Raw genomic sequence first — 72089 nt, 5'->3', positions numbered from 1 at the left:
CTAGGAAAAACCAGATTCTAGGTTCGGGAGTCGGTTACGTGTAGGAAAGGTATTAGCACCCTACAACGCCTGCTCTAAGGCAGTACTTTTAACTAAATACGCGAATATGATGTGGTTTTCAAAATGTTTAATTATCCCCTAAAATAAAACTCTAAAGAAACAAAAAATATATTTTAGTTTTTTGGGCCCGACAAGCATTGACATTGCTCCTACGTATTCTCATTCAGAATCAGAAATCAGGGTTACGTAGTTCTTTTGGAAACTGCTTGAAAATTTTGTTTGAGGAATTGTTTGAGAGATTTGTTTGAGATATTGATTATGGATAAATTTGGATTTTTTTTTGGGAAGTGAAAGAGAAGAGATTTTTAGCACAAGGAAGATGCGTGCAATCACACATATGCCTAACCTTTAAAATGAAGAAAAGGTTTTAGCACATGCGTGCGATCACACATGTGCCTAAACCTTTAAAATATATTTTATTATTTTTTTTTTAGAAAAGGAAAAGAAAAGGTTTTAGCACAAGAACGATACGTGCAATCACACATGTGCCTAAACCTTAAAAACATTTTTAATATTTTTTAGATGAATATTTAAATGGAAACAAAAGAGAGAGAGAAAAAACATAAAAATAAAAATAAAAATAAAAATAAAAGAATAAATAAATAAATAATGAAAATAAAGCAAAAAGTAAAAGAATAAGATAAAATAAAAGTAAAATAATAAGTAAATAAAATAATAAAAAAAAAAGGTGCGGAGGCGCTAAATAAGAAACGGGTGCCAAAAAAACGAACTGGGCCAAAGCCCAGACGGAGAGTGGTGTGAAAATGAGAATAAGGGGGCGCAGGGAAGAAATTCCTTTTTTTTTTGTTTTTGGGAACAGAACGGGCCTGAGCCCAAGAGAAGGAATGGACGTAGGGGTGTAAAGGTGAGAAATGAAGGGTGCGCGTAGGAGAAAAAAGGTTTTATTTTTATTTATTTTTTTTTGGATCAGAAGGCCCAAGGCCCTTTTCACTTCTCGGATCTGGAAAACCCTAGGGTTCTCACATCCTAACTCACATCCTAACTCATTTCCAACGCACCCAGAGGCTCGAGTTCCTCTCCTTGAACGAGAAACCCTAGAGGCACTCACCACCCACTCTGCCTCAGTCTCCGTTCAAACTGCCGGGCACCGTGACGGACCCCCGCTCAATCCAAAGCGTCACCCGCGACCAGGCGCCACCGGGGCCGCCGTCAAATCTTTCCTCTTCCTCTTCGCGCGCGGGACGTTCTCTCCTTCTTCTCCGTTTCTTCGCGCGCATACGGCTGCCTCCGCCAAACCGGCCACTGCGAGACGCGACCCAGGGCGTCGCTAGCACCGCCGCTCGCCGTCAGGATCGTCGCCGGCCCCGGAATCCGGTTCCTCTCTTCCTCTTCTTCTCGCGCGCAAGAGAGACCGTCTTCTCTTTCGTGAATCGCCTCTTGGGCGAGCTCGACCACCGCGCCGGCCAGGGCTCCGCTAGCGTCACCGGTCGTCGCCAGAGATGCCTCCGGTCACCACGTCAACATCCTCCTTCCCTCCTCGCTTGCAAACAGAGGAAGTCCTTTCCCTCTTCTTTTCGCGGCTGCCATCGCCAACAACCCTTGCGAAACATACCTAGGTTCTCTTCTTCATCTTCTCACTGTAATGGGTCCGGTTGTGATGAAGGAATGGGTTTCTTGTCTCTTGCAGATGAAAGGAAGCTGTTAGGTGAATGACGGTTGAAGATTGGATGAGGGGATAGATTTCTGGGACGTGCGTGACGGAGAAATTGGTTTCGGTGGGTGTGACCTTGTTGTGTGAATTGTGCTGTGTTGTCTTTGCAGGAAAGTGGCTTTTGCGGATTTGTGGTTAAAGGGTACTGTGCCGGTATTAGAAGGAAAAGTGGAAGATCAAGTCCATAGGGACAGTGGCTAATCTCGCCCCTTTGTTTGAATGCAATGGATATAGCAGAGGATAGAGAGAGTTGTTCCAAAAGGCAGGCTTCGAACTTACGACGAATGTTTTGCTGGGAAGAACAAAATTACTTCTATTTTGTGTTTTTCATGAGAACTGCTATGAAAGGAGAAAGTTGATTCTACTTCTGTATTTTTAGTGTTTTCTAGGTACTGCTTTTGTATTTTTTAGTGTTTTCTAGATGCTGTTCCTGTATTTTTTAGTGTTTTCTAGGTGCAAGTAGAGGAGATTAAAGTCTTGACGTTGGGGGAGTGTATACCCATCTTCTATTGTCATTTGTATTTGATGAATTTTGTTGAAACTACGTATTGGGTGCAGTTTTGATTAACAGCCGTTAACAGAGGAAAGCAAACACAACTGTATGCATTGATTGAACACAATTTCATTCATCTTTCAGCAGGCATAAGGCAAACATATATAGAGCATATAAACGAGCATGAGCAAAATCGCAGCTTCAAGATAAGATAAAACTTTCCTTTTTGTTTTAGTCTCCTTTTCTTTACTGGATTCAATTTTCCCTTCGTTCCCAATGTTGTTGCAGGTGCCAGACAATTATAGTGAACGTGAACAAGGGTTACCGGATGGCAACGAGGATAAGAGGATGGAGTTGAAAGAAATGAAAGTTTTTTTAGCTCCTGTACTAAGGCTGAGTGTTTTCTCTAGGTTACCAGTGATGACCCGGAGCTGGACAGATAGTGGTTGGTTTTGAAGGTGAGAAGAGTCGAGATTCCCCTTTCCCTTCTTCACGCTTCAGATCCCGCTTAGAGTCAAAAGCCTGGCCTCTCCCATGGTTGCTTCCTGCCACAGACTCTTGTTCTGCTCACCTAAGACAGTGTAGGTGCAGCATGGGGATCAGAAGATTTCACCATGGGAGATGGCGTGGAAAAAGAAAGCATAGAAAGTTGACCTTTTTTCATTTTTTGTTTCTTTTTGTCTAGTTTTAACATTTGACAAATAAATTAAAGTAAAAGAAGACAAAAACAAAATAAATTGACGTAAAAAAAATAGACTAACATAATGAAATAACTCTAAATAAATAAAAAAAATAATCGAAATAAAATTAAAATAAATAAAATAAAATACAATATATTAAAATAGACTCAAATAAAATAACTTAAAATAACAAAAATAAAATAATCATAAAATAAAATTAAAATAACATAAAATAAAATAAATTTCATCAAAACTATATTATTTAGTCACACTGAAATTGGGTGTTGCTAAATCAAACATTAAACAGTGATTATTTTTGTCCAGTCCTACTATTTTGTTGACTTCTATTCTCCCGTATCCTTTCTCCTTTCTTCCTCTTATGGTGTCCATCAAGTCTAACATTGTCACAAGGACGGTGGGATGATTCACTTTCGAATGTTTTGTTTTTGTAATTTATTTTATATATTTATGGTAATACAATTAGGGATGATGATAAGACTTAGTAAGAACGAATTTTATTATTACATATTCATATCCAAAGAAAAAATTCATTTCCATACCCAAATCTAATTAGTATAATTAGAATACACCGTTATGAAATTATACAAAAGAACAAAATATTAAACTAATAATAATTAAAATTTAATATAAATTTTTTATCCTTTGACTTTAATATATGATGAAGGATGATAAATAAAATTCATAACAATGATATTAAATTATTATATTATAATAAATGAATTTTTTTATACAATTATATTGATATAATTACACTTATGATAATGAATTAGAAAATAAAAATAATTATATAAAAAAAATATAAAATCAGTATTCTACATTATAAGAATAAATAACAAAAAATATAAAAAAGATATAAAAATAATTATATGTGTATCTTATAAACAATTTGATAACCACACGTGAAATTGTACAAAGAAAAACAAATATGTAAAAGACATAATAAGATGAAAAATATCTTAAATATCTAAGAAAACATTTCAATATCAAACTAATCGATTTGTTGATAAATAATGAAAATTGGTTTAACTTAAAGATTTCTACAAATAAAACAAAAAATTAAGAATAAAAGTGTAAATAAGATAAATTTTGCATTACCTAATAAATGAAGAGTTTGTGCTATTGAACACTTACTAAGAGAATTAAATATTCTCATGTGAAAAAATAATAAATAAAAATATTCAAATATGACACATAAAAAATATTTGTTTTATTTATATCTCTTAATATAACTATACAAAGATTTTGATAAAAGAGAAAATATCTTGAAGATATAAATTAATTTCATAGAAAAAGTGTGTAGCTAAAAGAAAAAGAAAAAAGTTATAATTGGATATATACATCCCTGTCTTTGTCCGCATATCTAATTGAAAAATTTAGGTATTACCAATATCCATACGTATACCTAGTCAATGTGAGGATTTTCTGTCAAAAGTAGACAAGTTTGAACAATATTCACAGGGATGATTTTTTTTTTCCACCTTAGTCATTATAAGTGGATTGAATTCATTTTTTTTTTTTATAGTAGTGGAGTCAAAGTGTTCATCTAATTCGTTACATTATTAAAAGAGTTAAATATGTTTTTGGTTTCTTAACTGTCAAATTAGAATTAGTCCTCTTAAAATTTTTTAGACTAATTTAATCTTTTATCTTTGAAACTATGTGAATTTAGTCCTTTTAACCAAATTTTGTTAAATTTATTTAAGGTTTTAAACACATTTTTAACTAACATTTGAAGAAAAAATGTGTCAAATATTGTAAACAACTCGAATACTATTATGAAATACGTTAATATGTTGTAAACATCAAATAAACTTAACAAAATTTGGTTAAAAAGACAAAATTAACACATTTCTAAAGTTGAAGAACTAAATTGGATCAAAGTTTCAAAGAGAGACTAATTTTAATTTTCACTAAAAGTTAAGAGATCAAAAACATATTTAACCTTTATTATAAAGATAGTAGTTAAAAATTAAAGTATCAATGCAAATAACTTGCAAAGAAATAATAAATTAAACATCCAAACTATTCAAACTAAAGAACATTCTAATATAATCATAACTAATAAATAATTATAGTTAAAAACCTATAAAGAATGGTAGAAAACACTAATAAAGTGTTGCAAGTGAGTTATGAATGATTCAACCCAGCACAAACCGGTTTAACCTTGAATTAAGTGAGTCAAATTTAATTTATCCCACATTTAAAAAGACAGAAAATTTTTCAATCCAAGCTCAACTCATGGTTAGCCATAACCCCTCTTTTCCCACTCTTGTCCCACTTGCACAACTTTCTCTCCACACTATTTTTTTTTTAATTATACAATACAAAATGAGAAATTTGTATTTCAAATTGTATAATTCAGAATATATTTTTTATTTTATATTTCATATTGTATAATTCAAAATATAAAATTTATTTTTAAATGATATATTTTAGAATATTTCCAAAAATATTCTTAAATACAAAGAGAATAAAATTAGAACTTTTAGATAATGGAGACTTTGAAGAAGAGATTCTATATGCCATAAATTTTTTGTACTTATAGCCATACATTTTTTTGAGCGTATAATTCCAAATATAAATATATTTCATATTTTATATTTCATAATATCAAATTTATATTTTGAATTATGTAATCTTAAGATACAAAATTTTATGAATGTATAAATTGAAATTATGGAAATAGAGGAAGAAGTTCCATCTTATTCAGGATTACTATATGATCTCTTACTAAAGACACTTTTCTATTTCTTATTATTTTGGTAAGCATTATTTTTTATAATTTAAATTAAGATTAATGTCACAAAATATAATTATAATATTATTTAAATATGACTTATATCTAAACATCTTAAAATTATATTTTGTTTAAATATTTTTAATATTATGTTTTTATATTTTTGAATGCTATGTTTGAAAGGTTATATAATAAAATTAATTTTGTTTCACTGATTAATATATAAATTAAAAAATGTCATAATTACAATTTGTTCCTTAACTATTATGTTTATATTTATGTAATCATGGTTTCTTTTTTTATTTGTGAGGTTTTAGTTACTTTTTTTACGCAACTTACCTATTTTTTTCATATTTTTTTTATATAAATGGTTGGTTTTTATATATTTATGTTATTATTTATTTCTACAAACTTGTCTCATATGGTATTTTGAATGGAGTGTGTAATATCTGAGTGGTAAGAGAAAAACGGTGAAAGTTTTTGTTCTAAGAGTGGACTATTGGTGTGTATATAACTTTGTTTTTAACGAAATTGTCTACGTTAAATTTTGTATAAATAAATTGAAATTCAAGAATTGAATAGTAATTCATAACATACAATAATTTAAATAAAATGTCTTATATAGATAATTAAATTATATAATTTAAATCTAAAAATGATTATTTATACAGTTATAACTTATATAGCTTATGTTTAAATGATTCAAGGTTATATTTAATTGTTTTGAGTGTTATGTTTGGAAAATTTTAAATTTAATATCATGTATGTAAGGGTAAATTTTAATTTGTGCAAAGTTAAAACTATTTTTTAGACTTAATTAAGATTTAAGTTCTTAATAAATTTGGTTATATTAAGTTGAGTTCTTCTTAAATTTTCGTGATCCCATGAGAATTTAAGGATTTTATTTTTTCAATTAAATTTCTATCATTTGACGACATGACTATTATTATCTTGTTATGTCGTTTATGGTTATATTACAATTTTAAATTTTTAAAATTTTATATTATATAATTTATAATTTATAATTTATAATCTTAATATTTCATAATCTCATAATTAATTTTTTTACCTAATTTTAACTGAAAAAATTTACGACCACTAACGGGTAAAGAAGTTTATTGTTCTAAGTGCTTTTTTTTATCAATAATATTAATTATTAGTATTTTGTTAGTTGAGACCCTTCAAATCAATTTTATATCTCTAAATTATTAATGGAGGGAGTTGAACCTACACCATCTTTCTTCTCCTTTCCAATTTTACCACCAAACCAATCTTATAAAACATGAAGGTGGGGATTAATTTTTGGCATAATTCTCATTATGGGAGGAAGAAACCCATTGAAAGTATTATCTTTTGCATTTGCACCAAAGATGAACAATTGTAATAATCGAAGGTAAGATTCAGTGAATGAAGTTGCCTCCAACCAAATAGTGTAGATTTTGGAGCGTTCCCACATAGTCAATTGTAGGAGAAGTTGACGAGTTGAAGTTAAGATTTAAATAAAAAGTTCAGTGGAATGTTGCTAGAGAAGGTTATTGAAGATAGGTTAAAATAAGGGAAAAAAAGAGGAGAAAATTGTAGAATTTAAAATAAAGAAAACATAAGTGGTGATTATAAAATTATAAAGGTTTAATACCTATTTTGATTCTTAGGTTTGGTAGGTTTGTTTAAAGTGGTCCTATCTTTTTTTGTCCGATGTCCATATTTTGTAAAAACGTTCAAGTTAGTTCTATTTGGTTATGGCGTTAAAAAAGCTAACTATATAATTGTCTCTGGCCAAAACTAAATAAGTTATCCAGTTATTGATTGTGTGACAGTTATTGATTGTGTGGCACGTTGATATCAATTGATGTGGCAATATTAAAAGTTTTTCTTTCACTTTTTATATTTTCTTTTTATTTTATTTTATTTTATTCTTAATCAATTCTCATCCTCTTCGTTCGGACCCCCACCACCAATGCAGCAATCATCATCTTCCTTGGGCCACCACCACGTCAGCCACCGTAAAAGCTTCCTCGTTCCTTTCTCTCATGCAACCACGAATCTGAAACAGTAAACCATACTCAAATCACAGCCACCAGTAACCTCGTTCTAGAACAACCATTGCAAATTCCCTTTTCCTCAAGATTTGCAAGAACGAGAGAAACATTTGTTCAAACCTCCATGCTTACGATTCCACTTGCAAGAAACCACCACAAAACCCCAAATTGAGAATGCGAAACCCTAATCGCAATCATCCTCTTCTCGCGAACAACAACCAAGCCACAACAGAAAACCCCCAAATCAGAAAAACCTAAAATCCCAAATAAAAAAACCCCAAAATCCTAAATCAGAAAACCTAAAATCCCAAATAAGAAAACTCCTAATATGCAAAAACCCAAATCGCACCATCAATCCACCATGTTTGTCTTTTATAGCAATATCACCACAATTGCAAATAGGGATTATCCCACCTTCCCACCAACCACCACCATGTGAGGAATGCGAAATTCTTTTGTCCCATGTATTGAGAAAAGCAATCTTGGGAAGAAGTCATTTTTATCTCGCCACAACCACTTGGTCAATTCAGGGAAGAACTTGCACAAACCCTAACTCTTTCGTCTTACCCAATCACTTCAACTTTTAACATTTCACATACATTGTCAAGTCAATTGACCTCAACGTGTCACACAATCAATAATTAGACAACTTATTCAGTTTTGTTAGGAGACAATTATATCGTTATTGTTTTTAACGCCGTAAGCAAAAAAGACGAAATTGAACCGTTTGTACAAAATATGAAATAACTATGAACATCTGAAAAAAAAAATGTAGAATCACTTTGAACAAATTTAGTAAACTTTAGGAATCAAAATAGGTATTAAACCAATTATAAAATAACAGTTGGCAACAACTAAATAAGACGAAGAAACAAGATAACCACATTATCCACATAACAAAAACATTAAATGGCAAATACGGAATGAAAAATATAAAAGTTTTAGTACTTAATAGACCATACAAATTTATTAGGGACATAACTAAATACATCCAAATTTAATCCTATTTTTTTTATTAAAATAAGTCATATGTACTAGGGCTGGGCAAAAATAACTGATTTGTACTGTACTATAGTTAACTATACTATATTATACTTAAAAAAACTGATCCACTTTTACTAAAAGTTCAGTATATAGTTTTTAAAAACTGAACTTATAACAGTTTCGGTTCAGTTAACTGTGAAAAATGTATCTACTCTTTTCTTTCTCTAGTTCCCATTCAATTGCTCCGTCTTGATAAGAAAACATTATTTAATAATAAAATATTAATAAAAGAAACCGTTCAAATAAAAAATTAATAATGAATTTTTTAAGACAATTTTTTTATCACAAATTTTTATATTTTTTCATCAATAAACATATATTACTTTTTAAATAATATTATTTTAAGTAATAAAAGTAAAATATATTTTTTTAAATTTAATTTTATTAAATGATTAAGTAATATAAATCATAAAAAAAAGACTATATAAAAAAATAATACTTTAAATATATTATATTCTTTAACATATTATTAAATATGTAAAAATATGTTAAAAAAACTTTTAATGATATTAAAATGTGTGTAAGCACACACACTAAAATAATTATTTATTTTAAAAATCAACTTACTTTAAAATAAATATCAATATTATTATTTTTAAATGATAGTATTTTACATACTAAAAATAAAATATATTTTTTAACGTTAAATTTTATTAAATGAATATATAATGAAATATCATAAAAAAATAGTAATGTAGCAAAAATAATTAATATTATAGAAATATCAAATGACAAAAAACTTAACAAACGTATATCAAGAGTAATTTTTCTAGCATCATCTTTTATTATATTATAATAATTAATAAATATTTGTTTAATTTTTACATAATAAAATATAAATAATAAATAATTGATTAATAAAACAATTTTACGATAGAATAAAATAAAGATAAATAAAAAATTATTTTAAAATAAAATAAGTAGATAAAAAGATAAAATAAATTATATACACATATAAAACAAAAAAATATAAATAAAAAATTTAAAAAATAAATATAAAAGTAAAATAATATTCATGAAAAAATAAATATAAATAAAAAAATAAAAAATAAAAAAATAAAAAAAATAAAAAAAATAAAAAAAAAATAAATAATAAAATAATTTCCATACACATATAATAATAAAAGAAATATAAATAAAATAGAAAATAATAATATCAAATAATTAAAAAGTTAATTTGTAAGACACTTATGAATAAAATAAAATAAATATTAAAATAAATTTCAATTAAAAAGAACATGTATTGTTATACTATTCAGTTTAAAAACTAGTACAATTCAATTTAAAAACTAGTACAATTCAGTTTAAAATTAGCATAATTCAGTTTAAAATTAGTATAGTTAGTAGTTCAGTTTAGTTTATATTGTAGTTTAGTACAATTTAGTATAGTTCAGTTCAGTCCAGTTTGATAAAACAAAAAACAGTTCAGTTCAGTTTGTCTGAACTGTTTTACAGCTCAGTTCAGTTTATACAAATTAGTTTTTAGTTCAGTACAGATTTTAGTAGTACAGTGCAGTTCAGTTCTATTTGCCCACCCGTAATATGTACACATGATAAGGTCAAATACAAAAAAGTAGTTGTTAATGTATTGAACTGAAGGTTTAACCAAACTTATTTACTTGTTTGCAAGTTTATTAAAAGTTGTTTATGGTCTTGTTGGTCTAATTAACATCTAGAATACCAGTAGTAATAGACATTTATTATTCTCTTACATAAAATCAGAGAGGTTGTTCTTCTTAGCCATATTCAATTAATCTTCTTCCATTTGTCATTTATTTACTTAGGAAAAAAATGAGTAGAACATGTCGGGAAATATTCACCAACAATAATTTTTTAAAATAATAGTAACTTCTCCAAATGCAAGTATCACAGTAGAGACAACATTAAAATTATTGTATGGAAGATTTTCCCGTTTCATATTTGAAATATCAGGCACCTCCCATCATCCAGCAAGCAGAAATAAAGAAATCAGGATGTGAAAAAATAGTTCATTTTGTGCTTCATTCACGAATGAAAAGACTTCTGTAACAATCGTATATTTATATGTATGATGTATAGATATACAACTTCATAGTTTATATTTTATAGACATTACATGTTACACTAACTTACAAAATAAAACAAATAAACGAAATGCCATTTTGGCCCTCTATCAAAAAGGTCATTTTCATGTTAATATTTCCTTCACTTTCATCCTTTTTTCTTGTCTTGCAGAACCAGGCATCCGCAACCTTTATTCGTCTACAACTATTGTTCTTCAGAAGTAAAATCAGGCTCAGCAGGCTTCTGCAGCAGCATGGGTGATATTCTTTCTGGCACCCTGGTCTTTGTTGTGCTATTTCTACGTAAAAGTCTGAGTGCATTAGCTGCAAACCTTGAAGCATATATTGTGGCACCTAGACTAGGTGAGCTACCACCTGCTTTGGCTAATGCATCTTGCAAACGATTCTCTTCTTCTCTCAGAGATTCTTCCAGCTTCTTTTTACTATAACGCCTCCACGCTGCTTGTATGAAACATGCAGCCCATGTACGCCATTGTTGTGAATAGAACCTGAAAGTGTGACGAAGCTGCTTACTAAGAAGGCGCCAGAACTGTGAAGCAACAAACTTCAAGTCATCGGCTTTTAGAGCAAATGCTTCCACTTCTGAAAGAGTTTGGACAGTCCTAGTTGATATGGGAAGGTTGGATGAGGAGTGAGGATCTAAAGCCCATGTGAGAAGTTCCTCTCCACAAAAGTCACCAGCCTTGAGGTATTCAGAGTTAAAGAAGCCTGTTCTTCCACCATTATTGGTTACAGTCAATAGCTTGCCGCGCATTATGAAGAGCATCTCATCAACAGGATCTCCTTCCCGGACAATGCAGATTTCTTCTGTGTATAGCACTGGCTGGAGTTTGTCACACATTGCATCCAGAATTGCTCATCCATTTTCTCAAACATTGGCACCTTCCGTTCATGCAAAAGAAAGATTTAGTTGTTGCTAAAATATTACATGGAAAATCAACTACATCTTCAAAGTTTAGATGTACATACAACACATATTCAAACAAAATACCAGGAACAGGAGAGAAATTTGTATACAGATATATGGTAAAGCACCCGGATGTTATTCATTTAATCTACCTAGAAACAAAGTTCAAAAGCTTCAGAATTTTATCAAATCAGTATTTCTGTTATATTTATTTGAGAATACCATACCTTCCTATCTTTGGATATTCTATTACGTTTTCACTAACCAAAAGCAACAATAGATGTACTAAAATAGACCAAGTAAATTTTCATTTTCAATAAAAAGAAAATTATCAGTCACTGTAAAAGAACAATAGTAGCATGATATGAAAAGAAAACCAAGATATGGAGAGACTTACCCTCATCAGCAAAGCCAAGCAAAAATGACGCTTAATATCCCTTCTCAAATCCTTTGGAAGATCTCGGATCAAGTTGTCTTCATCAACACCTCTGGTTTCTTGCCATTTGTATTGCTCATGTCGTCTGATTCTTTCTCTCAGGCTGTCAGGGAGTAATCGATGAGACATCCACTGTTCAGCATCTCTCCTTTTTACTCTCATTTCCTCCAATCTAGTAGTCGTTGACTGCAAATATGTCTGTTCCAAAAAATATACAATTGAGTCCAATATAGAAGAAAATTTGGCCCAGGTGTGAAACTAGAGATGAAATAACGAACCAGAAGAACTTTAGGATACATCTAAAATAGGATGAGAAATGTTTGTTACATAATTCTGGAAGAGGGAGAGCATTACAAATAATTACTTTTTGGATGCCTACCTAGAGAGTACTATAATAACTTAATCTTCACCCTATTTCAGGCAATAGTCGTAGGCAGAAGGTAATTAACAACACTTGAGAAACTGAAAATTATTAATGCAATGTGTTTCCTTAAAAGCCACTGAAAAATAAGATTACGACTGTTCCTTTGGGAAGAACATTTTCTCACGACCATAGGTTATAGAACTTGTTAGATATGTTGTGTTTTATATTAATTAGGGAAACATAGTCCTTATGTTAATTATGTTATTATAAATACATTATCTTATGTGTATGTTCTACACAGATTAATCCTATACATATTTTTATTATATTTAATATTGTATCAGAACCATGAATTAGAGTCTATTTTAACGAGATTGGTGTTTGTTAGACATATCATTCTACCCGCTATCGGATTGTTAGTGAACCATCCATTAATGTCTAGTTTCACCTCAACGTGGGAGATGTGTGTTAGAAGTAGGGGTGACAAAACAGGATGGACCCAATCGGGTCAACTTGTGTTAAAAGGAATGGGTCGGGTTGAAGATTTCAACCCGTCAGCCCGTTTTTGATAAGTCAATGCGGCCAGCCTGGCCTAGCCCTTTCTTTTAAATTAAAAATTAAAATAAAAAATAATTAAAATGATTAATATTTTTTATATTATTTTTTTAAAGGTATAAATATATAATAGTGTTGTAATTTAAATAACTAGCACTCACAAATTAAGTTCTAATTATTAATTATAATAGAGTAATTTAACATGTAAATTAATAATTTTTTAAATTTATTTAATTAAAAATATTAACTAATCAATTAAAAGTTATATGATTAAATATGATTTTAATGTTTATTTATATGTATATATAAACAAATTTAAAAATTTTGAAAAAAAAAATAGAAAAGAAAAACATTAGCTCGTCCTGTACGGGGGAGAGTTATCATTATTGGACCGTTTCTGTTAGACAAGACAACCCTACTAGCCTGTTTTTGACGGGCCACTGACAGGCCAAGCCAACATGAGTTGGGCTAACCCATTTTGTCATCCCTAGTTAGAAGCCTCACATTAACTACAAATAAGAAAAATTTATAATATATAAGTGAGTGCAAACCTCACCTTACAAACCAGTTTTATAGGATTGAGTTAGGCTTAAAGTCTACTTCTTAACATGGTATTTAGAACCTAAAGCTTTTGATAGTTAATATTTGAATTTTGAATTCATTGAGTGAGAATTTTCTTGGTTCTTGTCATAGAATACTCGTACTCTTTCCTAGATAGGATTGCACAAGTATATCTTTTATTTTATTGGCCTTACTCGACCTTCTTCTATTGGACCTTAGGTTCTTGACTTAAGTTTCACATATCACTAGGAATAAATATTTGTTTTCTTTATCTTTACGGATAATTTCCCTACGGTTACAATGTTTGATGGGTCTAGGGTTTTATCTCATTGTGTTCGTATTATTAATCTTTTTCCATTTTAAACCATTTTTAACCATTGATAATGTTTTTATGTTTCTGGGTTCTCCTTTAACTTATTATCCGTGTTAATCGTGTAACCCGTTATGTTGATTGTGTTAGGACTTTGAGGGGGTGAGGTTCAAGTTCTGCCTTCGCGGTTCAACGTGATGGTGATTATGATGATGAGTTTGAATGCAAGAAGGAGAAACTCAGCTTCAGGGCACCCAAGGTTTGCAGTAATCAGAAGAAAGGTTCCAGTTTGTCTGGTGCAAGTGTTCCAGTTTGTTTGGTGGTTAGGCATTGACCTTGAGGCATGGTGGGTTGGTGGTTAAAGAAGACGAGAAGGGAAGGTTTATGAAGGTGGAAGGAGTTGCTTTGATGGGTTTGAAGAAGAATAGCGGGGAGAGGAGAAATGGATTGTTTGGGCCAGAAGATTTTTATGCAGGTGACAGTGTGGGCCAAAGCTGGGAGAAAGAACCTTGTTGGCCTGCCATTGTTATTGATCCTATGACTCAGGCTCTTGAGTTGGTTCTCAGGTTTTGTATAGCTGATGCAGCTTGTGTCATGTTTCTTGGGTACGCGGGGAATGAGAATCAAAGGGTATGTACTATGCAATGTGTAACTGTGTATGAATAATCACTTCGTATAATTGATTATAGATAATCCACTAGTACAATAAAGGGAAACAACAACGGTTATTTTCACTTATACACACCGATTCCGCAACCGAAGCATATACAGGCGAGGAAAAAAGCCTACTCCTTTTTGCCTCGGTTATGAACCGAGGCCAAAAATTGTGTGCTTTTGCCTCGGTTCAAATCCAACCGAGGCAGTAAAGGGGCTTTTTCTTTTCTTTTTTTAATTTTTTTTGTTTTCACCGTTCGCCAGATGAATTGTTAGCCCTTGGCCGCAATCCATCAACGCCTACCGCTCCATCTCACACCGCCATCATCAAAGATTCCTAACTACGAAGAACAAAGAACGAGAATGACGCGCTCCCACCATCACCTGCAAAGAATCAATCAAACACCACCACTCTTGCAGAGAATCAATCAAATATAAACAACCCAATCGAAAGCAGAAAAAGGGGACGGAAGGAAGCTTCCTCCTTCGCCGCGAATCAGAATGGAGAGAAGAAGAAGAACAACAAGAACGACCACCGCGCCCTTGCGCCCCTGCCGTGTCTCTGTCGCGCCATTGATGATCCCTCCGTCGCGCCTCCATCGGGACAAAGAAGAGGAAGGAAGCCTCCGTCTTCCTAATGAAAGAAAATGGGAGAAAAGAGAGGAGAGACGCAACTTTTGTCTCTATTATTACCTCGATTATTTTTTTAACTGAGGCAATAAGGGTCTATGGCTTCGGTTCTATAAAGAACCGATGCCTAAACCAAGTCAAAAAAATAAAAAATAAAAAATTAAGCTCTTTTATGCCTCGATTCTTATAAACAACCGAGGTAATAGACCTTTGTGATAATTACAAATATGTCACCGTGTCAGTTTTAGGCATCGGTTCTTTTTGAACCGAGGCATATACGTTTGTGATAATTACAAAAATGTCATTGTACCAGTTTTAGGCATCGGTTCTTTGTGAACCGAGGCACATACGTTTGCGATAATTACAAAAATATCACCACACCGTTTTTTTCTTCGGTTACAACTAAACCGATGTCAAATACGCGAGTTAAAATCATTTTTTTTACTAGTGATCAATTATAATTATCTGGTAATCGATTATTCTAGAGACAAAAAGAGTTTTTAGCAAACTTAAAAACCTCATATTATCTTGAGTAGCTAGTCGATTATTGCAAATTCCAAAAATAATTTTAAAGCATAAAATACATGGAATCAAACAAAACATTAAACCCTATACATAAACTATTAATTACAAAAACTTTAAAACAAAAAACAAGTGTTCATGAAGGTCTTCTTATAAAGGTCTTCTTATAAAGTGAACACTTAAAACTTGATTTGAGCATCGTAAAAAAATTTATACTTCAAGATTTTGCTAACACTTAATACTAGAACATGTCTTAAGAGCACACAATATTACACAAGGTGAGAATTCTCTCCTATGACAGCATTTTATTTCTCTAATTAAGTTACTGTCTCATTTCCTTTCAACATCCGTTCGGCTTTTATTTTTACAATTTTGATTGAACTGTAACTTTGATCCCTTCCCATTTACTCTTGCGCATTGTTGAGATTTATATGTATCTGGTTCTCTGAGTTCTTCATAACCAGAGGGCTTGATGTTTTCTGAATGCAAGCAATGATAATGATTTTCATTACCTTGTTTTTTTCTTTTAATTTAATTTTCATTCTTAGGATTAGTCTGCTCGGATTGTAACGTGACCTTTTCTTCGTTACTTCACTTTTTGTTTCTTAATAGAAAATAAATTTGGCTATATCAGCCACTGAATAACAAGGATAAAAAGGATAGAGATGCAATTTCATACTCCACCACATGACGTAGAATCGAATTTTTAGACCTCAACATGGATTAAATATGGCCTCTGCTTTTGTTTTAGTAACAACACTTTTAAATCTAATTAAAGCCTTCATTCTTAGCATCATCACACGTGCACTTCACGTGCACGACCTTCATGTTTACAATAAACAATTGTAAAGTGAGGAAACATGAGAATATATTAAAAATTCACTAGACAAGTGGAAAAATTCACCTTCAGTAAGCATTGAAAAGTTTTAGGAAATTTTAACAAAAATGAATTATAAAACCATGCATTTTATTGTAATCCACTTACTAAAGTGTATACTCATCCTCTTACAATCATTTTTTCTATATCATATATCGTGATTCATATAATTTTTTTTTTAACTTTTATAGGAGGAAAAACTTGGTTACAAAGTTAGTAGGGGATAAGTTTGATAGCAAAACCTAAATATGCAAATGGAGAAGTGATGATGGAATAAGAGAGATTAAGAGAGATTGGAGTAAGCATAACTTTTAAAAAAATCAAATTGAATGTTAACTTCATTGATAACATTTTGTATTATTTGTAGGAAAAAAGTTCAAGCATGAGACAAATACATTTTCTCTTTCACAAGATATATCAATTAAGATTCACTAGCTCATTAGAAAGTGTTATATCACAAGAGCTTACATTGTAGTTAGTTTTTCCTAACTAATATTGTACTTGAATTTGAATTTTAACGTGTATGCTTGTTATACTTTTATATAAATTTACTCATCTATATATAACATATTAATTTGATGATGGTTATATTTTACGTATAACTTAAATATAAATATAGATAAACAAATGTAAATAATTGTGATAGAAAAAATATATATCAATGCATAAATAATAAATGAGGAAAACAAAATAATATTAATAATTTTCAAATCTATGGTATTTACAGAGGTTTTGAAACCTATTTATGAAAGTTCTAAAAGTAATTATTTTATGAAAGTTCTGAAAATCATAGTATTTTACTAGATTTCAAAACTCATGGTAGTTAAATGGGGTTTTTAAACCCATAAAACTTAATAAGGTTTTAAAATCTTTGTTGAATACAAAAGGATAGAAAACCCCACAAATTGATTATTGCTTTTTAGGGTAAAAAAAGTAATATTTGAAAAAAAAAAAGAGAAAAATGTTTGGAACATATTTTTAGCCTTTTGTTAAGACAAATGAAGAAACGAGACTGTCTTGCATTTCTTGTTTTTTGAAGTTTAGCAAACAATGTTAAATGAAATAAGTGTTTATCAATATAAACCGTGTATCAAATAATGTTTTGTGAAAACAACATTTTCTAACATATATCATCTAACAGATAATGTTTAACAAACAATGTCTAACAAAAAGAAACGTCTATGTGTATGCTTAACAAAAGCTCAAAATTTTATATGTAAGGAGTGTTGAATAAATAAGCGCTTAAAGAAAAGAATCATATATGAAATTTACAAACAATTTTATAAAATAAGTGCCTAACATTTTACATCATCTATAGATCATATACTAAATACTTTTCTTCCTAAACGATGTTTCTATCAACGAGTTGACATGTACCAAAATGTTTTAAACACGCAATATGTCTAAACAATTACCAATGTTTAAAATATGTATTATAGGTATGAAAATAAATCTTTGTTTGTATGTTTTGTTCTCTTTACCTGTATGAAAGTACAAGAGTTTACTTAAATTCCTCCACAAAATTGATAAAGACATTAAGAAATACGAAGACATTCCGAAAATGTTTCTTTAAAGTTTCAAGCTTTGTAGAATTGTATAAGCTACTTTTATCAAAGTTCTGATGAAGCTCAATAGCTCTACAACGTAAACCTGAGTCTAACCACATACTTAAAAGGCTATGAAGTCTATACGGAAGTCAACTCTTAGTCTAACGGATTTTTTTTCAAAGAATGCTGTGTATAGATGATTGCATGAAGAGAAGATAAGAAGAATAAATGCATATAAACAAGGTTATTGTTACGTTGTCTCTCTTTCTCTACATCATCCAACGCTTATGTTCAAAGATAAAATCTTTACAACTGTTTCAGATTTGCTTTGTATTGAAAAAATATTCTCTCTCTAAGAGTTTTCAAATTTGTATACTCTTTATATATATATATATATATATATACACACACACACGAGACGACAAACCGAAAAAAAAAACTGGTTTAAAAATAGGGTTCTGGAGTCGTCAACATAATTGATTTGAGAAAAACTATGGAAAACCACAAAATAAGAAATGGTTTACGAAAACAGAATTTTAGATTCGGGAATCGGTTACGTGTAGGGAAAGTATTAACACCCTATCGCGCCTTCCCAAAAGCAATACCTTTAATTAACTGTATAAAGTTGACGTGGTTTTCAAAATGTTTAATTTTCTCCAAAATAACACCATAAGAAATAAAAAGAAATTAAGGATCCGAAAATGATTGACCTTTTTCCTATGTGTTCTAGTTCAGAATGAGAAATTAGAGTTACATAATTCTTTATAAAACTGTTTGAAAGTTATTTTAGAAAATAATTTGATGTTTTAGAAATGAACCCAACAAAGACTGGTCTTACTCCTACGCATCTCCATTCACGATCAAAAAATCAAGAATCACGTAGTTCTCATAAAGATTATTTGTTTGAGAATATTGATGTTTTTAATTTTTGAAGATTTCATAATTTTTGTATTTTTTGAATAGTGTATAAAGAATAAAGTAATAAATACTAGGCCGATGCGAACGCTTACATAAGTACTCAAACCTTTAAAACGTTATTTAATACTTATAAAAGAAGGAAGGGGTCAAGTACTATGACGATGTGGACAAACACACAAATATTCAAACATTTAAAATATTATTTAATTATTCAGAAAAAAAAAGAAGAAATAAAGTATTAGAACAATGCGGACGATCACACGAGTCTCATCCTAAAAGGGGTAAACGTGCAATTAGTGAAAATCACAAAAATTGGAATGTAAAAAGTAAGTCAAGGAACCCACACAAAAAATTAGTAGGGGCTGCAAATATTAAAAAAAGGTTGCAGGTAGACAAAACCTAATAAAAAAGAAAATAGGTGCATGCAAGGAATATGAGGGTGCATGAAGTTAAAAGGAATAGGTTATAGGTAATTAAAACCTAATAAAAACGAGGGTGTTGCTCCCTCCACCACCACCACTTGCTCCCTTCACCACCCCATTCTTGTTTTACCCCTCCCTTTATTTTTCCATTCTTATTTTATCCTTAGTAAAATTTTAAGGTTAATATTTTTTAACCTCTCTACATGTATGAAATTGCAACTCTTTTTCCTCTTTATCGTTCGTCCCTCATTGTTCCATTGTGCTCTTCTTCCTCTCTATCATGTTCCACTTCTTCCTCTCTATCATGTTCCACTTCTTCCTCTCGTTCTTTAATTGTGATAGAATTATGATGTGAGAGTGTGGTGGACTTTCAGTGCTTAGTGAGAGATTGCAAGTGGTAGTGAAAACAATTGATCAACCGTGCCAAGATCGGTGTGATGGTGGTGTGATGGTGGTGTGGTGGTGCTTGAAGGTGTAGGGTGAAGATGCAGAGATTTGTCGTGGTGCGTAATAAACCCTAAAAAAATAAACGTATAATCTTTAAACATGTGAGCATCTGTAAGCGGATGTCAATATCCGTTTAAGGGAAAACAGATGTTGATATCCGTTTATGGAAAACGGTTGTCGATATCCGTTTTTAATTGAAAATATTTAATTAAAAACCTGTTAGAAGGCCTACCTCTACTCCTTCAGTGTGGACCCGCGGGGAATGGGAATTTTGCTTGTTGCATCTGATCCTCCATTGCCAATGAGTTTTGCGTTTTAGTTCATCTACAATGCTCTAGGTTAATCCACTAAGCATGTCCTTTAATTGGGCTAGCTCAGTTCTAGCACCAAAGCTTTTTTCAGGATCGTTTAGCATTAACAATGGCTCTAAACAATTCCATCGAGTGGTACATGAACCAAATGCCAAGGAAAATGAGACTGCCTATATTAAGAGCACGTTTCAAGATTTGGGATCATCTGCTAATGTTCAAGGCACTTCAATTACTATGGAATATAGGCGTTCAGGAAGTTAAAAGAAATGGGCTACAGGTTATTAAAACCTAATAAAAATGAAAAGAGGTGCATGCAAGGAATATGAGGGTGTAGGAAGTGAAAAAAATGACATAAAATGATGGCAGAACGAAACTCATTCTTAAAAGAAAACAGTGTAGTATCACATATCCACCTACGAAACAGACACATTCACATATTGTTAATACATGTTGGCACAAGGGTTTCAGGGTGCGATACTTACCTCCTTGAGTGTGTCACTCCTCTAAAACATTTGGTGCTCGAATGGTCTCCTTCTTGCTATTTGTTGTTAGCAGAACACTCTTTTTATGCATAAACTTATTCTTTTTTTTCTATTTTTTTTTCGGGACCTCCCTCTAAGTCTCTCTACCTCTCTGTGTAGTTTCGATAGGATGTGTATTTATACATTGTAATATTTTTTTAATTTGAACTTAATTTTAAATTAATTGATAATGAATAATATAAAAAGAAATTTGATTTTGATAGTAATATATTTCAAAAATCAATCAAATCAAATAATATCTAAGACATTGATTATAATTATTGTAAATTTTTTTATAAATCTTGTAAGATCATATCTTTCTTTTGAAAAAAACTTAACACAATAACTCAGCTTAAAATAAGAGAAATATTAAAATCACATTTCTTTGTAAAGACTAAGATGTCATATGGGGTGTGAAGGTTAAAGAATGGTGAGGGTGTATATAAAACTTTTGGACCACAGGACTAACGAAACAAAAATTTTTGTTGATAAAATTTACCAATAAGAATTTTACTAATAGACTTTTTTTGTCATCGACATCCATCAATAATTTCAGTTTATCGATGAATTTTAATCATTATGAACCGATTTTAGTCATTTGGTAATATGAATGTTTCTTGTAATGTAAACTAGTATACAAAGTAATTCAATTAAAAACTTTTCTATACAGTTACACCAAAAAATAGTATAAAATGTAAAGTGGTGACACTTTGGTGACATTGATAAGACTTTCTATACGTTATGTTTTATTTGAATGAAAAATGTGTTTTCTTTCCATTCCTCACGAAACTCCAGCAGCCGCTTAGGTTTTTCTTTGTCGTTCTCATGGTCTTTGATTTTTCTTCCCCCTTACCATTATCTTCTACCTCCATACCCACAAAATTGCAGAAGCGGAGTAGGGGACCTTTGGCATGGATCATTCACCGCCTCGACACCATTTGTTAGAGCCTCTACTATCCCTAAGTATCGACATCGTCAATAATTAATTCTCTAATATACTAGGAAATGGTCCAATAGTAGTGACAACAACTTCACTACGCCACTTGTTTCACTTTGCGCACCACCATAAGCACTCCTTACATTCGTCTTCCACCGCCAGACTCTCGTCAAGGCTCGCGTCTTCTTACTATTACGTCAACGAGTATCGTTTTCCCCATTGTTGCAGTGCCTACGAGGTCCTACTTCTCCCTCTGTTTCAATTTTTATTGGTGTCCCTTAGGTTTTAATAATATTCACTGGCTTAAGAGAGAACTAAGCATTATTTTCATTTTTTATTTTCATTAATTTAAGAACTCCTATTAGATGGTGATTCAAATAGTGATGTATTTTGTTCGTTGAAAATTTTTTATGGTTTTTGATTTATTTTACTGGTACAATTTTGATTAGGTTCGATGGGGTTGGTGTTACTAGTATGAATGAAGAAGTGCTGAATTTAAATTTCTCTTTGTTTGAATTTCGTTTAATGTGTTTGAAATTTTGTTTGAATGAAGAAGTGTTGAACTCTTTCAGAGTTCCTATTCGCTTAACCTATATTTTCTTTGGTGTGTATAATTATTTTAGAAATACGTTGATCTTGTGTTATCAATCAACTACTTTCTCTCTATTTATATATCTATAGTTTTAAATGTCCGTATTTTTGTGGAGTTATCTCAAATAGATCCTCGTATTTTATTTGATCTCAATTTGGTCTCTGTTTTTGTAAAATTGAGTCAATTGAAACCTTGTCGTTTATTAGACTGAACGACGTTAAAATTTCTGTGTGTTGGCTTGCTGACTGCGTAAGTTTTAATGATATGGCACAGTGTGATCGTCTTAGTTGGAAAACTCTCACCGGAAAATTGCTTCTCCTGCTAGTACCCATCGGAATGTAGTGCATTAGCAGGCGAAACCTTCTCTGACATCTTCTACATGTAATAATCACCTCCCGCAGCGGCATAGCCACCAACAAAGCACTTGTCGGAAACGTGATTTTGGGAATTTGACCACAGAGATGGTTGGAACTCACGTTCAACTTCTGAAGCCCAACAACGTTGTTTGAAATCTTACCAGCTTTATGCGACAAATCCAGATTCTCAAACCTCTCCCCAAACCACAATTTCCCTAAATCAAATCTCAAGTTGTTCCTCGCTGCCCAAAACCCCACCAAATGTAAATGTTGTGTTTAATCATAAATGCAAATGAATGTACAGTGGTTAACATTGGCACTCAAGACTTCATTGAAGGAAGAGTATGTTTGTATTCCTTTTAGGTTTCACCCTTAAAAGCATAATTATTGTGGTTGTGTACAATGCAGAAACACAAAATTTAAGTTTAGATTCTATTAACAAATGAATTTGAAATATGATTTTTTTAATTTTGGAACCATTTTCTTCCTTCAGAAAGTTATAAAAATATTGGCGAAATCTGATCAGAATTATTTGATTTTCTTGAATCAAAGAGCTTAGAAATTCTTTTAAGAGACCATGTAACAACAAACTGCATTATAGTTAACTAAACTGCACTATAATTAACTGAAAAATGGTTCACTGAACTGCACTACACTATAACTGAACTAAAAAACAATTCAGTTTAGTTATTTTGAACTATTTTTCAGTTTAGTTTTCTTGAACTGTTTTATAGTTAACTATCAATTTTTATAGTACAGTATAGTGCACTTTGCCCACCCTCTCCACACACACAAAAATCTGACCTTTTTTTCCTTTTTTTCCCCAATCTTATTATCATCTTCTTCATATCACACCCTTGCAAACCTTCTCTGCTTATCATGAATTTTCCCAAGAATTTTTCCCAAGAATTTTTTCCAAGAATCTTCCCAAGAATCTTTCCAAGAATTTTCCCAAGAACCTTCTCTGCAAACCTTCATTTTTTAATATGATATAAAAATTATGGTTAAATTTTTTTTAATGTCAAAATTAAGTATAAAAATAATGATTTTTCAACCGAGCAAGTTTTTAAGCAGAAAGGGTGTATTTAGTATCAAAACTACATCGCATATAACGGTATTTTCAATTGTTATCACAACTCCAAACTTAGAACTTTGTTTGTCCTCAAGCAAAACATAATGTAACTTAGCTTTTCAAAACAATCACTACAATGACTCAACATTTTTCAAAAACTTTTTCTTCCAGGACAAGATATCACTTTTATCAACTCAGCATACAAATGCCAATCAAGATGTACATATGCCTTAATTCAATCAAAATCAATGTGATGCTTATATACTTCAACAGATGTTATCCTTAAGAATGATCAATCAACCAAGCAAAGATGTAATCAGAATTTCAAAGAACTACTCCTCATCAAGGAAAGTGTTTCACTCAAGCACTCAAAAGTGTATCACTCAATCACTCAAAGGTGTATCACTCAACTCAAAGGTGTATAGTGAGGTGTTGGTGTCTTTTTCACTTTGCTATCACAATGTTACACAAATTAACTTTGCCTTTCATTTAATTTTTTATTTAAATGATTATATAAAATGTTTCAACCTTTTTATAAAATTAACTATCCTCCACAATATTTTTTTGACACATTGCGACATATATTTCTTCCTCATGTATCAACATTTTTTTATCTGAGATTGCATAACTCTTCGTACGTTGTTGGTGTGGGTAAGATAAACAGTCAGAAAGTTCAAAAGATACAACAACAATGAAAAAGAAGCATAATAAAAAAACAGAGAGAGACAGAAGAAAATGAAACATAGAAACATGGGTCTACCATTAAAATGGTTGTGTTGTTTGGGTGATGAGATCGAAGAGAGCAAGAAACAACATAACTGTCAATAACAAATGCTTGTTGGTTAAGCATAAACGAGACCATCGCATTCATGTAGAGGATTAGAATGGGTAGAAGTTAAAAAATATTAATCTTAAAAATAAAATTGTACTGAAGAATAAAACAAAAATAAAAAAGTGGAGGGAGGGATAAAACATGAATGGGGAGGTGGAAGGAGTAAGAGGTGGTGGTGGAAGGAGCAACACCCTTTATAGAATTTATATGTTAAAGTTTCCTTAAAGACTATTTTGTTTCAAGGGTAAACCACTTTTTAATCAAAAAGTATAAAAATCCTTTTTAACTCTTAATTAAGTTTATTAAAGAAAATAAGATTTGAACTCGAATATAGATACTAGATGGACTTAGATTAACTATGTTGACCCATTTATTTAGATTTAGAGCTTCGACCTTGGGACGTTTTTACTTTGTCTCGTAAAAGCAAACGCACTCTTTGTTAGGAGGTTGATCCACAACTCTTCGTATCATTTTCGAATTCGATGTCTAATTATTACTTGGTAAGTCGTCATTGTACCCATAACCAAAACAAGAGTGATTCTCCCTGCACCTCACGGCCTTCGTCCTGCATCTCCAAAATATATTTTAATTCCAAGTATACCCTTGGCACAGGAAGGAGAATATTTTGGATTTTTAAAAAGTTTACTAAAACTTTAACTCTGCCGCATCTCAAACTCAAACCCTACACCCCTTTCAAAATCACTCCTCCCTCTTTTTGTCTCCGTCCTCCTCCTCTGTCATTCTTCTCTCCCGTATCCTCTACCACTGTTATTTTGTCTCCGCCCTCCCTCTTGTGCCAAGCTTTGTTTGCGTTCGTCCTTCGTGGTTGTTTTCCTCACAAATCTCAGGTGTTTCTGGCGTCCAGGTTAGTACCCTTCATGCATATGCTTTGTTTACTGTCATACAATCTATGCATGTGCTTGGTTGGGTGTTCGCTTCGTGCTGGTTGCCGGAGATTCGGTTCGTGTTGGTCGCCGGAGAGTAGGCTGCTTAAACGTCGTTGGAGTTGCGGTCACAGACTTCCGCAGTTGGAAGTGCGGAAAGGTGGACAGAGAAACCGCATTTGGATCTGCGGAAAGCGGCTCAGACTAACCGCACATGGAAGTGCGTTAGTTGTTGCCGGATTTCAAATGCCTTTAGGTTTTTGAGACTATAGGTTTTTTAATTTTTTTTATTAGGTTAGTATATATTTATTTTATTAGGTTTTATTTTTATTAGGTTAGTATATATTTATTTTATTAGGTTTATTTTTTATTAGGTTAGTATAATAAATTTAATTTTTTTTGTTAGTTGATAAATAAAATGTTTTCTTAATATATTTTTATTTATTTTATTTGTTTGTTAAATTTCTTATTTTTTAACATATTATTATTTTCGTAATATATTATTTATTATGTATTTAATTTTATTTATCATCTGTAAATTTTGTTAAATATTATTTTGGATTTATTTGTAATTATTTAATTATTATATATGTATTTTTTTGAAATTCATAAAGAAAAACGTACATATATAAGAAACGCACTTCAAAGTGTGACAGAAACATATAAAACTCACTTCGAAGTGCGACGGTTAGGAAACATTAATTGATTAATTAAGTTTTAACTTTTTATTAAATGAAGGATAAAGTAAAATTGGGAGTGCAGAATGAAGACAGTGAAATGTAGGAAGAATCACTCGCAAAACAAATATGACTTTTTAGATAATTATTATAAATTGGAAAAAATTATCGTGATATTAATCGAAAATACTATTTTTAATATTATGAATCTATAGATTATTTAGTATACTCTTTATCTTCATAAATTTTTAACAATTTCTTATTTTTCTATTTGTAATTTGGTGGAATAATTTAATAATTTTTAAATTGTAATTTCGTCCTCAATTTGGCATGTAGAAGCGGAGGCCTCGTCGGGAAGCATTGCAGGGGTTGGACACGCTAGAGGAAGAAGAAGGAGATAATTTTGTCATTTCGTCACTGCTTTGGAGGTGTAGGAAGGAAAAAGGGAGGTGCAAGAAGAAAGAACCTTAATTATTTTATTTAAGCTTGTTCCATTCTTTCTTTTTCTGCAAAGCAAGGCCCCAATTAAAAAGGGCAATCAGGCCCAACTGGCACAAACCCTCTTTGCCACTACCAAAGTCCACGAAGGACTCCACGGCCAACCATCATCGGCTGCTCCACCTGTGCCACCACCAACAGCCTCCACAACGACAAACGAAACAGAAAACCGTCCAACGTGCCAGAAAACCCAAAACGTGAAAACAGAACCACCCCAAATAAAAAAAAAATGAAAACACCAACATCATTAAACTCAAAAACAGAACAAGATCAGAAACCAAATTTTAGCAAAACCTAATCCCCAAAATCAGATAACAACAGAACACTAAATCGCAAGAATCAAGACTCCCCATGGCTCATCGTTGACACTGTTGTTGCCGGAAAACTCAACCCTTCACCCTCGTCGTCGTCGGAGGTCACTAACGACGTGTTGCCGTCGTCTTCTAACATCGTCACGACGCCGTTTGCACTCAAACGCGATCAAGACTGAACCCGCGCCCACCATCGAAGGAGGAAGCTTCCGCAACGGCCACCACTCCGTGGATGCTCACACTTAGAGGTCTTCACACTTCCATAAGCTGCCACGGCATCATTTCCTCCGCGCAACTGAAATTCGCGGCTCTCCACACCGAAAACGACCATCGTGCGTAGTGTAGGTGGGTCACGCTTGAGTCATCAAACCTGGCCTCCACTCCTAGTGAGAAATCGCATGAAATCAGAAAAGAAGAGAGGGAAGAAAGGTTCCCTGTTTTGATTTGAGCCCTTAATCGAGAAGAGGAAGGGAAGGGATTTTTCGTGCGTGCCGCAAGACTCCCATTGCTGGAGTTCTTGGTTCGAGAAGAAGAAATGTGCTACCCCTGCTACCTTTTCGCGAAGAGACAAAGAGAAAGGGAATTAAGCTTCCCTGCTCTACGAACCAGACAGCCCAAAGCTGGGCCTGTGAGAGAAGAAATGCCCAAACAAAATTGGGAAAATGTTTGGATTTTGAAGAAAATGCCCAATTAGGGTTCTGGAATGAAAATTCCAATTTAGAGAAAATAATCAGTGACTGATTAACAATTTAATCAGGATTTAGAAAAAGACAATTAACATAATAACCCTAATTCCCTAATTATAATCAGGAGAAAATTCCAATTTTTAATTATAATGGAATAAAACCTAAATTCTCAATTTATGTCTCATTACCGTTATAAAGAAATCATAAACCTAATCTCATCAATTAAATGTCAATCTTAAATGTTACTAATATGCTTTTTAAAATGTCCTCTTCCCAAAAAGTTATTTATTAGAAAGAATAAGGAAACATAATGAATCATCTAATTATATCACAAAATCATATCCTATTTCAAGCATTTAAAATTAACAATCTACAAATATCAATAATTTAATTAAGATAGCTTTTCATACCTTAGTCAATTATAAGATAAAGATGAATGCTTTCTCGCTTTTGCTATCATCTCACAAATATGTTTCTCTTCTTCAATTTCTGTATCTCACCGGGCTCTTTTTTTTTTTTTTTTGTCAGTTTTTACGTACTATCTCCCTACATGTCCCTTTTTTTTCTTTTCTATTTCTATTTCTCATTTTATAAATCTCGTTTTTTATCTTTTAAAATTAAATTATATTTTAACTAAAAGAAAACAACTAGGTAGTGCTTCTATAATATCTCAAGTGGTTTTTAAAATATAACGTGCTATTTTTTCTACTCTTCAACTTCTATTATTTAAATTATCTTTCTTTATTTTCTACACTTTTATTTATATTCTATAAATTTTTCGGGACTTACGTTCACCTCACCCCAAAAAAAATTTCGTTCCCGAAAATTGCACTCATCAAGCGACATACATAATGGTAACATTTATAACATACTGAAACTTAGTACAACGGATTCCATTATCACGTCACTATGGCATAATAAATTGATTTTACTACACCCATATTTAATAAACCTAAATTATTTTTCACTTTTAAAATAAAAATTATGTTATTTAATATGACATCTAACATAATTTTCTAAAACCACATACACTACCACTTACTATAAAATAAAATAAGTAACAAATTCAACTTTTAATATTTATTCATAACTACTTTGATATCAAAGTACACCACATAAAATAAAGGCTTATCTCAATACAATAACATTAATTTATTAGTGGAGCACTTTATACAATATTTATTCACCAATCAACATAAAATATATTGAACACTCACACTAAAGAAAACAAGACAACATTATACATCATACAAGTAGCATTGTCAAAAGTACACCAATCTAAACTATGAAAGTTGTTCAGTAGCATGTGCATTCAAATATAAATAACCAACACATTAATTACCAAGTACTAAATAATTTTCACACCAACCAAGGGTACAATTATATACCCTTAAACATTGAGGAACTTACCTTCTTGAATTCTTTAAGAATATTGACATGGTCTTCTACAATCCCAAATTAATTATAGTACCACTATTAATAGTCTTTCCTTGAATAAATTTTTCAAACAACGTTTTTCCATACTACTATAACCTAACTTCAACTTAGCATACGCATAGTTCAACCAATTTTAACAACTATTTCAAAAGATATTTATCTATCATTCAAACAATACGAGGTTTGTCCTAAGACTAGTTCAACTTAAAAACATATTTTACCCTTTAACATGTAATCACATAATTCATATTACATATGGCTAAATAGTACAAATCACCTAACATTCTTCCAATTATAACAACTTAACTCTCAATTAACGTGCATCTCATTTCTTAATTCCATAAACTACCATTGTTATCTCACTTCCTTTGAATTTAACATATAACATTACAATTATCATAATACAATTATCAAATAACATTTAAACTCATAACACACATACTTAAATCAAATTCATAACACAATAGTACATTGTTAATCCAACTTCAACCTATACAAACCATACCAGCACTCTCAATCACTATCGTCGTATGTTTTCTTTCGTACTCCAACAAACACAACTTGTTCACCTAAATAGGGTCTACACACCAATGCCGGACTTTTTGGTTCACCAAAACCTGGCCTACGCACCAACGCAGGACTTTCCGATTCACCAAAATCGGGCCTACGCACCAACGCAAGACTTTTCGATTCACCAAAATCGGATCCACGCACCAACAGGAACTTTCCTGTTCACCAAAACAGGTCAGTTCGAGTCGTCCTCCACCGTAACTTTGGACCTATCTCACCTGTTCCTCCAAGACTTACGAGTAAAAATATCGTTGCTATTCACAAAGGGCACTATACTCCGCACGAGTCGAAAACTTATGGGCGAGACATCCAACCCTTTCTACCCCTTCAAAAGAGGAAAGAGTGGCACTCGAATCTCATCTCTTTTACCGTCTTTCTAGACAAAGAGATTCACCTTTCTACCCTCTCGCAAGAGGAAAGGTACCACCTCAATTTACACCTATAAAAGTACATGTTCCAAGTTTATCCATTTTGAAAAAAAAAATCACACGTAATACATATTTAACCACACTAACATGCATTAACGTCAAACCCTTAATAACATATTATATTGAAAATCGAAATTACACACATCTCAAATTAAACTTAAGAATCAAAACAAATCAACCCAATATTATGTAGAAACCATACATGTAGTATACACTCATCCGATAACGTTTCTTATCCAAATAGATTTTTCTTATTCTAACAACTCACTTAATATTATAATACTTTGCATGCATTCCTTATAGAATTTATTCTTTCATGTTTATCTAGAGGAAACCTTTATTAGAAATCCAAATTCATACCAATCACCGAACCATCCAATTTCCTATACGTCAGTCAATCAACGAAAATATACCCATTCAAGACTTAAACTATAATTCTTCATTAATTCATATACATCAATCCACCCAATCGGATTTCATTTAGCCATGGCATATTAAACTTTTAAACTTATTAAAAAGTTTCTTCCTGTATAAGCTTCCAAAGAAATACATTACAATAGATATTTGTCTAATCATTTTAATAAACTTTACATGGCGCGCACACACACAACATATATATATATATAAACTCGATGATCAGACTTAAAGCATCACACATTTCTAGCCACATAATGTCAAGCATTAGAAAAATTCACCAGCAATCATGTCCAAGAATATTCATGGCATCACACGTTAAATACACACAAAATAAAATAAAGCTAACTCCCCTTACATCACCACAAACAAATCAACTCATACAGAACAAAACCATAGTATAATTATACCTAACACAACTATAAAGATACACAATAAAAACTAGACGAGCTCACTCCCCAAGGCCCCAAAAATAATTCTAAAACATGACTCTGATACCAAATGTAACATCCCTAATTTTGGGATATCCTGATTATGAGTGAAATTTGAAATTTTTAAAATCAAAATACCATTGCGGAAATTCACTTATATAATACCAAAAAAACAACGGAATAAAATAAACACAATTACATTGTTTCTAACATTTATAGCACAAAACTTTAAATAACAAAGTCTTTTTCCACTCTCGCGTCTCTATCAAGCATCTGAAGCATCTGCAACATCTGCTCCCGTATAACCAAAAGTCTTTGTTTGTTGCTGTAACAAAGAAATTTTTTTGGGTCAACTCTAAAAATTTGTGATTCAATAAAAATATTTTTTTATCTATTTTTTTTAGAAAGATTTTATGAACTATTTAATTAATTAGTTTAAGAGATATTTTTCAAAATTAGTTACAGTAGTATAAATATTGACGGCCTTTTTTACTTTTTCATGCATTGGTTAAGGATAAACTAAGGAAAAATAAAAAAGAAATAGCATTGAAATCTATTTTTATTGACCAATTAGAAATACCTCCCAGGATCTATAATTGTCTCAAAAGATCCAATATTCATACACTATTAGAACTTTTGAGTAATGGTAAAAAGACATTCTGAAAATTGAACATTTTCGCGTAGAAGATGGAAAATCTATATTGGACATTTTAAAAATACAAAAGTATTTTACATAAAATTGAAATCTATTTACATAGTATTTTTTCAAATTGATTTTTTTTCTAAACTCAAAAAGGTCAAAATATGTCATTTAAATATTTAGAACAAATCCAAATGTTCAGAATATATCTAAAATGGAATAGATGTATCTAGGGATTAGTCGGTTCAGAAAGAATTCTCCCTATATATAATAGAGATGTCATGATAGACTTGTCTTTCAGAATAGTTCAAACATTTATTTCATTTTTAAGGGATTAATTATTATTCTGTTTGTTTTTCAAACAAATGGCATTTTCATAATCACAATATACATTTTTTTTTTCAAAGCTACACTTTCTACTGCTAAAATTTATTTATGGATGATTAAATTGATGATGGAACTGAATAAAAGTTATCTTTTTATAGATTTATTTTTAAAAAACATTGAAAAATATAATGTAAATAATATATATGAGCATAATTCATACGTAAAAAAATATCATTTTCTAATTTAAATTAACATCCATCCTAATTCAAAATCTTAAAACATTTGATTTATGAGTTTTTTTTATTTTTACTCAATGAAAAATTTAAACTCATTTTTATATTTTCAACTCTTTAAATTTTAAAAATAAGATTTCCAACACTAAAATGCACTTTTTTTTTTACCAACTTTACGGGAATAATAATGAATTATGTTATTGTCAATTGTGTGTATACATTGTAAAATGAAATGGTATTGGAAATTAGCACATATACATTGTAATACCTTTGCATGGATTATTTCAATAGAAAATTACAAACTATTCAACTACTTGCATAATTTCATATTTATATTGAACAAAAGTTTTCAATCATACGTATAAAATTTATTCAAACATATTACTACTCCTTTTTCTATATATACATAAGAACAGCCTAAAAAATGCATAAAGTTGAACTTCAAGAAAAAGGAAAGAACTTAATTAAACAAATAAACTTTTAATGATATAAGCATGAGAGTATTTTAAGTTTTCAACATATAAAAAATGTTTAAATATATTTATACTTCTGAATTTTAAAGTAAAATTAGATTTGTTTTTATTTGAAATTTAGATAGATTTAAATTTTGAAAAAAAATTATATAAATTTTTTAATCTAATTACATTATTTAACGTGTTAAATATATTAAATATTAGTATTTAACTTATTTATACTGTTGATATAATTTTGATATAGTTTTGTTTCAATGTTAAAAGGGTTAAATATGTTTTTAGTCCCTAAATTATTGACCGTTTCTGGTTTTCGTCCCTCTTCCAAAGTAAAGTACAATTTAGTCCTCAATCTTTAAAAAACGTTCGTTTTAGTCGAAAAAACGAACGTTTTGAGGACTAAAACGAGGACTAAAAACAAAAATTTGAGGACTAAAACGAACGTTTTTCTAAAGAATGAGGACCAAATTGTACCTTACTTTGGAAGAGGGACGAAAACCAGAAACTGCCAATAGTTTAGGGACTAAAAACATATTTAACCCATGTTAAAATATAACCATTTTAAACATATACTAGTTTCAATTTTATATCAAAATTTAAAAATTAAAAACAAATAGTTAATCTTTTAAAAAAATAAGATCAATTGAATAAACATGATTTAGTTAATTTAGTGTTTAAAACTAATTCTAAACATATAAAATTAGAAACTTTCATCAGAAATACTTACTATATTGGGATGGTAGATTTTGAATGAGTTGTGAAATATTGATTTCATTGAATATTTAAATTCGAAAAAGGAAATATTTATTTTGGAGGGTCATTAGTTTCACTCGCTTTCTCTCTGTATCTGAGTTTCTGCTTTGTTTCCATTCCATGTCCACCTTATTTTCCTAACACTGCATCTTCTCTCTCTCTGTTCCTCAAAGATTCACGGGTTCCTCTTTTTTCGTGATCGGTGAGTTTCTGCCTCTCTCTCTCTTACTTTAATCCATCCTGCTCATTTCTCCAACTCATTCTACACCATTTCTCTTCACTTTTGCTGCAATCACTTGGTGCTGTTAAGATTTGAGTTCTGGCTGCTATAGTTATTATCCATATAAGCATACAAGACGGTGAAGTGATGTAAAGTTGACAAAAAAATATATTTTTTTATCAAGGAGAACAAAAAATAAAGTTTTGGAATCTGGGTTTGCTGCTAGGATTTGGGTTTAATTATGAGATTTTGGATTTGTGTTATTATAATTTCAGTGTAAAAGAAACCGCGCAGAAAAAATGTAGTCCCTTTCAGCTTTGAAAGTCGGTTAATTCTTGATAACATAAACACTTTACATGATACTTATTCAATAAGCACTTATTTTAGTTGTTTCCCCAAGTATACCCTTATCCTTAAAGAACTAGTGCTATCCTCACCACCTCCGGGTGTATGAAAAGAAATTTCAAATTAGAAAGAAGGTAAAAGAAATATTTTCACCTGCCAAGTTTCATATGCCTCCTAGAGAAGCCGAACATTTTGTTCTTCGAAGCTCAAAGCAGTGCTGAAATCTGAGTGAAGCAAGAAACATGTTGAAAACAGCACCAAAAAACTCCAAAAAGGACGACCACATTATCCTCAAAGTCAAAGAAAGATTTTCCCTAAAAGGAATGCAAATCAAGATCGCTCCTTTTCTCTTGCCCATAAGTTAGAAAACCCGTAACCAGCTTGGAAAATTCAAAGTCCACACTCACAATGGCAAATCAAAGAAAACAATAGCACAACAATCCTCAGTGACATGGCTAGAAAGCTTACCAATGAATGAAGAAAATCCCCACAACAAGATCAAACTAAGCAATGGGGATGAGGTGGCAGCGGTGAAAGAGAGGATATACATCAACTTATTTTTTTTCATTTGTGTCATCCCATTTCTTCTGTTATTGAATTTTGAATTCAAGTAGAAAACAATCAAACAAATTTCTGCACCTTCCCCTTTCTTCTGTTTTTTTAACTTTTAATCTTTGCCTGGTTCTGAAATTGAAAATGCTGAAAAGCTACACTACTTACTGTAGCATGATTATTAAACAATTCATATCATCTGCAAGTTCATTCAGTTTATTATAATTAGCTAAACAGAAGGCTACATTCAATACAAAAAGGCTAACTAAATGACACCTTTACCAATCGAGTTAATTAGCCTTATTATCTCCTATAATGGATCTGGCCAGCCTTACATATAACCTCACCATAATCATAAATGTAACCAGAACAGATTTTTAATGGCTGATGAGAAAGGTTAACATTCAATTATCAAACTCAAGAGCACCTGCGTTACTAAGCATGCATTGGGATTAAGATCCGGTTTAGGTAAAGGCTCATAACTACATTGGTTGCACCTAGCCTTGAAAACATTTGGATTCACTGAAAACATTTATATCTTTTTGCTTTTTTGATATTTATACCTATATATTAAAACTCAATTAGAAATATATAAATACATTAAATAAAAACTCATATATTGGAAAACCAGAAATACATTGTATATAAATCCATAACCTGATGAGGTTTATAGGAAAATAAACCAGAAATACATTGTATATAAATCCATAACCTATTTAGTTTTATAAGAATAAAGCCTACGTAAACCAAATAACAACCAAAAGGAGGACAAACCTCCTACTACAATGATTAAGTCGTGATAACAATTATCTAATTTCCACACCTTCCTTTCTACATATCCTAATGCTATTAATAACAAACCACTAAAGACAGTGTTAGGTTTCTGATTTGGAAACCTAATCAAGAACTCTTCTCACACAAACAACAGAGAAACGCAGAAGAGAAAAAGAATGGTATCGTATCTTATTCACAAAGAATTGAATAGGCAACAATGATACAAGAGGCTTAACCCTCCTCCACAGGACTTAACCTGTTAACCAACTAACTGTCAAAACAATAATCTGCACCTCCCAACTACCCAACTCCTATTTATACTAATACCTCCTCAGCTCCCTTAACTGACTAACCCCTCTAACTCGCCTTCCTATTTCTCCTTTCATATACAATCCACCCCTGTTTACCCTTAGGTCTATCAATACCTGCCTCCTGAAGTCCAACCTTGTCCCCAAGGTTGAAATCAGGGTATTGTTCCCTGATCGTGACTTCATCTTCCCAGGTTGCACCGTCTGAGCCTCCGACTTGCCACTCTATTAGCAACTGTGGCACTTCCACATCTCCTTGTTTGAAATCAGGGTATTGTTCCCTGATCGTGACTTCATCTTCCCAGGTTGCACCGTCTGAGCCTCCGACTTGCCACTCTATCAGCAACTGTGGCACTTCCACATCTCCTTGTTGTAGCTGCTACTTTCCCAACACATTCACTGGGCAAAACGATGGCCCTTCTCCCTGTAGCTCCTGCGGCAACTCCTTCTCCACCCCTTGCGTGCCTACAACTTTCTTTAACTGGGAAACGTGGAAGACGGGGTGTATCCTAGCTGTCTCTGGAAGCTGCAGCTTGTATGCTGCCTCCCCCACCTTCTGGATTATTTGAAAAGGACCGAAATACCTGGCTGCCAACTTTGAATGAAGTCTGGTTGGCATTGAAGATTGCCTATGAGGTCTTATCTTCAAGAAAACCCAATCTCCCACTTCAACATTTGCTGGTCTTCGCCTCTTGTTTGCCTGTCGCACCATTATTTCTTGGGCCCTCTCCAAATGAAAACGCAATTGTCTAAACGCTTCATCACGGGTTTGAAGCTCCTGGCTCACTGCTTCTACCAAAGTCTCCCCCGGAATAAAACGATGCAGGGTCTCCCATAAACTGCTTCAAACGGAGTGCACCTTATAGCCCCCTGAAAGCTAGTATTATACCAGTACTCCGCCCACGGTAAAACGGCCATCCACCCCTTTGGTTGCTCAAAGCAAAAGCACCGAAGATATCCCTCCAACACCCGATTCACCACCTTTGTCTGCCCATCGGTTTCGGGGTGATATGCAGTACTCATTTTTAGTTGCGTCCCCTGTCCTTTGAATAATTCCCTCCAAAAGTTGCTAAGAAATATTGGATCCCGATCACTAACGATGGACTGAGGTACCCCATGTAGCCGGACGACTTCCCGGATGAAAACTTCCGCTACTGTTCGGGCTGTGTAAGGATGTTTAAGCGGAAGGAAATGAGCGTATTTGCTCAAACGGTCCACAACCACCAATATCGCATCGTACCCCTGTGACTTCGGTAGCCTCACGATAAAGTCCATGCTCAATTCCTTCTCGTATATTGACTTGCTCAACTTCCCCTCGGATATCGCCTTGCTAAAATAAGCTATGGGCCTCCTCTCCTGCATCAAAACTGCCCCCACTCCTCGGCCGGAAGCATCACATTCGATGTGGAATGGCTGCTTAAAATCGGGCAGCGACAGCACGGGTGCTGTCGTCATCGCCTTCTTTAACGACTTCCAAGCCTCCTCTGCCTCTGCGTTCCAAGTAAACCCACCTTTCTTTAGCAGCTCTGTCAAAGGTCTGGCGAATTTTCCGTAGTCTCGGACGAATCGCCGGTAGTACCCGGTCAACCCCAAGAACCCTCTCAAGCTCTTCACTGTTCTTGGTCTTGCCCACTCCACTATGGCCTTTATTTTATCGTCGTCCATTTCCACGCCCCTGCTGGAAATGACATGCCCCAAATATTTAACTTGGGTTTGCCCGAATTCGCTCTTCCTCCGGTTAGCCACCCACTGTTCTCACTTCAACGTCGACAGCACACTCGCTACATGCTCAAGATGTTCCTTCCAATTACAGCTGTAAATCAGTATGTCATCGAAGAACACCAAGACATACTTTCGCAAATAGGGCCGGAGAAGACTGTTCATTGCGCTCTGAAACGTCGCCGGCGCGTTGGTGAGTCTGAATGGCATTACTGCGAACTCGTAGTGCCCCTGGTGTGTTCGAAAAGTCGTCTTCTCAATGTCCTCCTCGTGCATGCGTATTTGATGATATCCGGCCTTCAAATCGATTTTTGAGAAGAAAGTCCCTCCTTTCAGTTCGTCCAGCAACTCCTCGATGACGAGAATGGGAAATTTGTCTAGCATAGTCGCGCGATTGAGGGCCCGGTAATCTACACAAAAACGCCAGCTGCCGTCTGTTTTCTTCACCAGAATTACCGGACTCGAATATGGACTGTGACTTGGTCGGACCACCCCCGTCCGGAGCATCTCGGCGATCTGCTGCTCTATCTCGGTCTTCATCACGTGCGGGTACCGATAAGGTCTGACGTTGACGGGGTCACTTCCTTCTTTAAGTGTTATCCGATGTTGCATGCCTCTGTTAGGTGGCAAGCTGGTGGGCTCCGCAAACACCACGTCATATTGGTCTAGAAGCTGCTCCATTTCATCCTTCTGTTTTTCTGTAAGGCCCACATACTTATGGCCCCTATTATGGGCCTCAATGGAGCCCAATTCCCAGATCATCATCCAAGCTTCTGCATTGTTTATTTTTAATAAAGCCTTGGGTCCCACCACCTTTCGTTCCAACTTGGGATCCCCTCTCATAGTTATCTTCTTCTCTCCTTGCCGATATACCATCGTAAGTTTTCTCCAATCTACCGTCACCTCCCCCAGCTTCTTCAACCATTCAATGCCTAGTATTATTTCCACTCCCCCAAGCTCAAAAAGGTAAAATTGTTCTACAATTTCGGTGCCCCCCAGCTCCAAAACTACTTGCTCACAACACCTGCTAATCTTTTTCTTCTGACCGTCCCCCAAACTGACGAAATAAGGTTGGGTCTCCCTTACTGCCATACCCAATCCCGCCACCAAACATCGGCTAATAAAGTTGTGGCTCGCGCCACTGTCAATCAGAACAAGCACCTCTCGTTCTCCTATTCGTCCCTTTAATTTCATTGTTATGGAAGTAGTCAGACCCCCCGCCGACAGGGCCGATAATTCCATCCCGGCGATATTCACTTCTGCTTCCGTTTCGCCTCCTTCTTCCTCCTCCTCATCCACCATAATCAACATTCAAAGTCCTCGTTCTGGGCATCGATGGCCCGGGCTGAAAGGACCGCCGCATCGGAAGCATTTTCCCTCCTCCCTCCTTTTCAAGTACTCAGAATACGGCAAGTTACGCGGACCCCGTTCTCTTCCTTCGCCGGTGATTCTGGCAGCGCCGGTTCCTTGGGTCGTCTTCCTCCTCACCGACCCGACACTCTCAACAGCCCCCCTCCTCCTCTGTTTTGCGAGTCCCTCGTTGTATCAACTCGTGTGACTACGCCCGTCGATCGTCCCCACGAATTCTGACTTTTGGAACCCGATCCTCCTACCGTCTTCAGCGGTGTACACAATTTTTCTACGTCCCTCGCGATCCGCATCGTCGTCATGAGATCTGGGGGATCATGCGGCCTCACGTGGTCGCCCACCTCCTCCCTGAGTCCCGCCATAAAGTATCCAAGGATTTGCTCCTCTGGAATCTGAGTCGTCTGACCCACTAGCACCTCGAAATCCCTGATATAGTCCTCCACTGATCCTGTCTGCTTAATCGCCGATAGTTTCTCATACACCGTGCCCCTTGTTCCTCCTCCAAATCGAATCCCTAATGCTCTCTTCAACCCTTCCCACGAATAATTCTTTGTTTTTTCACGCCAGAATTGAAACCAACTACCAGCGTACCCTTCCATACTAATGAATGCCAGTTGCAACTTCTCCTCCTCTTCTACCTTCTGTACCTCAAAAAACTTCTCTGCCCGACTAATCCAATTCCAAGGTTCGCCCCCTTCGAACACCGGAAGCTCCACCCGTTTCCGCCAGTTGGGCATCGTCCCCGTTCGTCCTACTCCTATTTGTCCTCCATTGCCTCCTAGCCCTCCTCCGTTATCGTTTACAGATGATTCACTGCCCTCCCGACGCTGTCCCCTATTGTCGTTCTTGTGATCCCTCAAGATAGTCAAGATTGCTTGAATATCTTGGCGCATCACCTCGCAGTTTTGCCTCAAGGTTCCAGTTTCATGACGCAAGAATACTGTCTCCGCCTTCGTTTCTGCTATCGCGACCTCCACCGCTTCAATTTGCCCCTCAACATTCACCACTCTTCCCTCCACCGCCCTCGAACGTCGTCGCTCCCTTCTAGTGGATCCGGCAGGTCGGACCAATTGTTAGGTTTCTGATTTGGAAACCTAATCAAGAACTCTTCTCACACAAAAAACAGAGAAACGCAGAAGAGAAAAAGAATGGTATCGTATCTTATTCACAAAGAATTGAATAGGCAACAATGATACAAGAGGCTTAACCCTCCTCCACAGGACTTAACCTGTTAACCAACTAACTGTCAAAACAATAATATGCACCTCCCAACTACCCAACTCCTATTTATACTAATACCTCCTCAGCTCCCTTAACTGACTAACCCCTCTAACTCGCCTTCCTATTTCTCCTTTCATATACAATCCACCCCTGTTTACCCTTAGGTCTATCATACAGTCAAAGCATAATCTCTTATTTTAGTACTTACTAAAACAGATAGACTCAGCGCTGACATACCTCCCATATAACTTCCAAACATCAAGGCTAAAATACCATATATGAATTTCCGTATTTTCTCCCTCGTATTCTGGCCCTTTAATGAGTACTTCATAAACTCACCAATGGGAATGAGCAAAACAAAACCTGATGCGGCAAACAGCATATCTCTCAATATTCTTGGGCGGTCATTATCTTTCGGAGATATGCTCCCTATAACTTGACCCGAGATTTGACAGATACCTTCAATCATACCTCTAATAAGTAATTTTACCAAGAAAAAGGCAATGAATCTTCAATATGACGCCTCTGATCCTGCCTCTGATCCTGCCTCTGATCCTGTTGAGATGGTATTGAAACTGTTATAACATCTTCGGCATTTTCGGCATTCTCCTTGAAATCAAGGTTTGCCATATCTGCAGGTTGAGCAGCAGGTGTTTCATCTTCGGCATTCTCGGCATTCTCAATAAAATCAAGGTTTGCCATATCTGCAGGTTGAGCAGCAGGTGCTTCATCTTCGGCATTCTCTGCATTCTCGTTAAAATAAAGGTTTGCCATATCTGCAGGTTGAGCAGCAGGTGCTTCATCTTCAGCATTCTCGGCATTCTCAATAAAATCAAAGTTTGCCATATCTGCAGGTTGAGCAGCAGGTGCTTCATCTTCGGCATTCTCTATATTCTCATTAAAATCAAGGTTTGTCATATCTGCAGGTTGAGCAGCAGGTGCTTCATCTTCGGCATTCTCGGCATTCTCAATAAGATCAAGGTTTGCCATATCTGCAGGTTGAGCAGCAGGTGCTTAATCTTCGGCATTCTCGGCATTCTCAATAAAATCAAAGTTTGCCATATCTGCAGGTTGAGCAGCAGGTGCTTCATCTTCGACATTCTCTGCATTCTCATTAAAATCAAGGTTTGCCATATCTGCAGGTTGAGCAGCAGGTGCTTCATCTTCGGCATTCTCGACATTTTCAATAAAATCAAGGTTTGCCATATCTGTAGGTTGAGCAGCAGGTGCTTCATCTTCGGCATTCTCTGCATTCTCATTAAAATCAAGGTTTGCCATATCTGCAGGTTGAGCAGCAGGTGCTTCATCTTCGGCATTCTCTGCATTCTCATTAAAATCAAGGTTTGCCATATCTGCAGGTTGAGCAGCAGGTGCTTCATCTTCGGCACTCTCTGCATTCTCATTAAAATCAAGGTTTGCCATATCTGCTGATTGAGCAGCAGGTGCTTCATCTTCGCATTCTCAATAAAATCAAGGTTTGCCATATCTGCAGGTTGAGCAGCAGGTGCTTCATCTTTGGCATTCTCTGCATTCTCATTAAAATCAAGGTTTGCCATATCTGCAGGTTGAGCAGCAGGTGCTTCACCTTCGGCATTCTCGGCATTCTAAATAAAATCAAGGTTTGCCATATCTGCAGGTTGAGCAGCAGGTGCTTCATCTTCGGCATTCTCTGCATTCTCATTAAAATCAAGGTTTGCCAAATCTGCAGGTTGAGCAGCAGGTGCTTCATCTTCGACATTCTCGGCATTCTCAATAAAATCAAGGTTTGCCATATCTGCAGGTTGAGCAGCACGTGCTTCATCTTCGGCATTCTCGGCATTCTCATTAAAATCAAGGTTTGTCATATCTGCAGGTTGAGCAGCAGGTGCTTCACCTTCGGCATTCTCTGCATTCTCATTAAAATCAAGGTTTGCAATATCTGCAGGTTGAGCAGCAGGTGCTTCATCTTCGGCATTCTCAGCATTCTCAATAAAATCAAGGTTTGCCATATCTGCAGGTTGAGCAGCAGGTGCTTCATCTTCGGCATTCTCTGCATTCTCATTAAAATCAAGGTTTGCCATATCTGCAGGTTGAGCAGCAGGTGCTTCATCTTCGGCATTCTCGGCATTTTCAATAAAATCAAGGTTTGCCATATCTGTAGGTTGAGCAGCAGGTGCTTCGTCTTCGACATTCTCTGCATTCTCATTAAAATCAAGGTTTGCCATATCTTCAGGTTGAGTAGCAGGTGCTTCATCTTCGGCATTCTCGGCATTCTCAATAAAATCAAGGTTTGCCATATCTGTAGGTTGAGCAACAGGTGCTTCATCTTCGGCATTCTCTACATTCTAATTAAAATCAAGGTTTGCCATATTTGCATGTTGAGCAGCAGGTGCTTCATCTTCGGCATTCTCGGCATTCTCAATAAAGTCAAGGTTTGCCATATCTGTAGGTTGAGCAGCAGGTGCTTCATCTTCGGCATCTCTGCATTCTCATTAAAATCAAGGTTTGCCATATCTGCAGGTTGAGCAGCAGGTGCGTCATCTTCGGCATTCTCGGCATTCTCAATAAAATCAAGGTTTGCCATATCTGCAGGTTGAGCAGCAGGTGCTTCATCTTCGGCATTCTCAATAAAATCAAGGTTTGCCATATCTGCAGGTTGAGCAGCAGGTGCTTCATCTTTGGCATTCTCTGCATTCTCATTAAAATCAAGGTGTGCCATATCTGCAGGTTGAGCAGTAGGTGCTTCATCTTCGGCATTCTCAATAAAATCAAGGTTTGCCATATCTGCAGGTTGAGCAGCAGGTGCTTCTTCTTTGGCATTCTCTGCATTCTCATTAAAATCAAGGTTTGTCATATCTGCAGGTTGAGCAGCACGTGCTTCATCTTCGGCATTCTCTGCATTCTCATTAAAATCAAAGTTTGCCATATCTGCAGGTTGAGCAGCAGGTGCTTCATCTTCGACATTCTCGGCATTCTCAATACAATCAAGGTTTGCCATATCTGCAGGTTGAGCAGCAGGTGCTTCATCTTCGGCATTCTCTGCATTCTCATTAAAATCAAGGTTTGTCATATCTGCAGGTTGAGCAGTAGGTGCTTCATCTTCGGCATTCTCGGCATTTTCAATAAAATCAAGGTTTGCCATATCTGCAGGTTGAGCAGTAGGTGCTTGATCTTCGACATTCTCTTCATTCTCATTAAAATCAAGGGTTGTCACATCTTCAGGTTGAGCAGCAAGTGCTTCATCTTCGGCATTCTCGGCATTCTCAATAAAATCAAGGTTTGCCATATCTGTAGGTTGAGCAGCAGGTGCTTCATCTTCGGCATTCTCTACATTCTCATTAAAATCAAGGTTTGCCATATCTGCAGGTTGAGCAGCAGGTGCTTCATTTTCGGCATTCTCGGCATTCTCAATAAAATCAAGGTTTGCCATATCTGTAGGTTGAGCAGCAGGTGCTTCATCTTCGGCATTCTCTGCATTCTCATTAAAATCGAGGTTTGCCATATCTGCAGGTTGAGCAGCAGGTGCTTCATTTTCGTCATTCTCGGCATTCTCAATAAAATCAAGGTTTGCCATATCTGCAGGTTGAGCAGCAGGTGCTTCATCTTCGGCATTCTCATTAAAATCAAGGTATGCCATATCTGCAGGTTGAGCAGCAGGTGCTTCATCTTCGGCATTCTCGGCATTCTCAATAAAATCAAGGTTTGCCATATCTGCAGGTTGAGCAGCAGGTGCTTCATCTTCGGCATTCTCTGCATTCTCATTAAAATCAAGGTTTGCCATATCTGCAGGTTGAGCAGCAGGTGCTTCATCTTCGGCATTCTCGGCATTCTCATTAAAATCAAGGTTTGCCATATCTGCAAGTTGAACAGCAGGTGCTTCATCTTCGGCATTCTCTGCATTCTCATTAAATCAAGGTTTGCCATATCTGCAGGTTGAGCAGCAGGTGCTTCATCTTCGGCATTCTCGGCATTCTCAATAAAATCAAGGTTTGCCATATCTGCAGGTTGAGCAGCAGGTGCTTCATCTTCGGCATTCTCGGCATTCTCAATAAAATCAAGGTTTGCCATATCTGTAGGTTGAGCAGCTGGTGCTTCATCTTCGGCATTCTCTGCATTCTCATTAAAATCAAGGTTTGCCATATCTGCAGGTTGAGCAGCAGGTGCTTCATCTTCGGCATTCTCGGCATTCTCAATAAAATCAAGGTTTTCCATATCTGTAGGTTGAGCAGCAGGTGCTTCATCTTCGGCATTCTCTACATTCTCATTAAAATCAAGGTTTGCCATATCTGCAGGTTGAGCAGCAGGTGCTTCATCTTCGGCATTCTCATTCAAATCAAATGCAGGCAGAGTCACAGGAGGAATTTTTGTTCTCCAGAACGGATGTGAACAAAGTTCAGGCCACTGTATTCTTTCTGGTGGATTCTTTACCAACAGAGAATTGATTAAATCAACAAAATGTTGACTGGGATGACCACAAAGAGGTGGAATAGGATCTGAAAGAATGGATTTTATATTATTATATTCTCTTCCCATAAAGGGCGGTCTTCTTGCAAAACACTCATATAAGGCACAGCCTAGCGCCCATAAATCTGATGCGTATGAATAGATTCCAACATCTTCAAAAAGTTCCGGAGCCATGTAACAGGGTGTTCCGCGTGTTGCAAGTGGTACCTAAAAAGGTATACAAACATTCATATCGTAAATGACAAGAATTATGTACTGGAAAATTAAAGATAAGTAAACATTCAGATCAAACATTCAGAGCAGAAACTTAAATTTGGGCAAGAATTCAAAAGGAACATGAAACTTCATTAAAATCAAGAACTAAATACAAAATTGGTACCAGAATTCACCAAAGACTCACGGCCTGTCACTCTCGTGCTCAGAAAAATTCAGTTGAAGAACTAGACTAACTGAAGAAAAAGCTAACTAACTCTGAAATTGAAAAGAATGAAAAAGAACCTAGAAGGAACCAGAGTAAAACCTTATACAACTCCAAACTAAAGGAAAAAGAAAAAAAAATATTGAACCAAGAAACTTAGTACATTAAAGATTTAAAAACATACCGAGGAAGAATGAGTTGATATATTTTTCAACTCTTTTGCCGATCCAAAATCACATAACTGCAATAATTAAGGAAAGAATAAGTTCACACTTCATTTAGAATTAGGTCAAATTGATTTTAAAAACTAAACCAAGCAAATGTACCTTTGCGCATCCATATTCATCGAATAGAATATTCGATGGTTTAATATTATAGTGAATGATTCCTTTTGAATGTAAAAACCTGTATATCACAAGTGCTTAGGATAAGAATCATAAAAGCTAAAAGTAGAAAAACAGACTAAACTAAGACGGTTAAACCTATTGTAAAGCTTTCACCATGTCATACGCAAGGTCATGAATAGACTCTTCGGAAAGCATACTATCCTGCAATTCGTTCATACCAAAAATTTCGAAGATCTCCATATTAAAATTCATAAGCATATTTAGATCAGATATGAACATTTTAGACTAAGATAGATGAGAAGGAATAAAAAGGCATGCAAACAACAAAGAATCAAGGACTATTTTACAAAAGCTATGCATAGCAAAGTGAATATGATTTCCAGGACGACCTAATCCTCGACAACGGTGCCATTTGTTGAAAAGAGCTTTTTTTAAGCTGTCAAACCAGGCTCTTGAGACCGGTTTCAATCTATAGATTGCCTTAGTTAACTTGCACACATGTTCAGGTTTAGTTAGGTCTACAAATCCTTCTGGTTGATGCATAAACACACTTTCTTTGAGGTAGCCATTTAAGAATGCATTGTTTATGTCCAAATGTTTGACCTCCCAATTGAGATGTACTGCAATTGAAAGTATGATTCGAACTGTACTAGCCTTGACAACTGGATTGAAAGTCTCTTCATAGTCCAATCCAGTTGTTTGTTGAAATCCTTTTGCAACTAATCTTATTTTTCTCCTTTCAGTTTTCCCATATGCTTTGTACTTGGTTTTGAAGACCCATTTAGAATCAATGATGTTTTCTTGGTCTTGATATGTACCAAAACCCAAGTTTGATTTGACATGAGTGCCTTATACTCATTGTCCATAGCTTCTTTCCACTATGGCCTTGTGAGTGATTCTGTGACATTTTCTGGTTCCCTCTCATCTATGCAAGTTTCAGCTAACCGGAGATATAGCTGCTTTGGCTTGTGAATTATAGTGTTAGGGGCTGGCGAGTATACGAGAGAAAGAGATATAGGAGAGAAAAAGAAGGGAACCGAACGGTAGAGGACATGGGCCGAACGATGGAAAGGGTGAAGCACGATGGCCGAACAGTTAATAACAAGGAGCGAGCAGACCGGATGATAGAAGGTGGAGAGGGACCTAATCGAGCGGTAGAAGGAAGAGAGAAAGAGGACCGAACGGTTAGGAGCAGTGCCGAGCGGTAGAAGGAAGAGAGTAAGAGGACCGAACGGTTGGGAGCAGTGGGGAGCATCCTAACTGACATTGCAGTTAGGATGGACGAGACATTTATTTGAATTTATGGTCATATCTCAAGATATTATTACATATAAGTTAAATAGGATAAATAAGGATAAAGATATTCTTACCAGATAATCATAATAAATAGGCGTAATTACTTTTATTCTTTACCTTTTCGGGAGGGAGTGATTAGGAATAACATAGGGGAAACCTAGGGGGAAGGATATGAATTTTGATTATCAAGTTTTGTAAGAGAGGTTATGCTCTCAGGTAATTGACGGAGATCCTGCTCCCAGTTATTGGTTGTTATCTTTGATTCAGTATTTCTATTCAATAACAGAGGTATATTCAGTAAATTTCCATTGTTCCTTATCACTGAGAGTGTGTGATTGAGCCTACTGGTTACGTCCCATACTCAGGTACGTAACATCTAGCCTTATTAGAGCTAAAACAACGCAGATAACCCTCCAGTATTCGGTTGAGCACTTCGGTCTGCCCATCCATCTCTGGGTGATAGGTTGTGCTCATAAGAAGTTGGGTACCCTGCAGCCTAAACAATTCCTTCCAAAAGAGATTCAAGAAGGTAGGATTGGACTGCCCCCACCCCTCTATCAGAAGCGTCACACTCCACATGAAACGTTTGTGCGAAGTCTGGCAAGGCCAACACAAGGGTTGTGGTAATAGCCTCCTTTAAGGCCTTCATAGTAGTTACTCCCTAACCGAATTGCCTTTCCTTCAGCAGATCAGTCAGTGGCTTCGCTATCTTGCCATAATCTCTTATAAACCTCCTGTAGTAGCCCGTAAGGCCTAAGAAGCCTCTAAACTCTTTAATGTTTCTAGGTTCAAGCCAATCTACCACTACTGACACCTTCTCACTATCAATTTACACCCCTAATTTTGAAATCATGTGACCCAGATATCTGATGTGCCTCCTCCCAAATTCACACTTCTTGTTTGCAAAGAACTGCCGATGGGCCAACATTTCCAGCACCTTTCTGAGGTGCCTCCTATGCTCTCCTATGTCCTACTGTAAATCATTATGTCGTCAAAGAAAACTAGGACACTATGCCTATGAAAAGGCCTTAAAAAGGTGTTCATCATGCACTAGAAAGTGGCAGGGACATTGGAAAGCCCGAAAGGCATAACCAAGAACTTGTAGTGACCTTGGTGAGTCCTGAATGTTGTTTTCTAGATGTCCTCCTCCCTCATGCGAATTTAATGGTGTCCAACTCTCAAATCCACTTTCGAAAAGTATGTTGCACCCTGCAGCTCATCTAACAACTCTTCAATCACCGGTATTATAAACAAGTCAGGTATTGTAGCCCTATTGAGAGCTCTATAATCAATATAAAATCTCCAGTTGTCATCCCTTTCCTTCACCAAAATCACAAGGCTGGCGTAAGGGTTGTTGCTAGGTCTAATGATGCCATTTCTAACATTCCTGCCACCTGTTTCTCTATCTCAGAATTCATCAAATGGAGATATATGTAAGGTTTCACATTGATCGGATCTATTCCTTCCTTGATGGGTATTTTTTGGTCTAAGGGTATAATAGGAGGAAGACCTTCGGCTTCCCTGAAAATCCCATCAAACTTGCCTAGGTTTGCTCCAAGTCTTCAGCTTGGTCGTGAGTCAGTTGCGCCCTTCCCTCACCTCCATCTTCTAACTCTGTCTGACCCAACCCCAAAACCAAGGCAACTACCTCTATCTTTGTTTCCTTCAACAACGCCTCTAGGGATACCACCCTTCTAGTTAAGGTAGGGTCCCCCCTGATCAACACCTCCTCATCCATCTGACCAAACTTCATTGTCAAATTCTCCCAGTTTATTGTAACTTCTCCTAACGATGCTAGCCAAGCCACCCGCAATATGAGATCTACCCCTCCTAACTCGAATAGGTAGAATTTCTCCTTGACTTCCACTCCTTCCAAAAGTAACGAAACATTGTTACAACACCCTTGGGTGGTCTTCCTCTGCCCATCTCCGAGGCACGCCTTATAGGGAGGTGTTTCTTCCACTTTCAACTTCAATTCCTCCACCAGCCTTGTCGAAATGAAGTTGTGACTGGCCCTACTGTCTATTAAGACCAATATGTTTTTCCCCTGCACCCAACCTTGTAGCTTCATCGTGTTGGTTTGGGTTAGGCCACCCGCTGAAAAATAAGACAACTCCATACGTTTCTGTTCCATCTCTTCTTCCTCCTCGTCCTCCCCTCCTTCATCATCTTCTGCCATTATCATAACTTGCATGCTTCTCTCTGGGCACCTGTGCCCTGGGCTGTAGGGCCCCCCACAATGAAAGCACCTTCCTTCCTCCCTCCTCTTCACATACTTTGGGTAAGGAAGATTCCTCACCCTTTGTTCCGCGTGTCCCCTATCGTATTACTCCCAGCTTTGGAAGTCATCATATTTATCGTTCCTTCCTTCCTTGCAGTACTCCCACTAGTAGTTGTCCCCTGCCCATTCTGACTACCCTTAAACGTTTCGGCCCTGGAGACCGCCCCAGAACCTAACTAATATCTTCCCCATGACGGATTGTTCTTGATAGTAGTTCCTCCACTCATACTTGGGTTATTTCCAGTTTCCTCTACGTCTCGGGCTACCTCCATCGCTGTTAATAGGTCTCTTAGGTTGTGGGGTCTAATCCGGTTTCTAATGTCCCCTTGTAACCCCGTAAGAAAATATACCAGCAACTGCTCCTCTGTCACTCCATTAACTTGAGCCACAAGCATCTCAAACTCTTGAATGTACTCATCCACCGTTCCCTTCTAGCTTACAACAGCTAGCTTCTCAAAGACAAACCCTCTATTCCTCCCTCCGAACCTCCTTATCAGCGCTTCCGTCAAATCGTCCCAAGGGTTCTTGGTTTTCTTTTTCCAGAACCTAAACCAATAACTCGTACCTCCCTCCAGATGTACGCTAACCTGAGCCTGTCCTTCTCAATGACACTCTCAATATCAAAGAACTTCTCTGCCTTCGAAATCCACCCCATCGTGTCTAGCCCCTCAAGTGGGCAATTCCATCCGCTTCATCCAATTTCGTTGCATTTCGCCCCTTTCCTCCTCCAATTCTTCCTCTGACCCCTCTTTCTTTCCTAACCGATCTACATTCACTGATTCTTGGCTCCCCTCTGAGCTCCTGTCGTGGTTCCTCGCCCTTTTTCGAAGAATTCGCGTGATTTCTTTAATTTCTTGGTGTATCTCCCGTGTTTCAGCCTTCGATTCCTCCACCGTTGTTTCCAGCGAATCCAGCCTTCCCTCCACAGCGTTCATTCTTGCTTCCATCTCGTTCCTCTCCCAAGGAACCGACAGGTCGAACCAATTTGATAGATTTCTTTAGTTTAGGAATCTATCCCACTCGCTTTCAACACTCACCAACATAGAAATTGGAAAAACAATACTGTATATTATTCTTGTAATCAAAGAATACAGATGTACAACACTAAACTCTCAAGGGAACACTTTCCCTCTATAGGAACAACCTCCTATCTATACAACTAATATAAAAAACCTAACCCTTTACCATAGCCCTCAACCTTCTTATAAAGGTCACCCCTAACCTGACCACTACTAAGTTACAAACACCCTCTAACCGCCTCACCATTTCATTCTCATAAACCCTTACCACCCTATCAAAAACATTGTGTACCTTGTGCAATTGTTGTAAGATGGTGAGCAAATCACCTCCAACGCAGTGCTCCAAAATCAAACCCATGTGATGAGAAGTCTTATACCTACAAAGGAACCACACTTTAGAAACCTCTTTTTTTCCTTCCAAAGCAAGCTTTTTAATAGGATATTACTAGTCACAAAGTTCTACAACATTCCTATGACGCAATTCCGAATGAATCCTGACCTGTAAAAAAGTGCGAGAAAACACAATGTTATAAAGCAGGTATGTATAAAGTAGGTAGGGCTAGGCACAATTTACTTAAAAACTCTAAATTATAGTTTATTTATACTCTTTTGTACTTAAAAAAACTTAAAACTATTTTTACTAAAACCTAGTTATCTGTTTAATAATTCAGTTTAAATATAATGAACTTATTTTATTTTTAATAGAGTTAACTGTACTGTGGTTTAGGTTTCATATTTGTGATCGAAATTTTCTCCCTGCCTCATTACATTCCTTTCTCAGTATCGTCAAAGGCTCGCTACTGCTATGGTTGAAGGCTCGCCGCCCTTAATGCTCACCGCCCTTAAGGCCCTCAACGTGTCACACAATCAATAATTAGACAACTTATTCAGTTTTGTTAGGAGGCAATTATATCGTTATTGTTTTTAACGCCGTAAGCAAAAAAGACGAAATTGAACCGTTTGTACAAAATATGAAATAACTATGAACATCTGAAAAAAAATGTAGAATCACTTTGAACAAATTTAGTAAACTTTAGGAATCAAAATAGGTATTAAACCAATTATAAAATAACAGTTGGCAACAACTAAATAAGATGAAGAAACAAGATAACCACATTATCCACATAACAAAAACATTAAATGGCAAATACGGAATGAAAAATATAAAAGTTTTAGTACTTAATAGACCATACAAATTTATTAGGGACATAACTAAATACATCCAAATTTAATCCTATTTTTTTTATTAAAATAAGTCATATGTACACATGATAAGGTCAAATACAAAAAAGTAGTTGTTAATGTATTGAACTGAAGGTTTAACCAAACTTATTTACTTGTTTGCAAGTTTATTAAAAGTTGTTTATGGTCTTGTTGGTCTAATTAACATCTAGAATACCAGTAGTAATAGACATTTATTATTCTCTTACATAAAATCAGAGAGGTTGTTCTTCTTAGCCATATTCAATTAATCTTCTTCCATTTGTCATTTATTTACTTAGGAAAAAAATGGGTAGAACATGTCGGGAAATATTCACCAACAACAATTTTTTAAAATAATAGTAACTTCTCCAAATGCAAGTATCACAGTAGAGACAGCATTAAAGTTATTGTATGGAAGATTTTCCCGTTTCATGTTTGAAATATCAGGCACCTCCCATCATCCAGCAAGCAGAAATAAAGAAATCAGGATGTGAAAAAATAGTTCATTTTGTGCTTCATTCACGAATGAAAAGACTTCTGCAACAATCGTATATTTATATGTATGATGTATATATATACAACTTCATAGTTTATATTTTATAGACATTACATGTTACACTAACTTACAAAATAAAACAAATAAACGAAATGCCATTTTGGCCCTCTATCAAAAAGGTCATTTTCATGTTAATATTTCCTTCACTTTCATCCTTTTTTCTTGTCTTGCAGAACCAGGCATCCGCAACCTTTATTCGTCTACAACTATTGTTCTTCAGAAGTAAAATCAGGCTCAGCAGGCTTCTGCAGCAGTATGGGTGATATTCTTTCTGGCACCCTGGTCTTTCTTGTGCTATTTCTACGTAAAAGTCTGAGTGCATTAGCTGCAAACCTTGAAGCATATATTGTGGCACCTAGACTAGGTGAGCTACCACCTGCTTTGGCTAATGCACCTTGCAAACGATTCTCTTCTTCTCTCAGAGACTCTTCCAGCTTCTTTTTACTATAACGCCTCATCAACAGGATCTCGTCAACAGGATCTCCTTCCCGGACAATGCAGCTTTCTTCTGTGTATAGCACTGGCTGGAGTTTGTCACACATTGCATCCAGAAGTTGCTCATCCATTTTCTCAAACATTGGCACCTTCCGTTCATGCAAAAGAAAGATTTAGTTGTTGCTAAAATATTACATGGAAAATAAACTACATCTTCAAAGCTTCCAATAATAAATGATGTTGATTTACTTTTCAAGGATTGTCTTAAAATCCATCCGATCGCCCCTCTTGATATACCTAAATATTTTGAATTACCAAGGGTTATTGACAAAACAGTTTCTCTGGAAAAAGGCCAGACCAACATGCATCAATGACAAGGCTATAACAATGACTAGTCAGAGTGGTAAGCTGCTGTACATATAACTGAATCTGAATATGTGAATAGCCTTTCAAAAATCTTGAGATTGGATCGACACTATGCATGATTATATGGAAAGTTTAGATCATGATTTTCAGAATCACAAGTTAAATGTTTTGGAATATCTAACATAGTGAAATGCCTATTTTACAGGTTAGACTTCCTCCAATAGAAAACAAAATAAAGAAAAAGGTGTTGGATAATTCTTACTCCCTTTATTGATGAAAAATATCTCATACATATAGTAGTTTCCATACACGTCACAAAACAGAGAAACACATCTATGAGAGATTCTAACAACCTGAAGAAATACCACTCTGCCCTTAGCTCTATAATTAGACTTTTAACATTTACTTCATTCATTCTGCCTTTAACAGTGCACTCATTAAAATGTTTAAGCTTGGTGCTGTTACAGTTGGGCTGTTTCACTATCATAATCTTCTGCAGAACTTTTCAAATCATAAAAACAAGCATGCATGCATATATGCATATATGGAGTGCAGCATGAGATTGGGAGATAATGGTGACGATGGACTAGGTTGTCAAGCATGAAGCAATAGACATGTTCCCTGTCGGTTCAACACTTCTACTGCAAGTGGTTCCAGCCATTAAGTTCTCAGGAAGATGAAAGATGTTGTAGTTTTGGCATCCAACTTATACCTGTCGGTGCTATATTATACCATTTATATTTTGAACTCGCTAAAAAATCAATCTAAACGAAATTGAAGGAGGAAATTCAGTATATAAATAGTTGTCAGATTTATTACGATGGAGAAATTTGAAAACGAAAGCTTAGTCATGTATCTTCCTCAACTCCTATACTACCCATAACCATCACTACTGTACTCTTCTCAAACCTTTAAAATCTGAGTTCCATTAAAAGTAATGTCGTATGCTTATCTGATGGATACAAATCGATTTGTACTTCAAACTGTTTTGTTGACTTGTCTGTTTTATAAAATTATGTATTATATAATAAAAATCATTGATATGTAATTATCGTATGCCTATATAATTTCTTTTAATATTAATTTATTTGTGAAAAATATATAATTATTGAAATATGATATGTCAAATTGGGATGTCATATATGTTTATAATGCTGTTTTTTAGAATGATATGGGGAATTACCCTTAATTCGATTCAAATCTTGGGAAATATTGTTGTAATTTCTCAAGCGGTATGGCAGGTCTTTATAGTATTGATTCATGCAATGGCAGCATGCATATTGTACCAGGTAGTTTTATAGATAATGTCTGAAATACATTATTCAGCAACAAGAACTGCAGATGTCACCAAGTGAATTGATTCTGACTGTTTTATTTTCATTGTGCCTGATTTCCTCATTTATTTAGTGTTAAAAGAGCACATAATTTTATCACATATATTTCTCATGTTCAGAGGGGAAATAATATAAATGCAGCCCTACTATTCTTCATCTGCAAGGAAACCGGCGCAATTATTTGGTACATGTCAAGCTCCAGTTGAACAACATTTTTCAGAAACAATTTCAGGATCAACAACAACCATAAAATGTTTTGAGCAAGAACCAAGATTTAATGACATGAATATGAAATTGATAAACAGATATTCCCAACCTTAATTAAAAATAATTATTTTTGTACCATATGATAATTAATCTTTCCGAATTCAGTTTTAACTCTAGAAGATTCCAATCACTTTATTTATTCTTATAGTTACTATTATTTGTATCCCAATTATTTGGTCTATCATGCTTTCTTTTTCGGAATTTTATTAAAACCCACTTTAATTCCTACAATAAAAACAAGAAAAAGAAAACCAAATACAGAATAAAAGTTAAAAAAAAATAAACATTTAAAATGAATGAAATTATAACAAAAAAAGAAGACTAAAATTAATATAAAAATGATTGATGTATTTTAAAATAATAAAATTCCATCAAAAACATTTTTTGGCCATCGCGTGAGAACCATGGTTTCAATAATAAACCATCAAAACATAACAAATATAATAAAAGAAATAAAATTAGTAAGTGGTCTTTCTACATAAATAGAGAGAAAAAAGAAAATAAAGTTAATTTCACGATGGAGTCTTTATTATCTCATTGTTGTTATGATCATGTGTAGGATCAATTCGTACCAATTAATGAGAAATTTATAAAACGAAAATTTCAATAACTTTGTTATTCAAAAAATAAATTTAACTAAATGAAAACTTCTATAAATTAAACCACTTTTCAGAAATATAAAAAATTCAAGTTTATATTTTTATATAATTTTCAAATCGTCATTTTATTTATCATGCAACTTTATTTTAACAGATAATATCTTTATATATATAAAATAATGGTGCCAAACAAGATAGAGTGAAAAGGACCTAGTATTAGTGCATTGGTATTCTCTTATCCCTTCCTTTTGTTTCCTTTACAACTTTTATTAGCTGGAACTTTTTTTTTGTCGGATCCAACTTTTTTTCCTAGTTGGCTAGTGTTTATGTCACGTACCTTCCATCAATTCTTTTTGTAATATATATATACCTTTTAATTATTATATAATTTTAGATGTAGAATCGTGTGCATTGCATTATGCTTAATAATTTAAAATTAATTTATCCCATTTTAAAAGAAAAAACACATTCATTGTCTTCATATCCCAAATCTTATTCATGGAGAACGTAAAGTATTTAGAAAATTACCTCAAAAGATTCTGGGATCAACAATAAAAAAATAAAAACTCCTTTACAGCCCCCAGATCAAATGAATAATTAGCATAAATTTTAATTATTCTTCTTCTTTCTTTCATAAATGTTTTCTTCTTTTTTTTTTCATTTCTACTTCATCATAAAGGCATGTTCTTTTCTTTGACTCTGCCAGTGGCCATTTCGTTTTGACAAGCTTCTCTCGTAATAATGGCATTCAGTCTGCATGCACATTAAGAATAAAACTCTTGTTTGTAAAATGTATCAAATAGAATTTGTCCACGTCTCTTCCTTCTAACTCAAAAAATATATAAAAGTGCAACTTCTGTTTAGATTCTCAGTGCATGCTAAAAATAAATATATTGATACTTAATTTATTAATTTATTGTAGTATATTTTTCATTAGAATTATTGTTCCTTTTAAGCGCAACTTGTAATAAATTGCGGAAAGATCTAAATCATATAATATTATTGAGGCGTACGAAACAGATATTAAAAGAAAAACTCCTCAATATACGTATCTAGCTAACTCATCTTTAGGAAGATGTGCCTAACCAAACCTCATGATAATGTATCTTACAGTCTTCATGATTCACTTTCATGTTTACTATTTCAACACAAGGACAAAACACATTTAAATAAAGAAATGGATACACTAATTATACACCCACAACTATTATTTTTTATTACATTTTTATTATTCATGAATATTATTAAAAATATAATTTATATGGATTTTGCTTCTTAATTACTTTTTCTATTTTAATTTTAAACCTTTGACAAATTTTAGTCAATAATAAATTATGTATCAAGGAAGTTGTCACTCACGTTTATGGATTAACCTATCCAAAAGGATAAAACATGTGAATAAATGTAGTATTTTGACTTTATAAAAAAAAATCATAGATGTAGTATTTTGAGTGTTGAAAGTAAATATTATTTTTAATATTTAATTACAATTTTAATTATTTTTTTTAAAGTGAAAGTTATTAAGGTGAATTGTATATGGAAATGGTGAAAATGATGTAGTAGTGATGTGAGTATGGTGAATTATGAAGGAGAGAGTGAAGATTTGCATCAAGTGGTACCTGCGGTTACCCTACAATTGGGGTAGAATAGAGTGTGACTTGTTCTTTTCCTTTTTCTATACTTCTCATCTTTACTACCAAAAAGTCCACAACTAGGTCGCAAACCAAACACACGTAATTTATGTCATCTCCATGACTTTTCAAAGGACCATATTACACTCCTTATACTTCTCCATAACAACCACAATGCACATAAACTCCTTTTCTCTCTCTCTCTACCAATTAACTCAACGACAAGTTTCCATCTCTATAAAACCACACAGACCCATTTCACTATCTCATCACAAGCTGCCCCTACCACCACGCTACTTAGCTACCTCCACACTCTCACTCTTGGAAAGAGAGAGAGAATCAGTAACAGCAACCAATGATGGAGTCAGACTCCGAGAACAAGTGTGATCTTGTTCACGAACCAACCTACACGCCGACAAAGCTTCCTCTCTTGATCTCACGGCCAAACATGGCGGCGGACACTCCTCCTCCGCTGTCGCCGCCGCAGAACACGATTTCGGTTCCTTTCAAGTGGGAGGAAGCACCGGGGAAGCCCAGGTATTCCCACACCGACTCGGAGCCCGACAACAGTGTTAAAAAAACACTGGAGCTGCCTCCCAGGTTGTTGTTTTTGTTGGACACCAACGTCGACGGGCCTTCTCCTACAACCGTCTTGGATGGGCCTTACGTGGGCCGAGCCGTGTCCTTCACCACCTCCTATAGGACTCCCAGGGGTTACTGGAATTCCAACTTTGGGTCCTCGAGGTGGGGCGGCTACAAGAAGATTACAACCGACGACGGCGAGGGCAGTTTTGACTTTTCACCTCACTGTTCTTCTTCTACAATGTCTAACGTGAAGATCACAAGGGTTCCCAGAAGAGGAACCTTCTGGACTCTCTCCAAGCAAAGGTCACAGTTATGGGTAAGTCATATTCTGAAATCGACAATCGCTTCGTTTTACCCTTGCCGGAAATTATTTACTGTAGTTTTCTTCATTTATTCAGTATACGTTGTTTTATATATTTTCAATCATGGATTATTGTGTCAAATTTCTTTAATATATATAAATATAAATATGAATAGTTGTGTACGTTTAAACAACTTATCACATTTTTTTAGTCGCCTAAAGGATCATGTTATCCAAATCATGCATGCATAAAGCAGAGCCAGCTAAGGTATTAGGTATGCATTATGATTTTTGATGGAGAAAAGTGCTGTTTGACTAAGACTATATAAATATTGATGTTTGCTTTAATCATATTATATAGGTGGCTTAAAATAAGGCCACCGAAATTATAAAAGCTTATTGTCTTTTATTTTCACTGTAAGAAAAAAGTTAGTGATTTCGATTTTTGAGAGTACTTTCCGTCTTTGATTTTCTTAAGATAAGTGTACCTTACCCTACAACTACGCAAGAATGGAAAGATTTGGTTACTTTTTCTGAGTCGAGAGATTAAAACAGTCAAACGATAACAACATTTGGGCTGGACTTTCACTATACCTGGCCGAAGAAAAAGCGTCAGTGTCGTTGCCTGCGCCACTATAAAACACCTCAAATAAGTGTAATTGTTACAGTACACAGATAATAAATTTATGGAAAAATATATTCTGATTCAGATCTTTTTCTGAACATTTGATACAATACATATATTATTTTTCTATTGATTTATTATTTATTTTTTATTATATTGAGATACTCTAAATTTAATAAAAATAATAATATATGTTGGGTCAAAATATTATATAAAAACCTGTATCAATATATTTATTTCTACTTTCAGATATTCCTAGTAGTTGCGGTTGAGAAATTCTTGTTGGCTTTTGGAAAAAACAAAAAACATTTTGAGAACATCCCCATCATAATACTTTTGTAGATCTTGCAAATCATACAAGTCAATGATGAAAGGTGATTTTGAAGGAACAGTATTTTCTCTTGGTTGAAATGTTGGACATTATCCTGAGACTTATGAACATAAATTCTTGCATAATTGGTTCGTCCATGTTGGTTGGTTAGATATTTTATTTTTATTTTTAGCTGCACCGTCTGTGTATTTAATCGTCCTCTGTTGCAATGGGTGGGTTAGGTTGATATCTCATCATATAATTATAATTTTACAACTGCAGGCAAGCATTTATGAAAGCTTTAAGCAAGTGGTCCCATGGAAACGCAAGCAACAAACGCAGAAAAAATGTGCTTCCAAATTCGACACTGTTTGATCTTCTAGATTTTTACTTCTGTCAAATCTAGTTATTTCACAAATTCCTTCTCACAAAAACAAGGCCATTTAGTGTATAAATAAACAAAATATTTTACCCTCGCACTCCTATCTCCCACCGTACGTAGCATATCGTCAAAAAGTTTGTAAATATAATTTTGATGCTAAACTTGTATTTATATATCACAAATAATTACTGAATTATCATGTTATTATACAGCCATTTGTCTTCGAGATTAGAAATGAAAATTAATATTAACTCTGTAAAATTGTATAAATAATATCTATGGCAGTCATCATCGCAAAGCGAAAGTAATTATCACGTTATATTAAAGTAAATTTTACGTCTAATTTATTTGGGTTTTTGATTTTGAAATTGTGAATTATGAGAAAGACTTGTCCTTGGTCACTATTTTTCCACCGTATCATAATAATGTTATGTACTAAAGTTAAGCATTGAGTTTGTTTCCTTCGAATAGTTTTTATTAAATGAAAAATAAATTACCATTATAAATAGCATAAATTTGTACCGTATAGTATAATGCAACGTACTAATGAATAACTACGATAACATGAAATTCAAATACAGTGCATATATGAATCCTTAAATGATTTAATGATTCATATAACATAAACTAAAGAAAGATATAAGCACCGAACAAATAACATGAGTATTGATGTAAAAGGTTATTCCAATAGCTTCTTTAATGAAAGTTTGGTCCAAAAATTGAAGTCACACTTTGAACACAATGACAAGTATAAAGGTAAATGTTAGACTGAAGTTAAGGCGTGTCAAACATACATCCAAAGTCTAAATACACTTTTAATAGGCTGAATACTTTGTTGATACCTATATAAAATTTAGATATGCATTAGGAATAAACTATTATTTAATAAAGAGTTTATTTAAATAAAATAGAGATCTTCTTAAGTAGCTTGCGACCAATTATTAATGTTTTGTTGATTACTTTTTATTAATTACCTACTGACGTTGAAACCAAGCACTTGCTTTCAATTATCTTTTGCTCTAGTGTTTCATTCATTATAAAGTAATATGAAGCATCATTAGCTTTATAAATTAATAGTATGTGTTGGTTATAAATTTTATTAGAACGATTTTTATTTAAGCAGATGAAAAAATTAGTTACTATTGTGTTTTTGAAAATTGAACATTTTGATTTTTTTTTTAATTACCATTTTGGTAGGCTTTCATTTATTTTGATCTTAATATTTGTTTTTGGTGTAATAAAGTTTCAGTGTTAAATGAATTTAATATGGTTAAATTTGTGTTATATGCAGTTTAAAAAATACTACCTGTCGTGAGTTTTGTTTAAATTAAAATCATGTAATCTTTTTTATAAATGAGTATTAACATTGTTAGGAGGTGACACTAGTGAAAAAAGAGAGAGTTCCTAACGTGTCTATTATACTTTAGTTTCAACAAAATCAAAGCATAAAAAGGAGCGGTGATAATTTTGCAATTTCTACGAACATATAGGTTTTGGTTCTTAAAAATTTGAAGTCATATATTGTTTTTGGCCTCAGTTAAACAAAAATTGAAGCCTAAAAGATGCCAAATAACCATGCCTTTTCAAACTGAAGCTTATGGCATCAATTATTTACAAAATTCCTATCATAAGATCTTGTGAAACTAACAAGGGCTTTGTACAAGGTCTATGGCTTTGGTTCTATGCAGAACCATTGTCATTAGGTCCTGATGTTGTAGGTTGACTTTTCAATTGGAAGTCCTCTAGCCAGTTCTATGATCTTAGTTGTTTTGAAAACCAGTACCATAGACTATTTTTGCTTTGATTTTATTGTGAACTGAGGCATAAAGTTTGAAACAAATTTTAAAATTGTCACTGAAAATATATTTCTTTTCGATAGGCTTTATGCAATAGTTCTTAGTAAAATTAAGGCTATAAAACCCTTTATTGTTTTGATTAATAAAATAACTAAGATAATATGTGTTTCTAGGGTTAAATTTTGCAAAATAACAAAGCATCTTGCACATTTCTTATTCGTATTTTCTGTGTTTTTCTCTCCATTTTCTGTGTTGTTGCTCTTTTCTTCATTCGTGACTTTTTTTGCGTTTTTGAGTTTGTTTTCTCTGCTCAAACCCTTATATGAAGAAGCTTTTAGCGACCAACACAGATAATTTTTCTTTCATTTTAAACAAATATGCACATTGATTAATTACTTTAGGTATAATTTTCTTTTGTTTTGACTGATTGGTTTTGTGCACATGTACTCTTTGGAGTATGAGTGCTTTCTCTTTTACCCCTCATCGGCAACAATGATTTATTTCGACGTCGAATCCACCTTCAAGGTTAGTTCATTTTGGATTTTTGATAAACTTTCATTTTTGTTTGTTGTTTGTTAATCTTTACATCATATGTATCTAAACTTAAGATAAAAGTGAGAGTATATTTAAAAGAACTTCAAATGACATGAAAATTTGTTGAAAGCATGAAATAATAATGAGAATCTTCCATAAAAAATTTAGATCAAAATTCAAAGTCTATGTAAAATATTTTTGTAAAATTTAGAAAAATAAATAAATTGAAGAGAAATAGAAAACGACTTTTTGTTTTTGCATAGTTTAATTCACCTTCACTTAAAATTTTAACACATGTCTATTTATAATAGTTTAGAAAATTGTAGTCTAAAATTAATAGCGTGTTTTAGATGAAATTCGATTATTTTAACATTAAAATTTAAAATATAAATATATTTTTTTATAAGTAAATTTTATTATTTTAATTTACACAGTCTGTTTGAACTTCTTCCTTTCAGAGCTCCTTATCTTTTTTTTTAAAATTTCTAATCATTCTTTCACATGTTTAAAGATAGGAGACCATCAAAATAATTTTTAAAACGAGTTATCCACATATATCCAATTCTATTATATAAAACTTAATAGTTAAATATATATTCCTTAAATTAATTTAGACAAATATAATGACAATTATATTAATTATCTAGAAAAAATAAAAATGGAAAGTCCCGTGCATACACATGCTAGTTTATTGCTGAAATTATAGGTCTGCTAGCTTGTAATGGCGTATATTAGGGTCTCAAACGTAACTAATAATTCAAATTATTTCTATTTCTACATCGTTCTTTGTTAGGTCGGTCCACACCACAACCCATGAATTAAGAAATGAAAGTTAAAATTATATCATTTTTCGATATTTTACTTGACTAAATTATTATTTTTTATAGACAATCAAATATAAGAGTTAGATAAATAATAGAGAAAAAGCATAATGTAGGAAGCGATATTCATGATTAAAAAAATTATTTAAAACAATTAATACATGTATAAGAAATTTAAAGTATAAATAAATGAAGGAAAAAGCATTTTAAAAACTACGCGTAAAATAAAATGTAGGAGACGGGAGAAAGTTCTCTAATTTTTTTATTGACAAACTTTAAATAAAGAAAGAAAATATTAATAATGCATACATAAGTGAGGGTATCATTTACTTATTTTTTTGAACATCATATTGTGTTGAATGTAAGAAACTTAGCATTGCAGTAATTAATCTGAGTAAATCCTAATTCAAAGTCCACACTAACCATCACATATAAGATTGAAAGCTTGAAATTACAGTTCCACTTGACAGCATAGGCTTAAAAGTTAAATAGCGTGTCTTGCACGTGACTTTCATTAGTAATTAAAAAACGATTCTCTAACTGTTCTTTATTAATTAAAACTTATGAAAAAAAATACAAAAGTCTGAATACTATACTTTCAGAATTATTTAAAATAAACCCTCATTTTCTAAAAACTAAACTGTTTTGCCCCAATTTAATTATTTTCATGCTAAAACTTGCGAGAATAATGTTTCTAAAACTTTAAATAACACCAACATTACAAACGGAAATTTAGACATTGCGTTATATTTATTTATTTATTTATTTGGGATTTAAAAATGGGTTGGACCGCCAGTTTTTGTATTTTTGTTTTGACTCCTGGATTTTGCCTCAGATGACTCGAAACCCTCGCGCAATTGCCTCACATGACTTTGCTCTCCAAGAAGACGTTTTCCACACGCCGCCGGAGAACCCTCGCTCCCCTTTTCCTGCGACCAGCTGAGGGCTGCCAACGACGGCGATGACCCTTGTGTTGTTAAACACGTCGTCGATGTTGACGCTGGGATGTAGGGGTTCATCCATTTATGTGAGGGGCCGGAGTTTGCTGATTTCGGTAGAGATTCAGAGTCAGGGTTTTCGGAAGTTCAGCTAACGCAGGAAATGGGTCTAACTTCCCTTATTGCGGGCGTTTTGGGAACCCCATCAGTGGCGGCTGCGTCTCGTGTTTATGCCATTTCGACGAAAACAATAAGAGCATAAGAGCGCAAACGCGTGTTTCAGAGAAGAACCATAAAACAACCCAGAGGCGGAAAGATTGTTTCTTGAGGATGTACTTATACATGTTACTGTAGAACCATAATAAATTTTCATAAAAATGAAAAGTCACCAAAATAAAAATAATAATATAGATAAGATAAAATTTGAGTATAGTTTAAAGTTTTCTGAACTGTATTTTTTCTAATTTTTAAATTAAAAAATGAATTGTAAAGAGTGAAAACACGTTTTTAAACAAGGGCAAAGTGGAAAATGAAATAAAATTAAATGTTGGAAGTGCCACCACACACCGTCATTCCAGCTTCTTTTTTTCCCCACGCGAGCCACCATTGGAGCAAGAACGTGCCACCAGTGCCGCTTCTCCTTCAAACTTTCAGATCAGAGTGCAACAGAGAAACGTTTCTTCGTCTCTCCAAGTTTTGCTGGAACTCTTTCTTTAATTTGTTGTAAATCCGAGAGAGAATCCCTTTCATTTTCTTCTTTAAAGTTTAGTTTCTGATTTGTATTATTGTTGTTTGGAAGTGATTAATTGTGGTTGTTATAGTGGACAATTGTAGAAACTTATTGGCGGGATGAGGTGTTTCAGGTTGCGTGCGTGAGAAAAAAATTAAAGAAAGAAAATGAATTTTGTTTATGGGAGTTGAAGATGAAGGTATTGTGTTCTGGAATTTGTGGTTTCTTTTGTAAATTTGGTGGAAGAAGATAAAGTTATGATGATGGATGATTGTTGTGTAGATGTTTGAGAGGTTTACTTGAAAAGAAGAATGGTAATGGGATGAAGATTGGAAGATGAAATTGGAATCATGGAGAATTTCGGGAAAGTTGGTTTTGGAGGAATCATTGTATGGACAAAAAGGGAAACATTTTTTTTTAGGATTTTGGGTATGGTGATGTCTACTGGACCTTGAAGGAGAAAAGATGCACTAAGAATAGTTAACAGAGGGAAAAGAGAACACCCTCTTTCAACACTTAATTTTATTTCATTTCCAACTTTGTCTTTAATTTAAAACGTTTTTACACTATTTATCCTTCATTTTTTAATTCAAAATTAAAAAAACACAGTTCAGTCACGGTAGTATGCCACGTAACACCCTACTTAACGATGTTTGATTAATTTGACGGAAAGCCTTTATTTGATCCAATTTCACAGAAATAAGGACCCAATTGAGACGCAAAAAAAGAAAGAGACGTATTTGAGATTCTGAGTGAAAATAGAGACCTAAAATGACATTAATCTCATATATATATATATATATATATATATATATATATATATATATATATATATATATATATATATATATTTGTAATTTTTATCGTATATTAAAAAAACATATATTAACATGTTAGTAATTTCACATAAGAGTAAATGGATATTTATATATTTAGTATTTTCTAAAAATATTAATGTAATTTTGTTTTAAATAACAAGTAAAATTTAGAAAACAGGTTAAATAGAGTTTAAATTTTTTTCACAATTTAGTCTAAGACCTTATTTGCAGGAATTAGATGGTCAGCAGATAGTGTTGAACATTTAAAGATTCTTAGAAGCGTTTAGAAAATCTTTAAAAAGATAACAAGACAGAAGACTTGTTTTTATACTAGTTTACTTCCATATGAGTTATGTCTAGTTATCTCTTAAACACTTTTATAGGTTTTACTAATCTTTGAAAAGATTACAACAAGTTTAATCACTCCTCACAAGGTAAAGGTTGAAAATGAGTGTTTTAGCGAGGTGATGTGGTTTGACGAGAAGGTGTTCTCGTACGTGACGATTGTGGAGGTAGTAAGGATTGTCTAGGTGGAGTTGTTTAATAGGGTGAAAGTGAGGGTTGAGCTTGCAAAGCTAGGTTGTCATTACAGCTAATATGAATAACAACTTGAACATGAGTTGAGCTCGACGATACGACCTTAGACGTTGTTCAGAAATAGTGTCTAATGATTATTTTCAATTTCTTGGGAGTAGGTTCAACAATAACAGCTTTAATGGATTGTCGAGGACACTTAAAAACGAGTCCATCATTAGAGTCTTGGGACTCTTCAAGGCGTACAATAGGAGAAGACACCTTGGTCTTCTTGGCTTGGTTCTTCAACATCAAGGAGCTTGAGCATTTAGACGTTGCGTCAAGCTTAGGCATAACAAAATCAACAGTAGACGTTATCACCTTTGCTTCGAGCATCTTTCCTTCATGACTTTTCAAGCATTGACGCATGATGATCTCTATGTTGATGGCCTTCAGTGTTGAGCTAAAGTTCTTCAACCTTAGCATCTCTTTCAACATTTCGTTCATATGAGGAGGGGCAAGTTTGTCTTTTCTTTTCTTTAAAATCTTCACAACGTCAAAAGGAGGAATGGATAAGAGCCTATTGAAATCAACATAAAGGTGCATCAACTTGAGGTTAGTGACGCCAAAGTGTTAACCTTTGTATACTCTATACAACACAATATTGTTTCTTACTTGTAGAGGAACATCAACAGATAACATGTGTTCAAAACTCCCTTGATTTGAAACCATCCTCTGGATCAAAGACTAATAGTAGCATTAGTAGACATCTTTGTGAAGGTTCTCGATAGACCTTATCAAGTTGATGTAGATGAGGTGTAGAAGGTTGAAAGGCACATCAGTCACCAAGTGGTAGAAGGCGTATCTAACAAGCTTAGTGATGTGGTCCCTTTTGCTATAACTTGAACACCTTGTAGTAGGGCGTATTTGTCGATAAATGATATCCTTTCCTATAAAAGATCTCTAAAGAAGTTGATGTGGTACAAGAGTCGTTCTACAGTCCCTTCGTGGGCACAGAGATCGTCCCACCCTTTGTAGAAGAAGTTGTTGTATCTTTTCCCACCAATGGCTGGTGCGATGGTTTTTATATTCACTTTCCCCTCCTTTCCAATCACTTTGGAGGTTAGACTATTGTGTAATTCAACATTGGTGCAGAACTAGCTTTGGGAGAACATGTGTATCCCACTCGAAGTACTTTAACAATGATGAATATCGATATGAACATTGAAGTCATATGAACATAGTTCTTTCAAATCCATCCAATTCTCCAAGAACAATTTGATGGGTTTGCTCATAGTGGAATTGATCAAATTAACTCTCTTGGCATATGAGTATACCTCTTCGAAAGAGACAACCACTTGTTCATCAAAAGTAATAGTTCCATAGGTTAGGGCTTTTAGTAGGGAAAAGTTTGGAATATGAGGAGTTTTTGAGATAAGTTTGAAGGTTAAGTTTCGTGCTTGAGAAGTTATAAGTTTTAAGTGAAGGTTACTTTAAGGGTTGAACTTGCAACATTGAGTCATTTATTGGTCCATAAAAAGAGATATATACTCACTACTTAACATGAACAATATTAAGAAGGTATTAGATAATTTGAAATTCGGTCAATAAATATCTTAGACCAAAATGTTATTATGAATTATCCAAATATTCACTTACAAGGTAAATACTTCCTTAGACCTCATCATGGTCTTTACTTCCATTTCATGTTATACCAAAATCATTGAAACCAAACTATTAGTTTTTCTCTGTTAACATACTTTCGGATACTTTTAAACATCACATAATTATTAACATATGTCATTTTTTCTTAAACAATAATCTATACATCATCCAAATAAGTATAACAAGTACTAAAATAAGAATAAAAAAAATAATTATTTTTTATCCAATTCATTAACTAAATAAAATATTTACTTTAACTTTATTTTTATTATTTTATATATATTTATTTGAAGTATAAAAGGATGATGTTAAAATAATACAAAAAAAAATAAGAATCGATGTAAGGATTTTAAATAAATAACTATATATAGATTATAGGTTTAAACATTAAGATAATCTCTAGGTGACTTTTCTCAAATAGGTCTTTCACTTTTTCCTGGTTTCAATTGGGTTCTTATTTTTGAAAAATTAAAGCAATTAAGTCATTGTCGTTAGTTTCGCACTAACACCGTTAAAGATCTACCACGTGTCACCTCATAGTTTTTTTGAATTTTTAAATATTTTTTTTAATTATTTGTATTTTTTATTTTTTTAAATAAAAATTTTGACATGTGTCAAGTGACATTGTGCCATGTGACATTGATATGTCATTACATTTATCTCAATTTGGTTCCTATATTTTTATTTTGTCTCAATTTGGTCCTTGTATTTTTATTTTGTCTTAATTTAGTCCTATTTTTTTTAAAATTAAACAATTTTGTTCTTCTTCAAATTTAAACAAAATTTAATTTGTATATAATCTTTAAAAGAATTTATTCAAATTGATATTTTTTATTAGAAAAATAAAAAAATTTCAAACTAACATAGAACACATTTTTATTTATGCAGTCCTATCGAAAATAACTTAATTGCATTAAAATTTTCAAAACAAAAACTATATTGAGACAAATAAAAATAAAGAAACTCATTTAAATTTTTTCTACAAAATTAAACAACAAATGAAATCATTTGACCTAAATATTATGAATGAGCAAACTATAAAAGTTAGCATTTCAATAACACTTAATAAAGTAAATTATCGTTACAACCACATTTATGACCAATTTATCATAAAACACAATAGTATCAGTCAGTTAATTATTTTTTTATAAATTTCACATTAACTAGGATTTTTACATAATTTTGCATCGGCACCCGCGGGTACTTCTTACCTACAAGTATTAAATACCCGTAATGGATTTTATCTATTTCCTAGTTGGTAATGTTTGAATGACCTCTTCCATTTTTTCTTGATATGACTCACCATATCATCTCTTCAACACACTCTGAAACCTAAGCAGCCACCATGGTCTCCTTCATTGTCAACCACCGCAAATCAGACCGCAAATCAGAGTGTCTCTTCAACCATCTCTTTAAAACACAACGACCACAGCATCATCCTTGGACATGCCACCATCTCACCATCTTTGTTCATGCAAAACCTGCTGAAAATTCAGACCTAGATCGTACCACCTTCGTCACCATCTTCGTTCATGAGAAATTTGCACTAAGTCCACAAAATGTCAGGTAGAGATGGAGGCCATCCAGATATCAAAGTAGGAGCATCCACTAAGTCCACAAAATGTCACGATTTTTGTACCAATTGATTACATTATGATTGTGACAAATTCTTCAGGAGTATTGGGAAGAAAATTAAATGATGTGGTGAGTCACGTCAGAAAAAATAAAACATATCATTCAGTTATTACTCATGTATACACTCTAAATTAAATATAAATTACAAAAAATAGAACTACATAAAACACTAAAATAAATAAATATCGTTGAACAAAATTAACCAAAATAAAATAAAAAATGGTATTAAGTCTTGTTGAAAATATACACGAAAAGATTATTCTTTGTGAATAACTGTTATAAATTTATGTTAAATTTAGATTTATTTGTTATTTCTATCCATGCTAGCTGAATTTTTTATATAAACACTATCTAACCACATCAAAATTAAGTAAAAAAATAAGTCCAGACTTATTCAAAAAACAACTAAAGTTGAAACGGAAACAATAAAAGAGGGGGCCTATAAAGTTAAAGCCCACTCATTCCATCCAATTACAAAATGCAAATACGGATATGGACAGTAGTACTAAAATTTTATGTTAGTTTATTTATTTAGATAATGGAAAGCAATACCATTTTTAAATTAAAAATTAAATAAATAGTTATTATTAATTAGGGTAAGCAATACCATTTTTAAATTAAAAATTAAATAAATAGTACGAATTTGATGTTAGTTTATTTATGTAGATAATGAAATGCAATACCATTTTTAAGTTAAAAATTAAATAAATAGTTACTATTAATTATTTTTATTTCTATTTTAATTTTTAATATAAAATATAATGCAACATATTTATATAATAAAATAGAATATTTATTTATTTATTATATGTATATACACATTATTTTAATATGAAAATTGAAATACATGTATAAGTTTTTTGTATCTTATATTTTTATTTATTTTAATTTGCATAGTAAAAATGTATCAAATTTAACTATAAAACATTATATTAATATTGTTTAAATTTTTTCATTAAAATGTCTAAGATATTTTTTTTCTTGGCTAGAAGTGATTATGTAACATCTCATTTTACAAGTATAAAACTATTAAAATAAGTACTACAAATATGATAACTAACGAGAAACTTGAGATTTCTAAGTTAAAAAGTTATATCTTGAAAACTAAAACTTAACTATGTCTCTACTTTGCCCACACCCCGCACTGGATCAACTCAAAGGATGTTCTTCTAAGTTCGCACCATTTAAGGTGATCATTGTAAAAGAGAAAACAAGCACACACAAGTATAGACAAAGACAAAATGATAAGCTAAAGTACCAAACTAACCTCCATACATTTGTAAAACAATAATATCACACTTATAATATAAAACAAGCGATACAAGAATAATCATATCAAACCTTAGACCTTGACCATCCACATACATATATTGATGCTGGAGTCATGAAGGACATGACATGTGTGTGGTGAAACAACTTACCCCAATCATAATACCACTCCATCAAACTATCATATACCAAGGTTAATCCGTCAAACATCTATGACCAAAACTAGTGAGCATAGACTAGAACATCATGTTACTCCTCACTACATAATCACCCATCTCTACTTGAGATTATGAGTTATTGAGAGTGTCAGAATCATCACCCAATCCCAGAGCCCTTACTTTAATACATAACACAACATAACAATTTCCCCATGGAATCCTTTTCACATCATACTTAATCTACATTTACCATCCCTATAACATTCATATGTATTAAAACTAATTGTTGATAGGGGGAGCTTTGTATCTTTATATATTTGTTTTTTATTATGAATGGTTAAAAGATTAATAATGGTTTCAACCACAACAAAATGGCATAGCAAATGTTTATATCTTTAACATGTGTGTGCTAGATGACTGAATCCATTAATGTTGAATGATTCAAGTTTAAAACAGATGAAAAATCTCATTTTTAGTATAAATAATCGATTAAATAAAGTATATAATTTGTTAGATTTAGTCAGATCACTTAGAAAGCTAACAAGGGCAAACTGCTCTATTATAATTGATTATACAGGTTACATAACCGATTAAAACAGAGAGAAAGCCATAATTTGTTATATAATTGAGATAATATGTTAAGGATGGAAAATGGATGACTAATATGGTTAAGTGTTACATAATCGATTACATAAGTTTAATAATCGATTAAAATGAAAATGATAGTTTAATCCACTACATAAATAGCTTAATCTGTTAAAACTGTTAAATGAAGCAATAACAAGCTTAAGTGTTTAAATAATCGATTACATACATAGGATAATCTGTTAATACATAAAGGAATGCATAACAGATTACATAAATAACATAATCTATTATACTGAGATAGGATTTGAAAATCATATATATATATATATATATATGTGTGTGTGTGTGTGTGTGTGTGTGTGTGTGTGACTTGAGACCTTTTTCCATAACGTTTACATTTTCAAATACTGACAAATCTTCTGAGTTTGTGTACAGGTGTTCTCAAAGACAATTGGACTACATTGGTTCTGATTAATTCTACACTTTGAAGATTGTGTTCAAGATCAGGTTCTTTAAACAATCTATATTGTGTACTTGTGTGGGGATAACCAGGTTTAAGAGCTGGGATTGCTCTCGGTATTTGTAAGAGATTGAGTGTGTTCATCTCTTGTGTTGCTATCTTGATTTTGAGTGGTGAGAGGAGTGCATTGAAAGGGTTGTCTCTGTATTCTTGTATGCTCAATCATTATAGTTAATAATTTATTATTCCTATCAATTTTTGACAACAACATGATTTTTGGATTTGGTAGGATCTAAAACTCATCCAAAAGACCAAATTAGCATCATTGACATTAGAATTGATTCGGAAAAATATTTACAACCACAATTGAATATCATTTTACTCTTTTGGTCAGGAATTAGGTTCATGAAATAAACCAACACTCTAAAACTCTCATAACAGATTTTACCCCTTTCTTATCATATTCTAGTAAACTAAGATGCTAAACAAGTCTTGAAACACCTAAGGACAGGCTAGAAACACCAAGCTTACTCATACATTAAACCCTTTAGAATTTCACCTATCAAGATTCTCTTTTAAACCAATTTCAAAGCTCTTTACGTATGTATATATATGACAGCATATTAAACACACCATAAACCATATTTCTGTAAACTAAATGATTACATAAGTTTTAAATGGCTCAAGAATAAACCACAAACATCTAATTTCTCCCTAAAACAACTCCTCTAGAATTTTACTTATCAAAACCCACAATTTGAATCCTAAAATCAGCCAATTTTAAACCAATTTCTCACCATCATTCTATCATATTACCAAAACACAAGTCAAGAGCAAAAGACCAATCCAAAACTAGTTTCTCATCATCTCATCCAAACTAGTTTCAATTCAACAAACTATCTACACCTAAGATTCACCATACCAAACCATCAATTGTCATGTCATACAATACATTATGAAAGAATTCAACATAAATTCAATAATGGTTACATACAATTTCACATATCAATTCAAACTATCAAGTTACTACAAATTTAAAAATAAGGTATTTAGCTTCCCTTACCAATTGCTCTAGAGCTAAGATGACTTCACCAGTTCAAGGAACTCTATATGCACCTACAACTCACAGAAACATGACTAGGGTATATCGTTAAAACCTCTAATCAATAGATAATCTTATAGAGTACTTATATAACACATGCAAACACTATGGCTTGCAAGCAAAGAAAACGAGACATACCAAAGAAAATAATAAAAACTAACTTACTCTTTTGGAGGGACTAATCGATTATACTTGAAGATTTTGCCGTCGTGATTATTAGTCTCTGATATTCAAACAGAACTCCTAGAGAAAAGTTATAAAACTCTAAAAAAGTGATTTCTAAAAAATTGTGTGTTTTCAAATCATGAAATTCGTTTATAACAAAATTATTTATATTAAAAGAATTAATATTAAATTAATCGAATCTCGGTAATTTTAAACTACTACCACTTCTAAAATATCATTGATAGGTATTTAATGGCTCAATCCTTTTATTGAATATATTAGAAGATACGTTGCAGATTTTGTTTTTAAAATAACATAATTCTAAAAAAGAAATTCTCTGTTATACAGCCTTTATAATATTTATCCCAATAATATTACTTATTATTTATGGACGGAAGTCATTTTTTTAAATATTGTGAATATTATTATTAATACATTATCTAGGTAAGTCTAACTTTTATTATTTTTACATTAGGCTACAATACACTATTTACATAAAAATAAGTATTTTAGTTTCTAATTAAAACTATAAAATTATAGTTACTTATTGAAAGAAGTTAAATTAAATTGCTAAATTATGCATGTTAAATAAAATTATATAATAAAGTAAATGTACATTTAAATTGAAAAAATAAATATATTGATATGATATT

At 33.6% G+C, this 72089-nt stretch overlaps 2 protein-coding genes and 1 pseudogene across 2 annotated transcripts; 1 reads left to right on the top strand and 2 right to left on the bottom strand.

Moving 5' to 3' along the window:
• Positions 1 to 10952: 10952 nt before the first annotated feature.
• Positions 10953 to 12451, bottom strand: LOC124843388 (cyclic nucleotide-gated ion channel 1-like). Its single transcript, XM_088107810.1, is given in 4 exon segments — positions 10953 to 11661; positions 11664 to 11691; positions 12114 to 12350; positions 12431 to 12451. Coding segments are annotated over 4 exon segments (954 nt in total). The 3' UTR covers positions 10953 to 10993.
• A 39164-nt stretch (positions 12452 to 51615) lies between these two features.
• On the bottom strand, positions 51616 to 51975 carry LOC148203934 (cyclic nucleotide-gated ion channel 1 pseudogene; annotated as a pseudogene).
• A 4247-nt stretch (positions 51976 to 56222) lies between these two features.
• Positions 56223 to 58453, top strand: LOC124820404 (uncharacterized protein At4g00950-like). The gene is made up of 2 exons (XM_047292078.2): positions 56223 to 56942; positions 58145 to 58453. Exons 1-2 carry the CDS (start codon positions 56397 to 56399, stop codon positions 58235 to 58237), a joined length of 639 nt encoding a protein of 212 aa, XP_047148034.2. The 5' UTR covers positions 56223 to 56396; the 3' UTR covers positions 58238 to 58453.
• Positions 58454 to 72089: the final 13636 nt, after the last annotated feature.

This window comes from Vigna umbellata, chromosome 2 (assembly GCF_029865625.1).
Source record: "Vigna umbellata cultivar VRB3 chromosome 2, Vumbellata_1.0, whole genome shotgun sequence".
NCBI lineage: Eukaryota > Viridiplantae > Streptophyta > Magnoliopsida > Fabales > Fabaceae > Vigna > Vigna umbellata.
This window is presented reverse-complemented; position numbering and strand designations above follow the sequence as displayed.

Excerpts from the sequence above, each read along its gene's own strand:
- LOC124820404 (XM_047292078.2), top strand. The coding sequence starts at position 56,397 with ATGATGGAGTCAGACTCCGAGAACAAGTGTGATCTTGTTCACGAACCA. Across the intron at positions 56,943-58,144 it reads AGCAAAGGTCACAGTTATGG|GCAAGCATTTATGAAAGCTT; the intron begins GTAAGTCATATT and ends TTACAACTGCAG.